Here is a 62,461-nt window from a genome sequence, read left to right on the forward strand (position 1 = left end):
GCTTTCATCTTCTAGGACAGTAGCTTAGCTTTCATCTTCTAGGACAGTAACTTAGCTTTCATCTTCTAGGACAGTAACTTAGCTTTCATCTTCTAGGACAGTAGCTTAGCTTTCATCTTCTAGGACAGTAACTTAGCTTTCATCTTCTAGGACAGTAACTTAGCTTTCATCTTCTAGGACAGTAGCTTAGCTTTCATCTTCTAGGACAGTAGCTTAGCTTTCATCTTCTAGGACAGTAACTTAGCTTTCATCTTCTAGGACAGTAACTTAGCTTTCATCTTCTAGGACAGTAGCTTAGCTTTCATCTTCTAGGACAGTAACTTAGCTTTCATCTTCTAGGACAGTAACTTAGCTTTCATCTTCTAGGACAGTAACTTAGCTTTCATCTTCTAGGACAGTAACTTAGCTTTCATCTTCTAGGACAGTAACTTAGCTTTCATCTTCTAGGACAGTAACTTAGCTTTCATCTTCTAGGACAGTAACTTAGCTTTCATCTTCTAGGACAGTAACTTAGCTTTCAGCCTCCTTACATCCAGGGAGATGTTTCAATACTCTACATTGGTTTACTTTCTTCGTTTCCTTTCTTTCACAATCACTGATTAAGGGACTGGATAAGATCCCTCTTATATCATGCAGGATCAGTCATCATGGAGGAAAGGAATCCATCTCAATTGAGGTATCCAATTCACCTAACAGCTATCTACAACTGATTACTCATACAAAGTAAGATGTTCATAACATTAAAATTGTTTTTATTGCACTTCAGTCTGGGATGAACATTGCCAATCCAGGATGCCACATTTTTGTAAACGTTTGTTTTTCACAATAAATGGGAAATCACAATCAAGTTAAAAATGAAAAAGCAAGCGGCACATGACAACTTGTTCAACTTACAACAAGTAAAAGTCTGACTTTGCGTTGTTGTTATCATAACAGTCATACGTGCACAAACTGAGACAATGTACTCTCTGTAGCAGAGAAAAATCTCTTGTCTTTATCACTGAATATCATCACATTTAGCAAAGACCGGAGCACCTTTTTTCCCACATGGGGCATACATAACATTTCATCAGTATCCTAGGCCAGTATCATTGGGCATGATTTATATCCATTGAAAGTTTAGTCCAGGGTTTACTCCGAGAAACTGGTCCTAAATGTCTGGGACCCTACACTGTACCATTCAAGCCATTCTGGGTATAGCATGAGCCCACAGTCCTGCCGCCCTTGCCAGAACTGTGTCTATGGAGTGTTGTGTGACAGAGGTCTCACTACTTGTGGTGGAGTCTACAGTCTCATAGCCCTCGATAAGCTGGTTCATTATGGTCCTAGAGTGGCTAGAGAGCTTGGAGTCTGTGTCCGTGGTGGAGGGAGATGGAGATGGTAGGGACTCCTGATCCTGCTCTGTATTGATGTCTGTCTCTGTCTCTGTGGAAGGGGAGGGGCTGGGAGCCGTTTCTGTCCTATCAGAGGGGCTGGTGTTGCCTGGTCCTCTGGGTGTAATGGCTGTTGGAAGGAGAGGACCAAGGTGCAGCGTGGTACGTGTCCATATTTATTAAATGAACACTGAAATAACAAAAATAACAAAGATAACGACCGAAACAGTTCTGGCTGGTGCAGACACACAAAACAGAAAACAACTACCCACAAAACACAGGTGGGATGAGGCTACCTAAGTATGGTTCTCAATCAGAGACAACGATAGACAGCTGCCTCTGATTGAGAACCACACACGGCCAAACACAAAGAAATAGACAACATAGAACACCAGACATAGAATGCCCACCCCAACTCACGCCCTGACCAAACCAAAATAGAGACATAAAAAAGGAACTAAGGTCAGGGCGTGACAGTGGGCTTGACCAATCCCATCTCGCAGTCTTTGTTCCAGCCGGCCTCTGGGTGGTGGTTCAGGGGGGCTGAGCTGGAAGCAAATCAGTCACATTTTAAGTAAATTCATAAGGCGGTATTTTTGTTCAGTGTAAATGCAGGGCCGTGCACAGACCTTTCAAAGGGCGGGTGCTCAAAATGAAAGGGGACAGGTATTTCTGCCACTACACACTCACCACAAATTGTAACCAAGTCAGTTACATTGCCTCCTAAAGACATGATTGACATCGGGAAAAGAGGGTAGGCTATCAGCTGATAATTGATGTTGATGATTGATGTAAATCTGCTAGTTAGCTAGCTCAGTTATATTTTTACTGATTGTGATTTATCTTCGAATGCTCTTAAATAATAGCTTCATAATATAGCCTAATATTCATCATCTTCTAACTGATATATGGCTGGCTGGCTAGTATCTGAATATTTTTAGCTAGGGTCTATACTACCTATATTCAGTGTTTAATTTGTAAATGTGGAGGTGCAGGAACAAAAGTGAGCGCAAGATGGGATGACCTGGTAAGCTCTGAGGTGTCAATATAATAAAGCATTGCATGCATATCATCGCATTTGCATAGTGGCATAGAGCAGCAGAGTAGAGGCGCTTACAGAAGTTGCACACATGGGGAAAATGCACTGGCTCGATGTACACTCACTGGCTCGATGTACACTCACTGGCTCGATGTACACTCACTGGACTCGATGTACACTCACTGGCTCGATGTACACTCACTGGCTCGATGTACACTCACTGGCTCGATGTACACTCACTGGCTCGATGTACACTCACTGGCTCGATGTACACTCACTGGCTCGATGTACACTCACTGGCTCGATGTACACTCACTGGCTCGATGTACACTCACTGGACTCGAACGACACACTCACACAAACACACACACGCGCACGAATATTGACGCCACATACACACACATTCACATTCCTTCACACTCTTCACATACGCTGCTGCTACTCTCTGTTTATTATCTATGCATAGTCACTTTACCCCTATCTACATGTACATATTACCTCAATTACCTCGACTAACCTGTACCCCTGCACATTGACTCGGTACTAGTAACCCCTGTATATAGCCTTGTTATTGTTATTATTGTGTTACTATTTTACTTTTAGTTCATTTAGCACATTTTTCTTATTTACTTTTGAAAAGTAAATTCCACAAATTAACTTTTAACAAGGCACACCTGTTAATTGAAATGCATTCCAGGTGACTAGCTCATGAAGTTGGTTGAGAAAATGCCAAGAGTGTGCAAAGCTGTCATCAAGGCAAAGGGTGGCTACTTTGAAGAATATAAAATCTAAAATATATTTTGATTTGTTTAACACTTTTTTGGTTACTACATGATTCCATATGTGTTATTTCATAGTTTTGATGTCTTCACTATTATTCTACAATGTAGAAAATAGTAAAGAATTAAGAAAAACCCTTGAATGAGTAGGTGTGTCCAAACTTTTGACTGGTACTGTATGTTTTATACCATACATGCCCATATAAAGCATATAAGTAACATATACAATATATTGCCATATATTAGTTTTCAGAATGAAAGACTTCCATATCAGTGTATCTGCTTACACAGGAAATTGTTTCGCAGCTGGAAAGGCACAATCTACTGTATATGTGTGTTAATTTCCATCAAAGTTGTTAAGGGATATCATGTTACTACCATGAGGGAGCCTTACTAACACCAGACATTAACATTGTCCTATGACAATAGACCCTGTCTCTCTCTATCCCTCTCTCAGCCAGGTAACGTCAGAAACATGGACTCCTAATGACAATGATTCTGTCTCTCTCTGCCTTTACTAAACCAGGTAGAACCAGAGTGTTAGGATGACACAGTACAACCCACTCGTCAGATGTCATACCTACGAAGCCAATGAAGCACAAACATATCTCCAACCACCACCCGTCTACCCGACAGACAAATAAGGGCTGTGGACATGGATAAGATTGTATGGTTGGTATCAAGTCATTCTGTTATTCACCCTAGACTGCATTGGGAAAGGTGTCGTTTGTGAGGACTCAGTTGCAACCTCATACATTTCCATTGATGTAATCTATATACTCCTGGTCCTCGCTCTAACACAGCAACACACATACAGTAGTGAAGATGTTACAACCGGAACATTACTATGTCATTTTAGACCAAGTGTGGTATTTTAAATGAAAGCTTTGACATACTGTATACCTAGATTTCTACTTCTTTACCACTGACCACTGACCAAAGTACAGACCTATTTACCAAAAACCAAGTACAAAAAAAAAACTACAATACTTAAATCACACCTGTCTGTGTCTGTTTTGATATATCCTCTGTGGTGCTCTGGTGGATAAGGTTTATACACGTACTGTACGGACCAACATGTTTCATTCAAATTCTTCATGGAAGAGAAGAGGAAGCAAGAGGATGAAGAGGAAGAAAGCTGGCTGGCATCAGGAGCCTTCAATGTCAACTCCTGCAGACAACAATGTCTCCTGGCCTCCTCCTTAACCACACATTAGAGAATTAGTTACAGGTAGGTGAGTAATCTGAAGGGCTCTGCTGTGGTGGCCCTTAGTGACAGATAGGTCAGTCATCTGAAGGGCTCTGCTGTGGTGGCCCTTAGTGACAGATAGGTCAGTCATCTGAAGGGCCATGCGGGAGACAGCGGACCTGTCCCAGATGGCACCTTGTGTGGTGCCCTATATGGAGAATAGGGAGTCATTTTGGGACACAATATCAGTTCAAATCTCCTCAGCCCTTAGTCTAAGGCCTGGTACTAAATCATGTAATTAAAAGCCCATTCTCTCAACAAGGACTGGCGTGTTGATGTCACCACGGCTACCACCCAGTCACACACACCACCTGCTGATCAGAACCCTCTTCGGAGAATTAGACTAAAGACAAACTATAGAATGAAGTGACTGGATAGAGGATCTGCTGAAAGTATTTGAATGATACACAACTAATAATATAGTACTGTAATTTGTCACTTAGCAAGATGCTTGTCTCCAAGACAACCGACAGTACAGTGAGTGTATACAGTACGTGTGTATGTGATTCCTATGGGAATTGAACCCACAAACTTAGCCTGGCAAGTGCCACGCCAATGGAGCAACATAGGACAGTACTGTATACAAAGTATTAACAGTCATTATACAACAAACCTTTGGTATTAAGCTTGGTACTGTAGCTTTCAGTTGAAAGGGAGACCAGTACCATTTCGTTACATCTCATATTACACATGTATTGTAGATGCGTTCTTTGTATGCAAACCGGAATCCATTTATTTTCTCTTGATGTGGGCGATACCTTCACACAATGAGGAAGACACATGCAACACTGGGTGGAACTAAAGCCTAAATAATTGACAGACTTGTTTCGTCGGATACAGGCAACATTAGACGTACTGCATGGCTTTCAGAGTATGTGTTATTGATGAGCTGGTGAGTTGTACTTTAGTTTTCAGTGGAACATGTATTGAAGCTGCTAAAGTGTGCTTTAGCTGAGTAATCAAGGATTTTTGCTCAATGCCCATTTCATTTCTCGTGGAAGAAAGATTTAGGTAATTTCCCCCCAACAAGTCCTTGCTGTATTGTGTAGTTCGACTTTGTTTGGATTTCCACCACATTCCTACTTAGAAATGGGTGCTAGATCACTTGAAACATGTAGTCAGAAATCTTAAAATTTAAAAGTAATGTTAAACTCAGATGAATATGAGAACACGACACAGTGGTGTTTGTTCAGAATAGGGCTTGATGCCTTTTGATCCACCAAGATCATCTCCCTATTGGAGCAGTACCCCATGAATGATTTAAGGAAGATCATTCTTTCTATAGTAGTGACTGAGACGCTACGACTTTTTGTTGTGTGGCACGTAATTCTATCACAGGTCACTTTATTGATTAGCGTCCTGTTGTCTCGTACATACACACACCTGACCTCACAAATATTAACAGATGTCTTTGGTTGCCGACAAAGAAATAGCCTAATTCTGGTCATACCTTTTCTGCCAACCCAACTTTTGTCACAATTCACAAAGCTACATTGAGGTTCTTTCCCAATGTAAAGTGAGTTGAGAATTCTGAGTCAAAGACACATTTCATTAACATAATTCATACATTATCAGACAAATTGGATTCATATTATGTGCTATATATGTTTGCATATCTGAACTTTAATGTCTTATAATAAAAAAAAGTTGCAGTGACTTGGTGGAACAAGTCTTGTTGGCTAGTCTGGTTTAGCAGACTTAGTTTGCGGTGACGTCTCTCTCTCACCAACCTAGCTAGTTATAGTTGCCTGCCTGTCTCGAGTTCAACACTCATACACTATTCATTGACATATCACATCACTCCAGCCCAACTCCTGCCCTGGTCAAACCTTATTGTTTCTAGCGCAACTTTACTTTTTTGGCCTTTCAGTTTCTCCAATGTAAATGTCTGAAATGGCTATGTAGAATAACTATTTTGGAGAAAAACTCAATCACTCAGAGTTTTTTTATTTCTTTCGACAGGAACCATTAGGAGTTGGTTTGAAGAAAAGGAAAGTGTGACGTTTTCTTTAATGGTATGTATGCAAATTATTCTAGACCATTTTTTGATAGAATTCATGGAGAGCAATGCTGTTGTATATAGCATAGCCAAAGCATAGTCTAAAGCCTTATTTATATATAACATTGATTTGAATATTAAACGATGAATCCAACAGATCTCTTCTCACTGGGTTTTTCTCTCTGGTGTAAACTGTAGTTGGTTTCTTCTCTCTGGTGTAAACTGTAGTTGGCTTTTCTCTCTGGTGTAAACTGTAGTTGGTTTTTCTCTCTGGTGTAAACTGTAGTTGGCTTTTCTCTCTGGTGTAAACTGTAGTTGGCTTTTCTCTCTGGTGTAAACTGTAGTTGGCTTTTCTCTCTGGTGTAAACTGTAGTTGGCTTTTCTCTCTGGTGTAAACTGTAGTTGGCTTTTCTCTCTGGTGTAAACTGTAGTTGGCTTTTCTCTCTGGTGTAAACTGTAGTTGGCTTTTCTCTCTGGTGTAAACTGTAGTTGGCTTTTCTCTCTGGTGTAAACTGTAGTTGGTTTTTCTCTCTGGTGTAAACTGTAGTTGGTTTTTTCTCTCTGGTGTAAACTGTAGTTGGTTTTTCTCTCTGGTGTAAACTGTAGTTGGTTTTTCTCTCTGGTGTAAACTGTAGTTGGTTTTTCTCTCTGGTGTAAACTGTAGTTGGTTTTTCTCTCTGGTGTAAACTGTAGTTGGTTTTTTCTCTCTGGTGTAAACTGTAGTTGGTTTTTTCTCTCTGGTGTAAACTGTAGTTGGCTTTTCTCTCTGGTGTAAACTGTAGTTGTTTTTTTCTCTCTGGTGTAAACTGTAGTTGGCTTTTCTCTCTGGTGTAAACTGTAGTTGGTTTTTCTCTCTGTTGTAAACTGTAGTTGGCGTTTCTCTCTGGTGTAAACTGTAATTGGCTTTTCTTTGGTCATATCTATTCTGTTATTATATTGAGGAAGCTTTCGGGCTCTAGATATTCCAAGTAACCAAAAAAACTCAAGTATTACACACAGTAACAACAAAAAACACACCTACAGTGCAATTTGGGAGGAATTATTTCAGGGTTGATTTCATGATAGATCTCTGATCAGTTGGCTTTAATTTAAAGATTTAGCTTCAGGGATGAATCTTTCTGCATTGCATACTCTCAGTAGAGCTACTGTATGGTCCACAGCTTTATTCAGAATGACTTGTTTTGGGCGCTGTATGCCATTAGTTGCATACCTGTTAATTGGAATACTGTGTACATTTAACAAATTGTGAAGTAGGCCTAGATGTTATGTAGATTTTACTGGACTCCTATTAGATTACAAAATGTTGCTGCCATATGAAGCATTTAAAATGCATGGTCTCATCTCATTCAATGTTTTATAAGTACTTAGATGTTTGTGAGCAATTTCATGATGGTTTCACCAACATTTCTGAGTAGAGCTTGTTATTAATAATATCCTCAGTCATGAATAAACTGATGCTTTACATTTAGTTTTATATTGCAAGACTAATTATTGTGAGTGCTTTTTTTTCTCACAAAGCATGTGAAATGTATCCGTGGTTAATTGATGTATTAAGGTCATGGGATGTGAATTATTAAACTCCCCATCGGAGGCCAAATGAGGGTGTGGTGGTAGAATGAAAATCAGGCTACCTGCCTTAAGAAATACCCTGGACTAGGTTCAAATGACACCCTATTCACTATACAGGGCATTACATTTGACTAGGGCCCATAGGGAATAGGATACCATTTGAGACTGACAAACTCGCTCATATGCTTTGCTATGAGAGGAGACTGGTGTGTGTTCAAAATGACGCTCTATCGCCTACACAGGGCACCGGTCAGTAGTGCGCTGTACACGGACCATAAGAGCTCAAATCAATCGAATCAACAGTGTAGAATTTGTTGATTTAGTAACTCCAAAACGTAGTCTACACATCATTATACAACGGGTGGGTCTAATCCTGAATGCTGATTGGTTAAAACCGCATTCTACGCATCAATAACCTCCCATAAAATGACCCTACTTTTATTTACTTCACAGAGCAAGAAGAGGACCGTTCTGAATCATGAAGAAATCACGTGGCCATAAGTCAGACCACGGGAAAGGAGGAGGGGGTACAGACACACACACACACAAACGCACACGCACACACACGCACACACACACACCAATTGTTTCATTTAAAATAATGGAGATACGTAAAATGCTTTCATACAATCTTTGGTCCCACTAACTCTCTGATAATATGACTTAAAAAAATAGAAAAATACAGATTTAAATGTGTAACATAACCTACAATAAATTGTAAACAGTAACATTAAACATTAATACTAACAAAAATGAATACAAGAAATGAAATAAGTCACACAAACAACCTTAAAGGGTGGTTGTCGAGCTTAGCTATCGTCATCCTGTCAGGCTGTTCTGACAGGTGTGGCCTCCTTGACTGTGATTGTCCAGGCGATGAGGCTGCCATCTTGGAGACAGAGGACCTGGACTTCACGGGAGGGATGGGAGGGGGAGGGGGTCTTGACCCTGACACCATCTCCCTGGCCTCAGTCACAGCCGTCACCACTAACGTCTCCAACAAGAGGTAAGCACAGCACGCTTCTATGGTGCTTGTGGTTTGCTATTCAATTTACACATAAAATACATTTCTATGTACACTGAACAAAAATATACATGCAACAAGTTCAAAGATTTTACTGAGTTACAGTTCATATAAGGAAATCAGTCAATGGAAATTAATTCATTAGGCCCTAAACTATGGGTTTCACTTGACTGGGAATACAAATTGCACAGATACCAGAGGCGTGGATCAGAAAACCAATCTGTATCTGGTGTGACCGCCTCATGCAGCGCGACACGTCTCCTTCACATGGAGTTGATAGGGCTGTTGATTGTGTCCCACTCCTCTTCAATGGCTGTGCGAAGTTGCTGGATATTGCATGCGGGCAGTGCATTGCGCCCGGCCCGCCACAGGAGTCACTAGTGCGCGATGGGACAGGAAGATCCCTGCCGGCCAAACCCTCCCCTAATCCGGAAGACGCTGGGCCTATTGTGTGCCGCCCCATGTGTCTCCCGGTCGCGGCCGGCTGCGACAGAGCCTGGACTCCAACCAGGATCTCTAAGATCAGCTTTAATATTGCAGATAGATTGTAGCTTCTATCAATGTAATTCTCTGCATCATTTCCAATCCCCCATATATATATTTTTTTATTTAAAAAAAAAATATTTTCCTTTATTATTTTCCTGTAACCCTGTAATGGGTTACAGGAAACACCTCTACTTCCAGCTTATACACCTCTACTTCCAGCTTATACATACTATACACATTTTAAATAGTATAAGCTACATGGACAATACCAAAACAAATAATTTTATGATTCTGTCTCTTCGCCGCAAAATCTGCAGAGCAGGGATGGTTGTATCCCAGGCTGATTTTTTTTCTTGAGTGGATGGTTGGGGGGACCGGAACATAATTACAAATCATTTGTCGACTGTAAATTGACCGCAAACAGATATATTATTTGACTAAGACAAACCTTACTTACGATCACGTGTCTCTCTATTATGCGTGGGAATACTTGGGAACAGATTTCTAATGAAAATCATGGAGCTGATTTCCTGGTGTTTTTAGTATTTTATTTTAAAACATTCGGTGCGAAGGACAGCAGTTGGGGAACCCTGACATACAGCGTGTCTGCCATCTGCACGGTACAGTTGAAACCTGGATTCATCCATGAAGAGCACACTTCTCCAGTGTGCCAGTGGCCATGGAAGGTGAGCATTCGCCCACTGAAGACGATGCCAAACTGCAGTCAGGTCAAGACCCCGGTGAGGACGACAAACATCTGTGGCAATGTATTGTGTGACAAAACTGCACATTTTAGAGTGGCCTTTTATTATCCCCAGCACAAGGTGCACTTGCGTAATGATCATGCTGTTTAATCAGCTTCTTGATCTGCCACACCTGTCAGGTGAATGGATTATCTTGGCAGAGGAGAAATACTCACTAACAGGGATGTAAAGAAATTTGTGCAAAACAATTGAGATAAGTAAGCTTTTTGTGAGTATGGAACATTTCTGGGATATTTTATTTCAGCTTATGAAATATGGAACCAAAACTTTACATGTTGTGTTCATATTTTTGTTCAGTGAAGTAAGATAACATAGAAGCAAACTCTGAGTGTTGGGTTGAAGACAGGTGTTTCAATGACATTGTTTACCATGTAGTATCCTGTAGTTTTACAGAATTCTGAAATGAAAGTCTGCATTGATTTAATCACACTAAAACATATTTCTAACATGTGTCTAACGTCAGATCAAAACCAGACATTAAGATGGAACCTAGTGCCGGGAGACCAGTGGATTACCAAGTAAATTAAACTATACAGTATGCTCATTGAATCAAGGAATAATCTGAATTTAACATATTGTTGTACTCCAGAGTGTCTGACCCATGATAACCCTATTTCACCAGGTTAGTGTTACCATCGTAGAAGCCAGACAGCTAGTAGGGCTGAACATGGACCCAGTGGTCTGTGTGGAGATCGGAGACGATAAGAAGTACACTCAGATGAAGGAGTCGACAAACTGCCCATACTACAATGAGGTAACCAACCTGCTCTGGAATGATGATGCGGAGGAGGTTGATGATGAGGGTGATGATGATGATGAGTGTGATGATGATTATAACAAGGTCTACAGCATTGTAATTGAATATCTAGTAATTTTTCAATAAAGCTACACATTTTAACAGCAAACTTCATTACCCTCTTGCATTTATTTTGTCTCACATTTCTCTTTTAGTATTTTGTCTTTGACTTCCACGTCCCATCGGATGTTATGTTTGACAAGATCCTGAAGCTGTCGGTGAGTAGCTCTACCACCATACAAACAAACAAACAGCTGCTCTATAATTCCCCTCCCTATCTAGATGAATGGGGAGCCATGGGAATCGCTGTGTCTATTATTCATACGGTCTATTATTCCCCTCCCTATCTAGATGAATGGGGAGCCATGGGAATCGCTGTCTATTATTCATACGGTCTATTATTCCCCTCCCTATCTAGATGAATGGGGAGCCATGGGAATCGCTGTCTATTATTCATACAGTCTTTAATTCCCCTCTCTATCTAGATGAATGGAGAGCCATGGGAATTGCTGTGTCTATTATTCATACGGTCTATAATTCCCCTCCCTATCTAGATGAATGGGGAGCCATGGGAATCGCTGTCTATTATTCATACGGTCTATTATTCCCCTCCCTATCTAGATGAATGGGGAGCCATGGGAATCGCTGTCTATTATTCATACAGTCTTTAATTCCCCTCTCTATCTAGATGAATGGAGAGCCATGGGAATTGCTGTGTCTATTATTCATACGGTCTATAATTCCCCTCCCTATCTAGATGAATGGGGAGCCATGGGAATCGCTGTCTATTATTCATACGGTCTATTATTCCCCTCCCTATCTAGATGAATGGGGAGCCATGGGAATCGCTGTCTATTATTCATACAGTCTTTCATAATAGTCAACTCAGGTCACATGTTACTGAAGCACATTGCAATCTGCTTATCCATCCCTCAGGTCATCCACTCCAAGAACCTGCTGCGTAGTGGCACCCTGGTTGGCTCCTTCAAACTGGACATAGGCACCGTCTACTCACAGCCAGGTCAGGGAGAAACATAGTAGCTACTAGTGACTCATCTATGGTTCTGGTGCTGACCGCTTTTCATATTCATGTTGATGTTTTATTTTATTTAAAAAATGTTCAACAGAACACCAGTTTTTCCACAAATGGGCCCTTCTCTCTGACCCTGATGACATCACTGCCGGGTGCAAAGGTTACATTAAATGTGACATCGCCGTTGTGGGGAAAGGAGACAACATCAAGACTCCCCACAAGGCCACAGAAACCGATGAAGATGACATAGAAGGGTAAACAATGACCAACATATTACTGGGGATATGAGTGAACCCTAACCTACATATTACTGGGGATATGAGTGAACCCTAACCTACATATTACTGGGGATATGAATGAACCCTAACCTACATATTACTGGGGATATGAATGAACCCTAACCTACATATTACTGGGGATATGAGTGAACCCTAACCTACATATTACTGGGGATATGAATGAACCCTAACCTACATATTACTGGGGATATGAGTGAACCCTAACCTACATATTACTGGGGATATGAGTGAACCCTAACCTACATATTACTGGGGATATGAATGAACCCTAACCTACATATTACTGGGGATATGAGTGAACCCTAACCTACATATTACTGGGGATATGAATGAACCCTAACCTACATATAACTGGGGATATGAATGAACCCTAACCTACATATTACTGGGGATATGAATGAACCCTAACCTACATATTACTGGGGATATGAATGAACCCTAACCTACATATTACTGGGGATATGAGTGAACCCTAACCTACATATTACTGGGGATATGAATGAACCCTAACCTACATATTACTGGGGATATGAATGAACCCTAACCTACATATTACTGGGGATATGAATGAACCCTAACCTACATATTACTGGGGATATGAATTAACCCTAACCTACATATTACTGGGGATATGAATGAACCCTAACCTACATATTACTGGGGATATGAATGAACCCTAACCTACATATTACTGGGGATATGAATGAACCCTAACCTACATATTACTGGGGATATGAGTGAACCCTAACCTACATATTACTGGGATATGAATGAACCCTAACCAACATATTACTGGGATATGAATGAACCCTAACCTACATATTACTGGGGATATGAATGAACCCTAACCTACATATTACTGGGGATATGAATGAACCCTAACCTACATATTACTGGGGATATGAGTGAACCCTAACCTACATATTACTGGGGATATGAGTGAACCCTAACCTACATATTACTGGGGATATGAGTGAACCCTAACCTACATATTACTGGGGATATGAATGAACCCTAACCTACATATTACTGGGGATATGAATGAACCCTAACCTACATATTACTGGGGATATGAATTAACCCTAACCTACATATTACTGGGGATATGAATGAACCCTAACCTACATATTACTGGGGATATGAATGAACCCTAACCTACATATTACTGGGGATATGAATGAACCCTAACCTACATATTACTGGGGATATGAATGAACCCTAACCTACATATTACTGGGATATGAATGAACCCTAACCTACATATTACTGGGGATATGAATGAACCCTAACCTACATATTACTGGGGATATGAATGAACCCTAACCTACATATTACTGGGGATATGAGTGAACCCTAACCTACATATAACTGGGGATATGAATGAGAAAAGTACTCAATGTAGGAGTAAATTACCCAACAAAATGTTACCTAGGGTCCCCAAGAGGCTGACTGCATGTGTGGGTATGGATGTGGGTACACAGACCCGCAAACCACTGCGGCCCCTCACCCCCATCAAAGTTGCCCCTCCCTGCTCTAAAGAGCCCTGTGAAAGATCTCCCATCTCACAATTCTTGCTTACTTTCTATTGCTGTTTTAGTCATAGAGATAAAATACAGTGTGTTACAAGTGTTCTCTTTGATTCTGTGGTTTCAGTAACCTGCTGTTACCTGAGGGGGTTCCCGCGGAGCGCCAGTGGGCTCGCTACTATGTGAAGATCTATCGAGCTGAGGGCCTTCCCAAGATGAACACCAGCATCATGGCTAATGTCAAGAAGGCTTTTATAGGGGAGAACAAGGACCTTGTGGACCCTTATGTACAAATACTGTTCGCTGGCCAGAGGGTAAGTTAAACTATGTTATGTTATTCTGTGTTACGTTAAAGTATGTTATGTTATTCTGTGTTACGTTAAACTATGTTATGTTATTCTGTGTTACGTTAAAGTATGTTATGTTATTCTGTGTTACGTTAAACTATGTTATGTTATTCTGTGTTACGTTAAAGTATGTTATGTTATTCTGTGTTACGTTAAAGTATGTTATGTTATTCTGTGTTACGTTAAAGTATGTTATGTTATTTGTATTTATTAAGGATCACCATTAGCTCTCCTGGGGTCCAGCAATATTAAGGCAGTTATATACAACAACAAAAAATATGACATGACATTACATTTCAATACACTTTTCACAACACATTGTGTGCCCTCAGGCCACTACTCTACTACCACATATCTACAATACAAAATCCATGTGTATGTGTGTGTTATCATGTGTATGCGTGTGTCTGTTAAACTATGTTATGCTATTCTATGTTATGCTATTCTATGTTATGTTACGCTATGTTATGTTACGCTATGTTATGTTATTCAATGCTACGCAATGTTATGCTACGCTATGTTATGCTATGTTATGCTACGCTATGTTATGTTATGTTACGCTATGTTATGTTAAACTGTTATGCTACGCTATGTTATGCTACGCTATGTTATGCTACACTATGTTATGTTTAACTATGTTATGCTACGCAATGTTATGTTAAACTATCTAATGCTACAGCATGTTATGCTATGCTATGTTATGCTATTCCCCTCCCTATCTTGACTGCTTTGTGATCCCAGGGGAAAACATCTATCCAGAAGAGCAGCTACGAGCCCATCTGGAACGAGCAGATCGTCTTCACTGAGATGTTTCCACCGCTCTGCAAACGCATGAAGGTCCAGATCCGAGACTCAGACAAAGTGAATGACGTGGCCCTCGGAACACACTTCATTGACCTTAGAAAGATCGCCAATGATGGAGACAAAGGTGCTTCAGTGGAGACATGTTTCCCTTAATTCAGAAGATATTGTGTATTGTGTTTCTTTCTTTTCGTTTCTTTTTTCTGTGTTTCATTTTTTATGTATTTGGTGTTTGTATTAAGCAGGGCTCTCCCAGCCTGCTCCTGGAGAGTTACCATACTGTAGGTTTTCACTCCAACCCTGTTCCTGGAGAGCTACCCTCCTGTAGGTTTTCACTCCAACCCTGTTCCTGGAGAGCTACCCTCCTGTAGGTTTTCACTCCAACCCTGTTCCTGGAGAGCTACCCTCCTGTAGGTTTTCACTCCAACCCTGTTCCTGGAGAGCTAACCTCCTGTAGGTTTTCACTCCAACCCTGTTCCTGGAGAGCTACCCTCCTGTAGGTTTTCACTCCAACCCTGTTCCTGGAAAACTACCCTCCTGTAGGTTTTCACTCCAACCCTGTTCCTGGAGAGCTACCCTCCTGTAGGTTTTCACTCCAACCCTGTTCCTGGAGAGCTACCCTCCTGTAGGTTTTCACTCCAACCCTGTTCCTGGAGAGCTACCCTCCTGTAGGTTTTCACTCCAACCCTGTTCCTGGAGAGCTACCATCCTGTAGGTTTTCACTCCAACCCTGTTCCTGGAGAGCTACCCTCCTGTAGGTTTTCACTCCAACCCTGTTCCTGGAGAGAAACCATCCTGTAGGTTTTCACTCCAACTCCAGTTGTATCTCTTAAATCAACTCACAACCAGCTAATTATTAGATGTGATAGATTAGAGACGGAGTGAAAACCTACCGGAGGGTAGCTCTCCAGGAACAGGGTTGGAGAACCCTGGTATAGAGTAAAGTAAACTGTAATGGGTGCCAAGTCCCAGCTGGACCAATTTGGGGAAGTGTTACCTCATGAAAAGTCTGACCAAGTGTAAATGACCGAGAAATGGGTTTTGCCAGTGTATGGTCCGGAGTTGGCTGTCTTAGCGCTCCAATCTCCAAAAGCACTTGCCAAGTAGCCATTCTCTTAACAACCATACTCTTCTCTGCCAGGCTTCCTTCCCACCCTGGGTCCGGCCTGGGTAAACATGTATGGCTCCACCCGTAGCTACACCATCATGGACGAGCACCAGGACCTGAACGAGGGTCTGGGGGAGGGGGTGTCCTTCAGGGCCCGTCTGCTGGTCAGCCTGTGTGTGGAGATCCTGGACACCTCCTCTCCAGAGGTTATGAGCTCCACAGAGGTCAAGGTGGAGGGGGTGCCCAAAATCTCAGAGGTGGGTCTCTCATACACACACACACACACACACACACACACACACACACACACACACACACACACACACACACACACACACACACACACACACACACACACACACACACACACACACACAGTCTCTATCTCTCATTGTCTCTTGCTTTGCCTCTTTCTCTCTCTCTCTCTCTCTGTCTCCTGTCTCTCTCAGTCTCTCAGTCTCTCAGTCTCTCAGTCTCTCAGTCTCTCAGTCTCTCAGTCTCTCAGTCTCTCAGTCTCTCAGTCTCTCAGTCTCTCAGTCTCTCAGTCTCTCTGTCTCTCTGTCTCTCTGTCTCTCTGTCTCTCTGTCTCTCTGTCTCTCTGTCTCTCAGTCTCTCAGTCTCTCAGTCTCTCAGTCTCTCTGTCTCTCTGTCTCTCTGTCTCTCTGTCTCTCTGTCTCTCTGTCTCTCTGTCTCTCTGTCTCTGTGTCTCTGTGTCTCTGTGTCTCTGTGTCTCTGTGTCTCTGTCTCCTGTCTCCTGTCTCTCTCAGTCTCTCAGTCTCTCAGTCTCTCTGTGTCTCTGTGTGAGTGTCTTTATCTATCTCTCTCTCACACTCTCTTTCTGTCTTTCTTTCTTTCTTCCTTGGGTGAGTGCTCAAGCAGACAAACCCTCCTACGGTGACTCACACCTCACAACAACAGGTTATCACGGTGCAACCTGACTAAATTATTCATCATCTTTATTTAGCTGATCTCTGACGCTACATTATTAACTGACTGTTTCCATTAATACAGGTCTTTTATGTGTTCAGACAATGTAAGTCACAGAGCCGATCGAGTGAGGGACCGTCTATGTAACCATTACAGGTCTTTGCCAGAGTCCTGGAACAGAACTCTGCATGCACCATATTTCCATACTCATTATGGAAATACTCACCATACTCTCATATATTTTCATACATCATACACCATATTGTACACATTACAGTATTCTCAAGCCATACACTATATATACAAAAGTATGTGGACACCCCTTCAAATTAGATGATTCGGTCATTTCATCCACACCCGTTGCTGACACGTGTATAAAATCGAGCAGAAGCCATGCAATCTCCATAGACAAACATTAGTAGTAAATGGCCTTACTGAAGAGCTCAGTGACTTTCAACGTGGCACAGTCATAGGATGCCACCTTTCCAACAAGTCAGTTGATCAAATTTCACATTTCACAAATTTCAAATTTCACAAATTTCACATCAGCTGCCCCGGAAAAGCCTAAGAACACCATGCACTATGCCAAGTGTCAGCTGGTGTGGTGTAAAGCTCGCCACCATTGGACTCTGGAGCAGTAGAAACACAGTCTGGAGTGATGAATCACACTTCACCATTTATTTTTTTAATCAAACCTTTATTTAACTAGGCAAGTCAGTTAAGAACAAATTCTTATTTACAATGACAGCTTAGGACCAGTGGGTTAACTGCCTTGTTCAGGGGCAGAACAACAGGTTTTTACCTTGCCAGCTCAGGGATTTGATCTAGCAACCTTTCAGTTACTGGCCCAACACTCTAACCACTAGGCTACCTGTCACCCCGACTGAGGAATCTGGGCTTGGTGGGTGCCAAGAGAACGTTACCAGTCACAATGCATAGTGTCAACTGTAAAGTTTGAAAGAGGAATAATGATTTTTAAATGAGATGGTCGATGAGCAGGTGTCCACATTATTTTGTTCATGTAATGTATGACAGTTTGCATATTAATATTTGTGTCTCCATCCCTCCAGAATGCCACTGTGAAAGTGGGGGGGGATTATTCCTGTTATAATGTATTTCCATGTTAATGTTTGTGTCTCTCTCCATCCAGAGCGCCACAGGGAAAGTGGAGGAGTTCTTCCTCTTCGGGGCGTTCCTGGAGGCCACCATGATTGACAGGAAGATCGGGGACAAACCAATCTGCTTCGAGGTTACAATAGGTTTGTAGCTTCAATAGCTCAGCCAATGAGCCAACATGACATCATCCTTTATGAGGAAATAGCAAGCATTTTTGAAACGGTCTGTTTGAGGTGGGGTTTTTGAAGTGTTTTAGGATGTGTCAACATTATTTAGGTATGAGTTAATAGAATATAAACTTTTAAAAGTGAGATTTACGCTGGACAGTTACTGTAAAACTAGTCCTGGGTTGTTAATCTAGGAATAGCCTCAATCCATACCTAAGAAACCATCCCTCAATGAAGATTCTCCATTGACAATTATTTTTTATCCATTACTAGGCTCAATCTGGGTTCGGGTAACCAACCTTTGATTTACACTACCGTTCAAAAGTTTGGGGTGACTTAGAAATGTCCTTGTTTCTGAAAGAAAAGCCAATTTTTTGTCCATTAAAATAACATCAAATTGATCAGAAATACAGTGTAGAGCCTCCCGGGTGGCGCAGTGGTCTAGGGCACTGCATCGCAGCGCTAGCTGTGCCACCAGAGACTCTGGGTTCTCGCCCAGGCTCTGTCGCAGCCGGCCGCGACCGGGAGGTCCGTGGGGCGACACACAGTTGTCCGGGTTTGGCCGGTAGGGATATCCTTGTCTCATTGCGCACCAGCGTCTCCTGTGGCCGGGCGCAGTGCACGGTGTTTCCTCCGACACATTGGTGCAGCTGGCTTCCGGGTTGGATGTGCGCTGTGTTAAGAAGCAGTGCGGCTTGGTCGGGTTGTGTTTCGGAGGAATCATGGCTTTCGACCTTCATCTCTCCCGAGCCCGTACGGGAGTTGTAGCGATGAGACAAGATAGTAACTACTAACAATTGGATACCACGAAAAAGGGGGTAAAAATACAAATTTAAAAAATACAGTGTTAATGTTGTAAATGACTATTGTAGCTGGAAACGGCTGATTTTTAATGTAATATCTACATAGGTGTACAGAGGCCCATTATCAGCAACCATCACTCCTGTGTTCCAATGGCATGTTGTGTTAGCTAATCCAAGTTTATAATTTTAAAAGGCTAATTGATCATTAGAAAACCCTTTTGCAATTATGTTAGCACAGCTGAAAACTGTTGTTCTGATTAAAGAAACAATAAAACTGGCTTTCTTTAGACTAGTTGAGTATCTGGAGCATCAGCATTTGTGGGTTCGATTACAGGCTGAAAATGGCCAGAAGCAAAGACCTTCTGAAACTCAGTCTATTCTAGTTCTGAGAAATGAAGGCTATTCCATGCGAGAAATTGCCAAGAAACTGAAGATCTCATACAACACTGTGTACAACTCCCTTCACAGAACAGCACAAACTGTCTCTAACCAGAAGAGAAAGAGGAGTGGGAGGCCCCGGTGCACAACTGAGCAAGGGGACAAGTACATTAGAGTGTCTAGTTTGAGAAACAGACGCCTCACAAGTCCTCAACTGGCAGCTTCATTAAATAGAACCCGCAAAACACCAGTCTCAAGGTCAACAGTGAAGAGGCGACTCCGGGATGCTGGCCTTCTAGGCAGAAGCTTGTAATCGAACCCACAAATGCTAATGCTCCAGATACTCAACTAGTCTAAAGAATGCCAGTTTTATTGCTTCTTTAATCAGAACAACAGTTTTCAGCTGTGCTAACAAAATTGCTGATAATAGGCCTCTGTACGTCTTTGTAGATATTCCATTAAAAATCATCCGTTTCCTGCTACAATAGTCATTTACAACATTAACAACGTCTACACTGTATATCTGATCAATTTGATGATATTGTAACGGACAAAAAATGTGCTTTTCTTTCAAAAACAAGGACATTTCTAAGTGACCCCAAACTTTTGAACAGTGTATATCGCCATATTTTAAACTTTCGTCTTTTAACCAGGTAACTATGGGAGTGAGATTGATGGTGTGACCAAACTCAAGTCGAGTAGCGGGAAGAAGAGTGGGGGAGACGGAGATGAAGAGGAGACAGAGCTGATCCATGGATCTAGTGATGAAGAGGAGGGAGATGATGACAATGACCTGGTCTCAGTGTCCACCACCCCGCCGATGAAACCAGTCATCACCGACAGGTCAGATCCCAACAGACACATGAGATAATGACCTGGTCTCAGTGTCCACCATCCCGCCCATGAAACCAGTCATCACCGACAGATCAGATCTAGAGTTGTAAAATTCTGGGAACTTTCAATAACTTCCCTGGTTTTCCAGAAATCCTGGTTGGAGGATTCCGGATTTCCTGCTTATTCCCTCCTGATTCAGGGGATCCTCCAACCGGGATTTTGGGAAAACTAGTGAATTTATTCAAGTTCCTAGAATTTTGCAACCCTAGTCAAATCCCAACAGATTCATTAGCAGAGTACCCCAGCATGCCAAGCTGGTTGAAAGGAAGTTATTTCTGGTTGTGAACTAGATCTAATGACAATCCTTTCAGATAGTTTTCCTGCCGGGATTGTTGTTTTCTGTTCTCTGCAACTAGATCGTAAGTCTCTCTAGGTCAGGTTTCATTCTCTCTTTTTGTGCATCTCAAACCTTCAGAAACTACTTCCATCTGCCTTACTTTGAGAGGAAGCCGTGTATTTACATCAAGAGCTGGTGGCAGGACCAGAGAAGAAGACTGTACAATGCCAACCTTATAGACAACATTGCCGATAAACTGGTGGGTCAATCAATCACTGTTACCCAATTTAAATGTGTTAGAATGACATTAGTAAAACTTAATAAATAGTACCATTACAAACATTCTTAAAACATTAGAGTAATGTTATATCATGTCTATAACACTGTGTCAACAGGAGGAGGGTCTGAACGATGTTCAGGAGGTCATTAAGACAGAGAAGGCATATCCTGAACGCAGACTGAGAGGGGTCTTGGAGGATCTCAGCAATGGATGCAGGTCTCTACTGACCTTTTAACCCTACTGAGATCTACTGGCTCTATACTGATTACACTACTGAGTCCTACTGGCTCTATACTGATAACCCTACTGAGTCCTACTGGCTCTATACTGATAGCCCTAATGAGTCCTACTACTGGCTCTATACTGATAACCCTACTGAGTCCTACTACTGGCTCTATACTGATAACACTACTGAGTCCTACTGGCTCTATACTGATAACACTACTGAGTCCTACTGGCTCTATACTGATAACACTACTGAGTCCTACTGGCTCTATACTGATAACCCTACTGAGTCCTACTGGCTCTATACTGATAACACTACTGAGTCCTACTGGCTCTATACTGATAACACTACTGAGTCCTACTGGCTCTATACTGATAGCCCTACTGAGTCCTACTGGCTCTATACTGATAGCTCTACTGAGTCCTACTGGCTCTATACTGATAACCCTACTGAGTCCTACTGGCTCTATACTGATAACCCTACTGAGTCCTACTGGCTCTATACTGATAGCCCTACTGAGTCCTACTGGCTCTATACTGATAACCCTACTGAGTCCTACTGGCTCTATACTGATAGCCCTACTGAGTACTACTGGCTCTATACTGATAACCCTACTGAGTCCTACTGGCTCTATACTGATAGCCCTACTGAGTCCTACTGGCTCTATACTGATAGCCCTACTGAGTACTACTGGCTCTATACTGATAGCCCTACTGAGTCCTACTGGCTCTATACTGATAGCCCTACTGAGTACTACTGGCTCTATACTGATAGCCCTACTGAGTCCTACTGGCTCTATACTGATAACACTACTGAGTCCTACTGGCTCTATACTGATAGCCCTACTGAGTACTACTGGCTCTATACTGATAACCCTACTGAGTCCTACTGGCTCTATACTGATAGCCCTACTGAGTCCTACTGGCTCTATACTGATAGCCCTACTGAGTACTACTGGCTCTATACTGATAACCCTACTGAGTCCTACTGGCTCTATACTGATAGCCCTACTGAGTACTACTGGCTCTATACTGATAGCCCTACTGAGTCCTACTGGCTCTATACTGATAGCCCTACTGAGTACTACTGGCTCTATACTGATAACCCTACTGAGTCCTACTGGCTCTATACTGATAACCCTACTGAGTCCTACTGGCTCTATACTGATAACCCTACTGAGTCCTACTGGCTCTATACTGACCCTTTATCACTACTGATTACTACTACTGGCTCTGTATAGTCTTACTCAATTCCTTGTTTTTTAGGAGGACATTGTCTGTATCCAGTAAGCCCTGGTCAAAAGTAGTGCACTATATAGGGTTTAGGGTGCCATTTGGTACACTACCATTGACTGACATTTCATTATTTTTTTTCAGTCAATTTCTCACTCTGGCTAACAAGGACCAGAACCAGACTGGGAGGACCAAGCTGGACAAAGAGAGACTCAAGTCCTGCATGAGGGAACTGGTACGGCACACATGATCCATGATTGTAATGTTTCTATATATGATTCTCTGTCACATATTACACCTAGTCCTGGACTAAAAAAGCTATTTCTACTGAGTCTGATTTTTAGTCCAAGACTGGGATTGATCTGTGTCCAGGAACCAGGCCATTCATGTGGCGTGTCGGTGGTAAAAAGTGTACTTGTCTCATTGTGTTTGCTTTTAGGAGAACTTAGGTCAGCAGGCTAAGACCATCAGGACACAGGTGAAGAAGAACACAGTGAGGGATAAGATCAAGCTGGTGCAGAACTTTCTCCACAAGCTCAGGTTCCTAGCTGACGAGGTAAGTCAGGAAGGAGTGTATATACGATACGTATACAGTAGTTAATCAATCTAAAACTATTGATAACATTCCAGATGTCTTTGTTCTTCTTTCTTTTCCTTTATATTGTGTATATTTGTTGAATGGTTGTTATTGTTGTTTTTACCCTGATTGCACTATACATTTCCCAATTGGGACAGTAAATATATTTGAGATTGATTGATTGGTTGATTGACTGACTGATGTGTAATTGCAGCCGCAGCACAGCATCCCTGACATCTACATCTGGATGATGAGTAATAACAAGCGAATCGCCTATGCCCGTGTCCCCTCCAAAGACATCCTGTACTCCGGGGTGGACGAGGAGACTGGGAAGGACTGTGGCAAAGTCAAAACCATCTTCCTTAAGGTCTTTGAATAGTTAGACTACATCCAAAACCAAACGCCTATTTCCTCTTCCAGTGTGTGTTTATTGATTTAGTTTGAAATCCCCTAAAAGTAATAATTACAGCCATTTCCATTTCAGTTGTCACTTGTTCTGAACCACTGCTGCTGTTTCCATCTGATTTCTATTCATGTGTTTGCTTCATGGTGCCCAGCTGCCTGGCAAGAAGGGCTTTGGGGCAGCTGGCTGGACAGTGCAGGCTAAGACAGAGATCTACCTGTGGCTGGGTCTGAACCGTCAGAGGAAAGACTTCCTGTCTGGTCTGCCCAACGGCTTCGAGGAGAACAAGATGCTGAAAGGACCTGGCTCGCAGTCTGCTCCTCCCATCAGCCTCACATACATGAGTAAGAGGGACTGAGAGACAGATGGCGTCCGATTCACCACATATATCACTATGCATATGGGAAACTAGAGAATCCCATTGATTGCATTAACAGCGGTCTAGACACATGAGTAAGGGAGACGGTGATGTCCCATGCATGTGCCAAACATATCCACATATAACATAGAAATAGAGTGATTAGAAAGGACAGATACCTCAGACTTACCCTGGTGGTCTCTGATCGGTCTGTGCTTTATAGCAAACTCCCCTATGGTGGTTGTCATCCCTGATGTTCCTCAGGGAGCGTTGACTTGAATGGGAATGTATTTTTTAGTAGTTCAAATTCTATTCACATATTGTATCACTACAAATACGGGAAGCTAGAGAATCCCATTGATAAATGTCCCCCCCTCCTCCACAGTGAAGCAGATCTTCCAGCTGAGGGTCCATATGTACCAGGCTCGCAGCCTGTTTGCAGCAGACAGCAGTGGCCTCTCTGACCCCTTCGCCAGGGTCTTCTTCTCCACACACAGCCAGGTCACAGAGGTAGGACAACTAGATGTTTGTTTTGTTTATTCGTTTAAAAAAATACAGTGATTGCACAAATATAACTTTCTATCATATTTAAAATAATTTAAGTATAAGAACAACAGAATGGTAAACGAGAGTAACAAGATGGTGTATGAATGAATGAATAAATGAATGATTGTCACTATCCGCCCAGGTGTTGAATGAGACACTGTGTCCCACCTGGGACCAGCTGATGGTGTTCGACAACGTAGAACTGTTCGGAGAGGTCGGCGAACTCAGGGACGACCCTCCTATAATCGTCATAGAAATCTATGACCAGGACACGGTGGTAAGCACGATGCCTGGTCAGAACACAGACCCCGTCTTTCCTTGCTGCTCCAGTCCTCTAAGTAACATAAATGACATGTCATTCAAATGAGTCTCTGCATTTGAATGAGATGGTGTAGATACAGTAGTAGGTGCTTTGTTAGCATCATTGTCAAGTAATGTTGCAACTTATATCTTTATCTGATTTTACAGAATTTATATGAATTATATTTGAAAGAATGTATATGTTTACTCAACTGATGATCTGATATCTATTCCTGAACATAAACACCATTGTTTTGGATGACCGTGGCTCGGGATAAGTAGAGTGTGAATTGAATTCTGATTGAAGTCTGGAAGTAGTGGATGAGAGCATTATGCCCCGAGGCAGGGCTCTCCTAGCCTCGTACGAACCATGCTGATCTCTCGAGCTTACGAGATCTTACGAGATCTGATCAGGATAATTCGTACGAGGCTAGTGCTCTCCAACCCTGTTCCTGGAGAGCTACTCTCATGTAGGTTTTTGCTCCAATTCTAACTAACCTGATATGGATTCAGCTTATCAACTAGATAATTATTAGAATCAGGTGTGCTTGATTAGGGTTGGAGCGAAAACATACAGGACGTTAGCTCTCCAGGAACAGGTTTGTAGAGCCTTGGACCAAGGCATGCAAGAGGTATAAGATCTAACTGGAAAGACACATTCACTGGACATCAGCCTTACCCCTCTTGCATTCCTTCAATGGAAGCTTTTTGCTTATGCGGTACAGTGGTTATGTTTGAGTGTCGTTTCCATCATTTTTTTTAGCCTGGTCCCAGATCATTTCTGAAGTGTGTGCGTATAGCTAACTCCTAAAGTCAAGTTGGCAAAACTGTACAAACAGATCTGGAACCAGGCTAGTTGATGTTCATTGTTCTGTCGTATCATCTTGAGCTTTGAAGCATGTGCATTGTCAAGTCATGCCTCTTTGTTGGGTAAGCTAATACCATACTTAACCTATTGGTGAATGATGTGGCATGAACACCCTCTATTGTATTCATGCTACTGTTTTTTAAATATCAAATTGTTCTATTAAAACGCTTGTAATGTGAACACCAGCCAATTTCCTCGGATTGTAGATAGTACAGTATTTCAAAGAGACCATTCTTTCAAATATTTAAACCTTAATTCATAATTGTGGACATGGTGTGGTCCTTGATTTATCAAAGCAGGTTCAGGATTATATTTTGATTGTCTTCCTGTTATGTTACGATGTGACTCCAGGGCAAAGCAGAGTTCATGGGCAGGACTTTCGCCAAGCCCATAACCAAGATGGCTGACGAACACTACGGACCTCCACGTTTCCCTCCCCAACTAGAGTACTACCAGATCTATAGGGGGAATTGCACCGCTGGAGAGATGCTGGCAGCCTTCGAACTGCTGCAGGTGAGCTGGCAATAGATTATTTGTCCCAAAGTGGAGGGAAATTGATTGTGGGACAAATAAAGGTAGAAGTTGAACGAACTTTTACTTTCAAAGTTGATGTATTCTGAGATTTCCTAGGTTAATAATAGTAAAACTAAATATTATTTCTGCCAGTCATGTGACAATAGATTATTTGATTAGACCCAAATGAATCAGTAATGTTGATGTCTGTAACGTCTGTTCATGTTTCAGATTGGTCCGCATGGTAAAGCTGACCTGCCGCCCATCGACGGTCCTACAGACATGGACCGTGGTCCCATCCTACCTGTCCCTCTGGGCATCAGACCAGTCCTTAGCAAGTACAGGATTGAGGTGGGAGTTAACCTCCTCTTAGTGTACAGGAAGTGTAGCTGTCAATATTGCTGTAACATTTAGGAAATGCTTATGTACTGCTTATGAATGTGTTATGAATGGGTTATGAATGCGTTATGAATATGTTATGAATGTGTTATGTGTTATGAATGGGTATGAACAGGTTATGAATGGGTTATGAATATGTTATGAATGTGTTATGTGTTATGAATGGGTATGAACAGGTTATGAATGGGTTATGAATATGTTATGAATGAGTTATGAATGTGTCATGAAAGGTTATGAATGTGTCATTAATGGTTATGAAGGCCTGATGTAGGTACCCTTTAAATAAAGTGTTACTGAAATGTTCCCCGTTTCCAGGTGCTGTTCTGGGGGCTCAGGGACCTGAAGAGAGTCAACCTAGCCGCGGTGGACAGGCCTCGTGTGGACATAGAATGTGCCGGTAAAGGGGTCCAGTCTTCCCTGATCCAGAACTACAAGAAAAATCCTAACTTCGGCACCCTGGTTAAGATGTTTGAGGTGGTAAGTTCTCTTTAAAATCATTCCATCATTCACCTGGTTCTCGCCTAATAACAACCAAAATATGACGACTTTCCCATGAAGTTGTGATATCGTCATGGAAACGAAATCTTTACCTTACTGTAACAGAGATCAGTTGGTTGTAATGTGGCTATATGAAATCTTCTCAACCAGAAAACCGTTTTACAACAAGGAAATTACACCATGTGCCAAATGTGACCCATTTATTTCCTGTGAACTTACGTTCTCCAGGATCTGCCTGAGAATGAGCTGCTCCACCCTCCCCTGAACATCAGAGTGGTGGACTGCAGAGCGTTCGGTCGCTACACCTTAGTGGGGAACCATGCTGTCACCACACTACGCAAGTTCATCTACCGGGCAGCAGACAAGCAAGCCAACAACTGGAACACTCAAGGTACACACACATGCACACATACATGCACCCCTCGTAGTGCCCTTACACTTTGCCCAGGTCGGGAAGATAAATTATTTGTACAAATGTTACTCATGCAGTCTTTCTCCTCCACCAGAGGAGATCATTGTCAACTACGAGCCAGAACCCTCCATCAAGAAGATGGAGACCATGGTTAAGCTGGACTCTGTAAGATCTCACACCATTACATTCATGTTCATTTGAATAATCAACTTGAATAAAACCTCCTGAGTTGTAATATGGCCGATATGATATGTTTTGTGGTCTTTTTTCAGGGGTCTGATGCGGTGGTTAAAATTGAGGTAGGTGTTACGTCTCTGTTAATGTTAAAAGCATTTGTAGGTGAATGTTTATTTGTTAAAGGTTGTACAGTAGTTTAAAATAGTCAAAGGGATATTGCAACCTGTAATATAACCTGACATTGATGTTGTAGGAGGATGATAAAGGAGGGAAGAAGAAGAAGAGAAAGAAGGGAGGAGACGAGGTGGAGGAGGAAGAGTTTGATGAGAGCATGTTGGATTGGTGGTCAAAGTACTTCGCCTCGATCGAAACTCTGATGGAGGTGAGGCCATCCGTGAAAATGGCATTGATTTTTTTTGTACAGAATGTAAACTTGTAAACAATTAAACATCATTATCATCTTATGGCTACATTTGGATACTCATGAATTCATTTTTAAAGGGATCCTTTCTGTGCATGTCATATTATTGGTTTGTGTGTGACTCGGTAGATTCTCAAGGCTCAGGAGGCAGCTATGGCAGATGCTGAGGAGAAAGAGGACCAAGATATTTCTGCTGAGGGTGGAGGTAACAAATGCTATCCTACACTGTGAAAAACACCAGAGCAGTAGATCTAGCACATCTAGGATTTATCTATACACATTTTATAGAAATATACATATTTTTATGTATCTTCAATATGTTTTCATGTTAATGTTGCTGATGTTTATTCATTTGGTAGAGATTGAAAATGTAAGAAACCTTAAAGTATTGTAGATAGTCCAGCATAATCATGAATCTTTGCATATTGATAATTGGACTTTAAAGTAGAACGTAATTATTGCAGTCGAAGGGAATTATCAGGTTGTGTACTATGTTCACTTTCATGTCACTACTATACAGTATGTGCTGTCCTCTTGGAATCAGGACAACCCATACCACTAACCCTTCCCATTATCCCTGACCTCTCTGTCATAGTTAATCTCTGCATACATTTACACAGACACAAATCCATTATGCCAGTCATGAAAGTTGGCTATGAAAAATATGAACAATGTTACGAATAAAACAAACACAAATAGTTAAGTATAGCTTTGAATTAACATGATACATAAAACAGTTTATATAAAACTAACTTAAACAAATATTTTTGGAATCCCAAATGCACTATTATGCAGAGATTGTGTGCAAAGTTTTTGACCTATTGGCTAAATGTTGTATTAGTTATTCTGAAAGGTCTGTTGCACTGGCATTCACAGTGGCGATTTCAACATGAACATATTGGTAGGGCAAGCTTAATCAACAAAGCTCATGATATGCATAGAAACAAGTACACTACACCGGCTACACATTGAATCCACTAATAACTAATCCCAAAATTTGTTTTGAGCCACACACAAACATTGTAATGTTTGGGTTATGATCAGTTTATGGCTACTTCCCATATCTTTAACTCTTATTGCACGGAAGACCATGACAGTCGCACACTTTTATAGTCAACTAGCTAGTAATCAGTCTGCAATATTGCGACACTGCATACGTCTGCTAGTTACAAAGGGGCCCGGTTAACAATATGTAACATTTATAACGCTATTCCCTCGCTTCATCGATTGCACAGCTCCAGTTTCATCAAAGATACAGTGGCTTGCGAAAGTAATGCCCTTTGGCATTTTTCCTATTTTGTTGCCTTACAACCTGGAATTAAAATAGATTTTTGGGGGGTTTGTATCATTTGATTTACACAACATGCCACCACTTTGAAGATGCAAAATATTTTTTATTGTGAAACAAACAAGAAATAAGACAAAAAAACAGAAAACTTGAGCGTGCATAACTATTCACCCCCCAAAGTCAATACTTTGTAGAGCCACCTTTTGCAGCAATTACAGCTACAAGTCTCTTGGGGTATGTCTCTATAAGCTTGGCACATCTAGCCACTGGGATTTCTGCCCATTCTTCAAGGCAAAACTGCTCCAGCTCCTTCAAGTTGGATGGGTTCCGCTAGTGTACAGCAATCTTTAAGTCATACCACAGATTCTCAATTGGATTGAGGTCTGGGCTTTGACTAGGCCATTCCAAGACATTTAAATGTTTCCCCTTAAACCACTCGAGTGTTGCTTTAGCAGTATGCTTAGGGTCATTGTCCTGCTGGAAGGTGAACCTCCGTCCCAGTCTCAAATCTCTGGAAGACGGAAATTTCCCTGTATTTAGCGCCATCCATCATTCCTTCAATTCTGACCAGTTTCCCAGTCCCTGCCGATGATGAGAGGTGTTGGGATTTTAAATATTAGTCTCATCTGACCAGAGTACCTTCTTCCATATGTTTGGGGAGTCTCCCACATGCCTTTTGGCAAACACCAAACGTGTTTGCTTATTTTTTTCTTTAAGCAATGGCTTTTTTCTTGCCACTCTTCCGTAAAGCCCAACTCTGTGGAGTGTACGGCTTAAAGTGGTCCTATGGATACTCCAATCTCCGCTGTGGAGCTTTGCAGCTCCTTCAGGGTTATCTTTGGTCACTTTGTTGCCTCTCTGATTAATGCCCTCCTTGCCTGGTCTGTGAGTTTTGGTGGGCAGCCCTCTCTTGGCAGGTTTGTTGTGGTGCCATATTCTTTCCATTTTTTAATAATGGATTTAATGGTGCTCCATAGGATGTTCAAAGTTTCCCAACCCTGATCTGTACTTCTCCCCAACTTTATCCCTGACCTGTTTGGAGAGCTCTTTGGTCTTCATGGTGCCGCTTGCTTGATGGTGCCACTTGCTTAGTGGTGTTGCAGACTCTGGGGCCTCTCAGAACTGGTGTATATTTACTGAGATCATGTGGCAGATCATTTGACACTTAGATTGCACACAGGTGGACTTTATTGAACTAATTATGTGACTTCTGAAGGTAATTTATTGCACCAGATCTTATTTAGGGGCTTCATAGCAAAGGGGGTGAATACATATACACCCACCACTTTTCCATTTTTTTTTTTTTGAATTTTCTGAAACAAGTTATTTTCTTCATTTGACTTCACCAATTTGGACAATTTTGTGTATGTCCATTACATGAAAATCCAATAAAAATCAATTTAAATTAAATGTTGTAATGCAACAAAATAGGAAAAACGCCAAGGGGGATGAATACTTTTGCAAGGTACTGTATTTATAACTAACCCTTCTTCTACATGTAGTTCTATGGGTATTACAGTCTGCCATCAAACATCAACACTGTAGCCTATAGGGTATTATAGCCAGCCTACCTGAAAACAGATGCTAGCCACTGCTCCATGATCCACCACCAACTACTCCACTTGAATCTTCTTTTCCAGCTTGCTCTATTTTAATGGATGGCCATATTTTCAAGTTTAGGTGGCTAACGAGCACCAATACGTTTCATCTCTACATTTCCTTCATAACACTAAAGTTTGAAAGTGATTTGTTAGGACATAGTTAAGCTTGTCGACATGTTTCAGCTAGCTAAGTTACCTAGCTCTGTAATTTCTCTGTTTCCCCTCCACCACGAGCGAGGCTAAAACAGCTGCATTTAGGAGCTGCCTTAAAACCTCTTAAACGTAATGGCAAAATGTTGATTTCCGCCTAAATAAACATACCCAAAACGAACTACTATTCATGTGTAATTACAAAGTGGCATATGTCTGTAAATGACATAATTCCAGTGCTATTACATATTTGCAATCCCTAAATGCTAGTTGTTCAGTATAAAAACACAATTTCTACCATATCAGCCTCACTCAAACATTGTGGTGGTGTCGGGGGACATACAGGGGATATCCAAGTGTTTTTTCAACCTCTCCAAAGTGCCTGAACGTTTAGCCTAGGCATATCCAATGTATTGGTCCCACATACAAATGAACTGTTTACAAAAACAATATAAAAGCAACAGAGTTACATGAAAAAATATATATAAAATGTCTTATCAAACACAAACACGTGTCCTTCACTAAAAAAGGTGCAAAAATAGAAATAAGCTGAACTATTTCCAAATGGCATTCATGTTGGTTTTACATCCCAGGTGTAGATGATTAGATTTCACTTTCACCATAGCTTGTGCATGTCGTGATAGTCTTTGAAGAAGTCCCTCTCTGACCAGGGAACAAAAAGCGAACTGGTATTTCGGACAGAAGATCTGGCATTTCACCCTTTTTTTCCCACTGTGTTTTATGCAATGTATGCTGTTCTTTCTTTTGTATTTGGCATGTGTATTTAGATAGTGGCGCTCACCATTTCCAACACCAGTTGCTCTCGGGAGGCCAACTGGGAGAGAGGGGTTTGATATTTTGCTTTGGCCATCTGCTTGTGGAGAATGAAAGCATTTACTGTAGCAATGTCCACAGTGGTAAAGAAATGTCTTATACCACTTCCTGGTCTTGTGGAGGACCTGGTAGTAGCCTATCAGAGCATCAGCTAGGTCGACACCCCCCATGCTGGCATTGTAGTCCTTCACAGAATCAGGAATGGGGACACTCTTCCTCACTCATGCTCCAATGGAATTTTTCACCCTCCTTGGGACATGGTCGTTATTGAATGCCTTATGCTGTGTGGTGAGCTTGGTTACTTACCTAGTGTCCTTCCATTTCACAAAAAGCAGCTTGTTAGTCCTGATCCAACGTATGGTCCCCCTCTTCGCTGTCTTTGTCATGTTGTTTACCTTGGTCTTGGGGAAACCGATTCTGTTAGGACTAATGGTGCCACAAGCCCCTATTTTCTTTTCCAAGGCGTCTATGAAAAGTGGATGTAGAACCGTCAGACGGGGTGATTGACATAGCAGTGGGGGGTGAAGACCTTGACCGTTCGGGGGCGCTTGCTGGGGAGGGGTGGTTCCCAAACGTCATCATCCAAATCCTCTGCATCCTCCACTCTGTGGTGAATAAAATGAAGGAGTATATTGTTGTAAAACACACAAAATTACAGTTGACTAAATTTACAAAACAACAAGCCTAAACTTTATCTGTAACCTTTATTTAACTAGGCAAGTCAGGCAAAACCGGCCAAACCTGGACGACGCTGTGGCAAATTGTGCGCCGCCCTATGGGACTCACAATCACAACATAGAAGGTGTGAAGTACAAACATACACACTATGCAAACAGTAACACTTTGGAGACAAAGACAGAGGTGAGAACCACAAATGAACAAAGACCATGAGAGTTCAGTGACCTCTCCAATGACCATGAGAGTTTAGTGTCCTCTCCAATGACCATGAGAGTTTAGTGACCTCTCCAATGACCATGAGAGTTTAGTGACCTCTCCAATGACCATGAGAGTTTAGTGACCTCTCCAATGACCATGAGAGTTTAGTGACCTCTCCAATGACCATGAGAGTTTAGTGTCCTCTCCAATGACCATGAGAGTTTAGTGTCCTCTCCAATGACCATGAGAGTTTAGTGTCCTCTCCAATGACCATGAGAGTTTAGTGACCTCTCCAATGGCCATGAGAGTTTAGTGACCTCTCCAATGACCATGAGAGTTTAGTGACCTCTCCAATGACCATGAGAGTTTAGTGACCTCTCCAATGACCATGAGAGTTTAGTGTCCTCTCCAATGACTATGAGAGTTTAGTGTCCTCTCCAATGACCATGAGAGTTTAGTGTCCTCTCCAATGACCATGAGAGTTTAGTGTCCTCTCCAATGACCATGAGAGTTTAGTGAACTCTCCAATGGCCATGAGAGTTTAGTGACCTCTCCAATGACCATGAGAGTTTAGTGACCTCTCCAATGACCATGAGAGTTTAGTGACCTCTCCAATGACCATGAGAGTTTAGTGACCTCTCCAATGACCATGAGAGTTTAGTGACCTCTCCAATGGCCATGAGAGTTTAGTGACCTCTCCAATGACCATGAGAGTTTAGTGACCTCTCCAATGACCATGAGAGTTTAGTGACCTCTCCAATGGCCATGAGAGTTTAGTGACCTCTCCAATGTTACAAGGATGAAACTTAGAACTAATATGAAACAGACAATAACTACTTTGTAATTATATAACATTGTAATTACTTGTTACATGGGCCAATGTAAACTAAATCCAAAGCACAAAAAGTAGACAACTTCTAAAAAACTAAATACATATAGTAAATTAGCTATATAAAGTCATGAAAATAATTTACTTACAGATCTAAAAGTGGATCCAATCCTTCTAGAAAGCAATCTTTGTTGGACGAGTCGGAAATCCTCTTTTTAGGTTCCTGTTCGATATTCTTAGTTTTTACCTCCCCCCTTGAGAAGCCATCTTTTATGCTAAAGCGATTCAATTAAATCAATGAAATCTATTTACAATGTAATGTAGCGTGCTCGGTGCGTTCCGTCTCTGAGCCAGATAGCAATAGTTCACATTACACATAAAAGGTTCTAGGCCTTGCTTTGTCCCACCCAGGTCAAATGCATATCCCTGGAAAGCTTACCTCATTGGCTAAAGTACTGTCAAGGTGCATAGTAGCCAATCCCCTGTGTAATGGATGCCTACGGCGCGTAAGCAGGCAACGTCATATTTGTGATGCGCAAAGACATAGTCACTCCGTGGACATTGAATGTTGCCATTAAGTCATACATCATCAGATAACATGGCAATAGGCTAGATTTGTTCCTACCAACCTAAGGATTAATTTGATACCCCCTGTGTAGTTATAACTCAAACAAAGACCAAATCGAAGCTTACCTTGTAAGATGTTTGCTGTTTGGTGAAAACGTTGTTTATCAATAACGGTAGGTCACAGGCAGAGAAATAAAACTATGGGGACTTTACATTTACATTTACAAAACAAGAATACAATGGGAAAGCGACTACGTGTAACGGTGTTCCTCCTCCTCTTCATACGAAGAGGAGTAGTGATTTGACCAAAGTGCAGCGGGTTGTGAATACATAATGATTTATTAAATCAAACGATGAAACACGAAAACAAACACTTGGAAGGATTTTACAAAATAACAAAACGGAGTAGACAGACCTGGACATGGAACTTACATAAAATACACGCAGAACTCACGAACAGGAACAGACTACATAAACCGAGACAGTCCCGTGTGGCGCGACAAACACTGACACAGACGACAACCACCCACCAACAAACAGTGAGAACAATCTACCTTAATATGACTCTCAATCAGAGGAAACGTCAAACACCTGCCTCTAATTGAGAGCCATACCAGGCAACCCAAAACCAACATAGAAACAGAAAACATAGACTGCCCACCCAAAACTCACGCCCTGACCAATAAACACATACCAAACAGAAAACAGGTCAGGAACGTGACAGAACCCCCCCCCTCAAGGTGCGAACTCCGGGCGCACCCCTACAACTCAAGGGGAGGGTCTGGGTGGGCATCTGTCCGCGGTGGCGGCTCCGGCGGTGGACGAGGACACCACTCCACCACTGTCTTTGTCCCCCTCCTTAGCGTCCTTTGAGTGGCGACCCTCGCCCCCGACCATGGTCCAGGAACCTTCACTAAGGCCCCTCCTACATAGAGGAGACAGCTCAGGACAGAGAGGTAGCTCAGGACAGAGAGGTAGCTCAGGACAGAGAGGTAGCTCAGGACAGAGAGGTAGCTCCGGACAGAGAGGTAGCTTAGGACAGAGGGACAACTCTGTACTAATGGCAGCTCCGGACTGAGTGGCAGCTCCGGACTGGGTGGCAGCTCCGGACTGAGTGGCAGCTCCGGACTGAGTGGCAGCTCCGGACTGAGTGGCAGCTCCGGACTGAGTGGCAGCTCATGACTGGAGGGCAGCTCATGACTGGAGGGCAGCTCATGACTGGAGGGCAGCTCATGACTGGAGGGCAGCTCATGACTGGAGGGCAGCTCATGACTGTAGGGCAGCTCATGACTGTAGGGCAGCTCATGACTGTAGGGAAGCTCTGGCAGCTCCTGACTGGCTGGCGGTTCTGGCAGCTCCTGACTGGCTGGCGGCTCTGGCAGCTCCTGACTGGCTGGCGGCTCTGGCAGCTCCTGACTGGCTGGCGGCTCTGGCAGCTCCTGACTGGCTGGCGGCTCTGGCAGCTCCTGACTGGCTGGCGGCTCTGGCGGCTCCTGACTGACGGACGGCTCTAGCGGCTCCTGACTGACGGACGGCTCTAATGGCTCGGGACAGACGGGCGGCTCTAATGGCTCGTGGCAGACGGATGGCTCAGAAGGCGCTGGGCAGACGGATGGCTCAGAAGGCGCTGGGCAGACGGATGGCTCAGACGGCGCTGGGCAGACAGATGGCTCAGACGGCGCTGGGCAGACAGATGGCTCAGACGGCGCTGGGCAGACAGATGGCTCAGACGGCGCTGGGCAGACAGATGGCTCAGACGGCGCTGGGCAGACAGATGGCTCAGACGGCGCTGGGCAGACAGATGGCTCAGACGGCGCTGGGCAGACAGATGGCTCAGACGGCGCTGGGCAGACAGATGGCTCAGACGGTGCTGGGCAGACAGCCGACTCTGACCTGCTGAGGCGCACAGTAGGCCTGGTGCGTGGTGCCGGAACTGGTGGTACCGGACTGGAGACACGCACCTCAAGGCTAGTGCGGGGAGCAGGAACAGGGCACACTGGACTCTCGATGCGCACTATAGGCCTGGTGCGTGGTACCGGAACTGGAGGTACCGGGCTGAGGGCACGCACCTCAGGGCGAGTGCGGGGAGAAGGAACAGTGCGTACAGGGCTCTGGAGACGCACAGGAGGCTTGATGCGTGGTGCCGAAACTGGAGGCACTGAGCTTGAGACACGCACCACAGGGAGAGTGCGTGGAGGAGGAACAGGGCTCTGGAGACGCACTGGAAGCCTGGTGCGTGGTGTAGTGTTGATAATTCGTTTTACTTGAGACAGGAGACCAAGTGGAGACATAGGACGAGGTGGATAATTTTATAATAAGGCAGGTTTATTCAAGTGTAAAAATATTATGCAAAGCGTGCAGCACGGCTCTTTCTATCTGATCCGTATGGGGTCGTCAGGAAAAGAGAGAGTTTCCACAGTAGTACAGTTTTATATATAGACAACAAGCAAAGTAGGTTGATCTGCGAGTCTGGCCTTCCGATTGGACGATCTGGGTCTTGGGTAGTCCTGTACAGGCCTGGTGTCCACGTTCCATTGGTTCCTGAGGTAGTTCTTTGTCTGGAGCTCCAACCCTGAGTTGTGTGTGTCTGAGTGATTGTCATGGGGGAGGGGAGTTGTGGGTGTCGTGCATTTGTCCAATGAGTCCAGCTTATGTCCAATATAAAAGGGAGTGTGTATATTGTGTCAACCATAGCTAATGTTGAGAAGTTGTTAAAACAAGTTACCAATATCTAATACAATTCCTTACAGTAGGCACTGGTGGTACTGAGCTGGGGCGGGAAGGTGGCGCCGGATATACCGGACCGTGTAGGCGTGCTGGCTCCCTTGAGCACTGAGCCTGCCCAACCTTACCTGGTTGTATACTCCCCGTCGCCTGACCAGTGCTGGGAGGTGGAATAACCCGCACCGGGCTATGTAGGCGAACCGGGGACACCATGCGTAAGGCTGGTGCCATGTAAGCCGGCCCAAGGAGACGTACTGGTGGCCAGATATGTAGAGCCGGCTTCATGGCACTTGGCTCAATGCTCAATCTAGCCCTACCAGTGCGGGGAGGTGGAATAACCCGCACCGGGCTATGCACACGTACAGGAGACACCGTGCGCTCTACTGCGTAACACGGTGTCTGCCCGTACTCCCGCTCTCCACGGTTAGCCTGGGAAGTGGGCGCAGGTCTCCTACCTGCCCTAGACCCACTACCTCTTAGCCCCCCCCCAAGAAATTTTTGGGTTGTACTTGCGGGCTTTTCGGGCTTCCGTGCTAGACGTGTCCCCTCATAACGCCGGTTCCTCTCTCCGGTTTCCTCCCTCTCCGAGCTGCCTCCAGCTGTTCCCATGGGTGGCGATTCACTTCAACTTTAGCCCATGGTCCTTTTCCTTCCATGATTTCCTCCCAAGACCAGAAATCCTGCTTTGTGTGCTGTCCGTTAACCCGCTGCTTGATCCGGGTTTGGTGGGTGATTCTGTAACGGTGTTCCTCCTCCTCTTCATACGAAGAGGAGGAGTAGTGATTTGACCAAAGTGCAGCGGGTTGTGAATACATAATGATTTATTAAATCAAACGATGAAACACGAAAACAAACACTTGGAAGGATTTTACAAAATAACAAAACGGAGTAGACAGACCTGGACATGGAACTTACATAAAATACACGCAGAACTCACGAACAGGAACAGACTACATAAACCGAGACAGTCCCGTGTGGCGCGACAAACACTGACACGGACGACAACCACCCACCAACAAACAGTGAGAACAACCTACCTTAATATGACTCTCAATCAGAGGAAACGTCAAACACCTGCCTCTAATTGAGAGCCATACCAGGCAACCCAAAACCAACATAGAAACAGAAAACATAGACTGCCCACCCAAAACTCACGCCCTGACCAATAAACACATACCAAACAGAAAACAGGTCAGGAACGTGACAGAACCCCCCCCCTCAAGGTGCGAACTCCGGGCGCACCCCTACAACTCAAGGGGAGGGTCTGGGTGGGCATCTGTCCGCGGTGGCGGCTCCGGCGGTGGACGAGGACACCACTCCACCACTGTCTTTGTCCCCCTCCTTAGCGTCCTTTGAGTGGCGACCCTCGCCCCCGACCATGGTCCAGGAACCTTCACTAAGGCCCCTCCTACATAGAGGAGACAGCTCAGGACAGAGAGGTAGCTCAGGACAGAGAGGTAGCTCAGGACAGAGAGGTAGCTCAGGACAGAGAGGTAGCTCCGGACAGAGAGGTAGCTTAGGACAGAGGGACAACTCTGTACTAATGGCAGCTCCGGACTGAGTGGCAGCTCCGGACTGGGTGGCAGCTCCGGACTGAGTGGCAGCTCCGGACTGAGTGGCAGCTCCGGACTGAGTGGCAGCTCCGGACTGAGTGGCAGCTCATGACTGGAGGGCAGCTCATGACTGGAGGGCAGCTCATGACTGGAGGGCAGCTCATGACTGGAGGGCAGCTCATGACTGGAGGGCAGCTCATGACTGGAGGGCAGCTCATGACTGTAGGGCAGCTCATGACTGTAGGGCAGCTCATGACTGTAGGGAAGCTCTGGCAGCTCCTGACTGGCTGGCGGTTCTGGCAGCTCCTGACTGGCTGGCGGCTCTGGCAGCTCCTGACTGGCTGGCGGCTCTGGCAGCTCCTGACTGGCTGGCGGCTCTGGCAGCTCCTGACTGGCTGGCGGCTCTGGCAGCTCCTGACTGGCTGGCGGCTCTGGCGGCTCCTGACTGACGGACGGCTCTAGCGGCTCCTGACTGACGGACGGCTCTAATGGCTCGGGACAGACGGGCGGCTCTAATGGCTCGTGGCAGACGGATGGCTCAGAAGGCGCTGGGCAGACGGATGGCTCAGAAGGCGCTGGGCAGACGGATGGCTCAGACGGCGCTGGGCAGACAGATGGCTCAGACGGCGCTGGGCAGACAGATGGCTCAGACGGCGCTGGGCAGACAGATGGCTCAGACGGCGCTGGGCAGACAGATGGCTCAGACGGCGCTGGGCAGACAGATGGCTCAGACGGCGCTGGGCAGACAGATGGCTCAGACGGCGCTGGGCAGACAGATGGCTCAGACGGTGCTGGGCAGACAGCCGACTCTGACCTGCTGAGGCGCACAGTAGGCCTGGTGCGTGGTGCCGGAACTGGTGGTACCGGACTGGAGACACGCACCTCAAGGCTAGTGCGGGGAGCAGGAACAGGGCACACTGGACTCTCGATGCGCACTATAGGCCTGGTGCGTGGTACCGGAACTGGAGGTACCGGGCTGAGGGCACGCACCTCAGGGCGAGTGCGGGGAGAAGGAACAGTGCGTACAGGGCTCTGGAGACGCACAGGAGGCTTGATGCGTGGTGCCGAAACTGGAGGCACTGAGCTTGAGACACGCACCACAGGGAGAGTGCGTGGAGGAGGAACAGGGCTCTGGAGACGCACTGGAAGCCTGGTGCGTGGTGTAGGCACTGGTGGTACTGAGCTGGGGCGGGAAGGTGGCGCCGGATATACCGGACCGTGTAGGCGTACTGGCTCCCTTGAGCACTGAGCCTGCCCAACCTTACCTGGTTGTATACTCCCCGTCGCCTGACCAGTGCTGGGAGGTGGAATAACCCGCACCGGGCTATGTAGGCGAACCGGGGACACCATGCGTAAGGCTGGTGCCATGTAAGCCGGCCCAAGGAGACGTACTGGTGGCCAGATATGTAGAGCCGGCTTCATGGCACTTGGCTCAATGCTCAATCTAGCCCTACCAGTGCGGGGAGGTGGAATAACCCGCACCGGGCTATGCACACGTACAGGAGACACCGTGCGCTCTACTGCGTAACACGGTGTCTGCCCGTACTCCCGCTCTCCACGGTTAGCCTGGGAAGTGGGCGCAGGTCTCCTACCTGCCCTAGACCCACTACCTCTTAGCCCCCCCCCAAGAAATTTTTGGGTTGTACTTGCGGGCTTTTCGGGCTTCCGTGCTAGACGTGTCCCCTCATAACGCCGGTTCCTCTCTCCGGTTTCCTCCCTCTCCGAGCTGCCTCCAGCTGTTCCCATGGGTGGCGATTCACTTCAACTTTAGCCCATGGTCCTTTTCCTTCCATGATTTCCTCCCAAGACCAGAAATCCTGCTTCGTGCGCTGTCCGTTAACCCGCTGCTTGATCCGGGTTTGGTGGGTGATTCTGTAACGGTGTTCCTCCTCCTCTTCATACGAAGAGGAGGAGTAGTGATTTGACCAAAGTGCAGCGGGTTGTGAATACATAATGATTTATTAAATCAAACGATGAAACACGAAAACAAACACTTGGAAGGATTTTACAAAATAACAAAACGGAGTAGACAGACCTGGACATGGAACTTACATAAAATACACGCAGAACTCACGAACAGGAACAGACTACATAAACCGAGACAGTCCCGTGTGGCGCGACAAACACTGACACGGACGACAACCACCCACCAACAAACAGTGAGAACAACCTACCTTAATATGACTCTCAATCAGAGGAAACGTCAAACACCTGCCTCTAATTGAGAGCCATACCAGGCAACCCAAAACCAACATAGAAACAGAAAACATAGACTGCCCACCCAAAACTCACGCCCTGACCAATAAACACATACCAAACAACAGAAAACAGGTCAGGAACGTGACACTACGTATACTTTATTAGATCAAGCAATTCTTTAAATAAAATAAAATTGGGTGTTAACTGTTATATTGTTGTGACATGAAATAACAGAATTGCAAATCTCCTGGATATTGATGGGGCTGTTCACTGACTGTTCATATTCATATTGTTTTTACAACTTTCACCCCTCACCCCTTGTTCCCTAACCTATACTCAGAGATCAAACCTGATGACCCTCCTGTCAAAGGAAAGAAAGGAAAAGGAAAGGACAAGAGGAGGCCTGGAGACATGCCAGAGAAGAAGAAGCACAAACTCAATGAGCTGCAGGTATGTGGCTACTCAATACCACCCAGCGAGCAAAACTGATTACAGTGCCTTCAGAAACTATTCATACCCCTTGACTTACTCCACATTTTGTTGTGTAACAGCCTGAATTAAAAATGGATTAAAAATATATATAATCTCACCCGTCTACACACAATACCGCATAATGACAGTTAAAAATTAACACATTTATAGAAAATGAAATGCAGAAATATCTCATTTACATGAGTATTCACACCCCTGGGCCAATACTTTATAGAAACACATTTGGCTGTGATTACTGCTGTGAGTCTTTTGGGGAGTAAGTCTAAGAGCTTCGCACACCTGAATTACAATATTTGCCCATTATTCTTTTTCAAATTCTTCAAGCTCTGTCAAGTTGATTGTTGATTATGTATATATATATATATATATATACTTTGCTCCGTTCATCTTTCCCTCGATGCTGACTAGTCTCCCAGTCCCTGCCGCTGAAAAACATCCCCACAGCATGATGCTGCCACCACCATGGTGCCCGGTTTCCGCCAGACGTGACGCTTGGCATTCAGGCCAAAAAGGTCAATCTTGGTTCCATCAGACCAGAGAATCTTGTTACTCATGGCCTGAGAGTCATTTAGGTGCCTTGTGGCAAACTCCAAGCAGGCTGTCATGTGTCTTTTACTGAGGAGTGGCTTCCATCTGGTCACTCTACCACAAAGGCCTGATTGGTGGAGTGCTGCAGAGATGGTTGTCCTTCTGGAAGGTTTTCCCATCTCCACAGAGGAACTCTGGATGCTCTGTCAGAGTGACCATCGAGTTCTTGGTCACCTCCCTGACCAAGGCCCTTCTCCCCCGATTGCTCAGTTTGGCCGGACGGCCAGCTCTAGTATGTATGTATGTATGTATGTATGTATGTATGTATGTATGTATGTATGTATGTATGTATGTATGTATGTATGTATGTGTGTATGTGTGTGTGTGTGTGTGTGTGTGTGTGTGTGTGTGTGTGTGTGTGTGTGTGTGTGTGTGTGTGTGTGTGTGTGTGTGTGTGTGTGTGTGTGTGTGTGTGTATGTATGTATGTATGTATGTATGTATGTATGTATGTATGTATGTATGTATGTATGTATGTACTTTTTCCACATTTTGTTACGTTACAGCCTTGTTCTAAAATGGATAAAAAATATATATATCCTCATCAATCTACACACAATACCCCATAATGACAAAGCTAAAACAGGTTTTTAGAAATCTCTGCAAATGTATTAAAAATAAAAAACAGAAATACCTTATTGACCGAGGTATTCAGACCCTTTGCTATGGGACTCGACATTGAGCTCAGGTGTATCCTGTTTCCATTGATCATCCATGAGATGTTCCTACAACTTGATTGGAGTCCATCTGTGGTAAATTCAATTGACTGGACATGATTTGGAAAGTGAAGGGGTCTGAATACTTTCCGAATGTACTGTACACACACTGAGTATATAAAACATTAAGAACACCTGCTCTTTCCATGACATAGACTGACCAGGTGAATCTAGGTGAATCCAGGTGAAAGCTATGATCCCTTATTGATGTCCCTTATTGGTGTCACTTCAGTCAGTGTAGATGAAGGGGTGGAGACAGGTGAAAGAAGGATTTTTAAGCCTTGAGACAAATGAGACAAGGATTGTGCATGTGTGGCATTCGGAGGGTGAATGGGCAAGACACAAAATGTAAGTGCCTTTGAACAGGGTATGGTAGTAGGTGCCAGGCGCACCGGTTTGTGTCAAGAACTGCAAACCTGCTGAGTTTTTCACGCTCAACAGTTTCCTGTGTGTATCAAGAATGCCCAAAGGACATCCAGCCAACTTGAAACAACTGTGGGAAGCATTGGAATCAACATGGGCCAGCATTCCTGTTGAACTCTTTTGACACCTAGATTCCATGCCCCGATGAATTAAGGCTGTTCTGAGGGTATAAGGGAGGGGATGCAACTCAATATTAAAAAGGTGTTCCTAATGGTTGGCATACTCAGTGTATATACATACATACACACATGCATACATACTGTATATACGCGTTGCTAGACAGCCATTTTCAAGTCTTGCCATAGATTTTCAAGACGATTTAAGTCAAAACTGTAACTAGGCCACTCAGGAACATTCAATGTTGTCTTCGTAAGCAACTCCAGTGTAGATTTGGCCTTGTGTTTTAGATTATTGTTCTGCTGAAAGGTGAATATGTCTACCAGTGTCTGTTGGAAAGCAGACCGAACCAGGTTTTCTTCTAGGATTTTGCCTGTGCTTGTAGCTATATTCTGTTTCTTTTTATCATCAAAAAAACCTCCATAGTCCTTACCGATGACAAGCATACCCATAATTTAATGCACCCACCACCATGCTTGAAAATATGAAGGGTTGTTTTGTTGTGTTGGATTTGCCCCAAACATACTGTATAACGCATTGTATTCAGGACAAAAAGTTAATTTCTTTGCCACATTTTTGCAGAAGTACTTAAGTGCCTTGTTGCAAACAGGATTCATGTTTTGGAATATTTTTATTCTGTACAAGCTTCCTTCTTTTACTCTGTAATGTAGGTTAGTATTGTGGAGTGACTACAGTATTGTTGATACAGCCTCAGTTTTCTCATATCACAACCATTAAACTGTAACTGTTTTGGCCTCATGGTGAAATCCCTGAGCGGTTTCCTTCCTCTCCGGCAACTGAGTTAAGAAGGACACGTATCTTTGTAGGGATTGGGTGTATTGATACACCATCCAAAGTGTAATTAATAACTTCACCATGCTCAAAGGGATATTCAGCGTCTGATTTTTTTATTCTTACACATCTGCCAATTGGTTCCCTTTTTTGCGAGCCATTGAAAAACCTTCCTGGTCTTTGTGGTTGAATCTGTGCCTGAAATACACTGCTCGATTGAGGGACCCTACAGATAATTGTATGTGCGGGATACAGAGATGCAGTAGTCATTAAAAAGTATTGAACACCGAATGACTCCATGCAACTTATTATGTGACTTGTTAAGCACATTTTTACTCCTGAACTTATTTTGGCTTGCCATAACAAAAGGGTTTGAATACATTTCAGCTTTAATTTTTTTAATTAATTTCAAAGATGTTCTACAAACAAAATTACACTGTGACATTATGGGGTATTGTGTGTAGATCAGTGACACAGAATCTCAATTTAACCAATTTTAAATTCAGGCTGTTCAAAACAGAGGTCTGGGCAAATACTTTATAGTCTGTTTTTGTATTTCCTCATTAGGTGTACCCCAAGGAGTTGGAGAAGGAGTTTGATAACTTTGAAGACTGGCTTCACACCTTCAACCTGTTCAGAGGGAAGGCAGGAGACGACGACGACCAGAACATGGCGGATGAGGACAGGATTATTGGCAAATTCAAAGTAAAACCCCTTTCACACAGAGGGCCTTACCTTCTTCTTACCTTCTTCTTTGTCAGCGACGGAAGAGAGAAGGAAGTAGACTGGTCTCAGATCTTAGTTGTTCAATGGCTATAGGAGTTGTCTATTGGAGTTGTCTATATGAGTTGTCTATTGGAGTTGTCTATAGGAGTTGTCTATTGGAGTTGTCTATAGGAGTTGTCTATTGGAGTTGTCTATTGGAGTTGTCTATAGGAGTTGTCTATTGGAGTTGTCTATAGGAGTTGTCTATTGGAGTTGTCTATAGGAGTTGTCTATACAGCATACAAATGTCTGGGACCAGGTTAGGAAGAAACTATACTGAGCATACGGAGTCCATTATTTTGTTGAATACCACACCCCACCCAATCCTAATATAGCGATGTGACATGAAATAACAGAGTTGCATGCAAAGGGTAAGCCCTTAGTTTAAGGGTTTCTAAAATCCCCTATGGGAAAAATGAATGGTGGAAAAACGATTGGAACCATTTCCCTGTTTGACCGCTAGGTTTTATGGGTATTATGACACCTCCACTGTGGCTCTGTATTTCAATTGAATGTATCTCCCCCTTTCCAGAATCTAACACAATTGTGCATGTCTGTTGTGTTTCAGGGCTGTCTGTGCATGTACAAGGCGTTGGATTAGATGTGATTGTATTAACTCTGTGTGTATCTGTTTGTGTTTCAGGGTTCTCTGTGCATGTACAAAGTGCCAGTGTCAGATGAGATGCAGAGGGAGATGGGCTTCGACTCCAACATGGGCATGTTCCAGAACATTCCAACCAACGACCCAATCAACGTTGTAGTCCGGGTCTATATCATCAGGGTCGGTACACAACACAAAACTACACTACACTGCACAACACTACACTACACTTCACTGTCTACACTTCACTACACTACACTGTACTAAGTACTACTTACAATCCTAAATTTCCGAATTAATCTGGGAAGCTACAGACATTAGACTATCCTATGATTATTAACATGTAATGTCTTGATTGTCAAATAAAACCAAATAAAACATTTCTAAAGGCAACTGATCTGCATCCAGCGGATATCAATGGAAAAGCTGATCCGTACATCGCCATAAAACTAGGAAGATCAGACATCAAAGACAAAGAGAACTACCTCTCCAAGCAACTCAACCCTATCTTTGGCAAGTAAGTGGAGAAACTCTAAATGCAATATTTCGTCCATTTCCGCTAACATTCATGATGAATTAATGAATTCTTAATAGCATACGAGCTAGCCAAGTAATTTACTCTGAAGACTGGCGCTGCTTGTATAGTTATAGCTTGTATAGTTATAGCTTGCGCATTTAAAGTGTAAACATGTTGAAAATAATAACCATAAGTTGTGACCAAAGACTTAAAAAATGTCATTTATTTTGAACCCATCAGATCTTTTGATATCGAAGCCACATTTCCCATGGACTCTACACTAACAGTGTCCGTCTATGACTGGGACTTAGTGGGCACTGACGACCTGATTGGGGAGACTAAACTGGATCTGGAGAACCGTTACTACAGCAAGCACAGAGCCATATGTGGCCTCCCATCCAAATATGCCGTGTAAGTACTATTACAGTAGCCTGACGACTCACTAAATTCTTCCGCTGCTCTGTCGTTCGCTACATACTTTAGTCTGACACTGACATCATTGAAGTCATTTGTGGTAACGAGGGGCACGAGGGGCGTTTTACAAAACAAAGTCATCAGTGATTGGATCGTCTCTAACCAATCAGAGTATCAAAGCCAATGACGAATTCTCAAACCGCCACTTCACACACGTGTGTTCTGGCTCTGGCCCAATCACACGGCCCCAAATGTGTTTGCATCGGTGAAGGGTCGGTGAGGTACTCAGATCCAGACTCATTGCAGGGAAGAAACTAATGTGGTCGTGGCGTAGCGTTTGGCCAGAGCAAGGAGTCTGGGTAGCCAGACAACTATTACAGCAAGCACAGAGCAAAATGTGGCATCGCATCCAAATATGCTATTTAAGAACTATTACAGCAAGCACAGAGCAAAATGTGGCATCGCATCCATTTAGGTGAACCCTCTCTTTTGCCTATAAATATATGTACAACACAGGATCCTGTACATGATCCAATTCAGGACTGACCTAGATAAATAAACCATACATAAATAAATATCCAATATCTTAGAACTGCATACAATTTGTTTGTCTCCATCTTTATTTTTTTCGTCCCTGTAGCCATGGCTACAATGTGTGGCGGGACCCCCTGAAGCCAACCCAGATCCTGGCCAAGCTGTGTAAAGAGGGCAAGCTGGACGGGCCCCACTATGGCCCTGGAGGACGGGTCAAGGTGGCCAACAGGATCTTCATGGGCCCAACCGAGATCGAAGATGAAAATGGTACTGTATAGAGTACAACACAACAACATTACCTGAAATGCTTTTCTACCCTCACCTGTTGGTTACTGTACAACCAATCATATTTTTCTCTGCCTGGCTGAAGTACCCCGTTATGTACAACTGATCTTATGAGCTTTCCCTGTGGGTAGGCTAGGTAGTACTCGACTTGTCTAGTACCCCAGGTTGACAACTACTGCTGTACTGTCTGTCTGGGTTGCTCTGGTGATGTTCCTTAGGTCTGAAGAAGCAGACAGATGAGCACCTGGCCCTGACTGCGCTGAAGCACTGGGAGGATATCCCCAGGGTGGGCTGTAAACTCATCCCAGAACATGTGGAGACCAGGCCACTCCTCAACCCTGACAAGCCTGGCATCGAACAGGTACTGTAGAACAAGGTTGCCTTTAAGCCAGTGCTTGCTAAATGCCCAAGTGCCTGCTTCAGTGTTTCAAATGATCCACCTGGTGAAGGTAGTAAAGCAAATATAAAGTACAGTAAAGTAAAGATGACACATGTTCCATGTGAATGTAGGCCTGATTGATTAGGTTTGATTGCTGTGTAGTTGAATTGTATCTCACCCCATGTTTATCTGTGTGTTTCTCTTTGTGTAGGGGAGGATTGAGATGTGGGTGGACATGTTCCCCAAGGATATGCCTGCACCTGGACCAGCCATTGATATCGCACCCAGAAAACCAAAGAAGTATGTTCTAGTACAATGTAATGTGCTTTAAAAAAAAACATTTAGTAAGAGAATTTGAAAAGTGAAATAAAAGTTATGAGGAATGTGCATTGTCGGCAGGGTTAGATATCAGTAATACACTGTATATTAGTGGGGCGAGGGTCAGCTGTTTGTTCACCCGCACCCACCCGCAACTGCTAATAACCCATCCGCAATGCCCAACTATATGTGATAAAGTGAAAATCTGAGGCCCTCACCCGACCCCAACACTCTAACATAGAAATGCACTGTGGGCTTAACCCACTGTTCCGAGGCCGTCATTGTAAATAAGAAGTTGTTCTTAACTGACTTGCCTAGTTAAATAAAAGAAATGTGTTTCCCTGGAAGACTAAGTAAACCCTTGCTCACCACAATAATGTCATAAATCTCTAGAATTAATGTTTCAATATAGTTGACATCTGTAAAGTTTTCTGCTTCTTTCGTGGATCAAAAACGTCTAGGGACCGGGGAGAAGAAATAAAACACATCAGTTTGACTGGTTGTAAGGAAAGTTGTGAAAATGACCCAAAATTATTCTGATAAGATTTCTTTTCAGCTTGGATGCGTATTTTATGTGGTTAAAATACTATCAGCTTTTATGATGCTGATAAAGATAGCACCTCATAGAGATTTTGTATAGCGCCTTTCAATCATCACACATAACACAGCCGCACTGCTATCATCCTCTTTTACCACTTCACCAAATCTTTCCTCAACTTTAGTCTACTGTTCTGGCCCTCCCTTCTCCTTATTTTCAACTCTCCATTTCGCAGCTTTTCTCTTATTGAATTAAACTCCGACATTGTCCTTTTTGCCTCCATGGATCGAATGCCAAGAGTGTGCAAATATGTCATCAAGGAAAAGGGTGGCTACTTCGAAAAATCTAAATATAAAATATATTTTGATTTGTTTAACACTTTTTTGGTTACTACATGATTCCATATGTGTTATTTCATAGTTTTGATGTCTTCACTATTATTCTACAATGTAGAAAATAGTCAGAATAAAGAAAAACCCTTGAATGAGTAGGTGTGTACATACTTTTGACTGGTACTGTATATATATCAGTAAATTCACAATTTTATATGATAAGATATATCACATAACAGAGATTTTAAAAACACAAAATGCAACCAAAATGTTACTGTGCCTCACTGATGTGACACTGAGGTGTTTGGTCGTCGGGCAGGTTTGAACTGAGGGTGATTATCTGGAACACAGACGAGGTCATTCTGGAGGATGATGACATCTTCACGGGAGAAAAGTCCAGTGATATCTTCGTGCGGGGGTAAATAATGTTTCCTTTGAAAGTATCTATGTTTTTCTAACTTCTGGAGGTGTACTAAATATTAAAACCATTTCTTCTTCTTCTTCTTCATTCAACAGCTGGCTGAAGGGTCAGCAGGAGGACAAGCAGGACACAGACGTCCACTACCACTCCCTGACAGGGGAGGGTCTCTTCAACTGGCGCTTCATCTACCCGTTTGACTACCTACAGGCCGAGGAGAAGATCGTCATCTCTAAGAAGGAGTCTATGTTCGCCTGGGACGAGACTGAGTATAAGATCCCTGCTCGTCTCAACCTACAAGTCTGGGATGCTGATCACTTCTCTGCAGATGACTTCTTAGGTGGAGTGATTTAATTTCCCTCTACTAAACATTCACCATAATGATTTTCTGAGCTGTAAATGTTGGTCCTTCTGTGAATTTAACATTTCAGACTAGGGCTACTTTTTTTTATATTGAATTTGTATTCTGGGACATGGAAAGTACTGTTGTGGCAGTCATAACAACAACATCAACATAACAACAACAACAGCTGAGAAACCTTTATGCATATCGAATAAATATGCATGATATTTTTGTCTATTCCTAGGCGCCATTGAGCTGGATCTGAACCGTTTCCCTCGTGGAGCGAAGACAGCCAAGCAGTGCTCCATCAACATGGTGCTGAACGAACAGGATATTCCCATGGTGTCCATCTTCAAACAGAGGAGGATCAAGGGCTGGTGGCCCTTCCTGGCCAGAGATGAGAATGACGAGTTTGAACTCACTGTATGTAGTGTGGACTGGATTAAACACAGTAAACTATACACTTGACAAAATGGTGTCTTTGATTAAACAAAGCGTGACAATTGAGTTACATTGTGAAGAAACTAGCTGAGTTAAAGACTGAACAGAGGTCAGTTTGGAAATGTAACAGATCAGTCAAAAGATAAAGAATCACTCCTTTGTATACTGTATGAACCCCAGTGTTTGGTAGTGATGTTGTTTGTGTCTTTGCAGGGGAAAGTGGAAGCAGAGCTGCAGCTGATGACTGCAGAGGAGGCTGAGAAGAACCCAGTAGGTGAAGGACGCAACGAACCTGAACCCCTGGAGAAACCCAAGTAAAAGCACCATTAACCTACCACTAAGCTAACAAATACAGTGTCAAATGTTGGTGCCAACTCAATGTATTTCAACGAGGAAGGTTGAAGTGGGGAAGGGACAGGAGTGGGGAAGGGACAGGAGCATGAATTTTTTTGCACTAAAACAGGTTGCACTTAAACAAAGCTCTACCATGCAGTCAGAACGCACCCTCGTCAGAACGCACCCTAATGTAAAGGTCCATTTGATTATTAAACATAACAATTATGGAAGAGAGAAAGGGTCTTTTATGAAATTGCTTTGACTAAGTACTGAATTTGAACAGGGATGATCATACTGGCCAATACAGAGCATCAGCAGTCCAGTTACTAAAATAACCTTTCTTTATGCCATCATTTTTATGTGTTTGTTTATATTTAGAGCAAACCGGACCTGTATCTTAAAGTCATATTTGGTAATCCTCTGTGTCTCTGTTTGATGTCCTTATAAGGCATTAGCGCAGTCTAACCAACCAACCCTGTCTCTCTCTCCCAGCCGTCCAGACACAGCCTTCCTGTGGTTCCTTATGCCTTTCAAGGCCATCAAAAACCTCATCTGCAACCAGTACTTCTGGCTCACGGTCAAGTTAGTTGTAGCCCTGCTGCTGGTGCTCATCCTGGGCCTCTTCATATACAGCATGCCTGGATACATGGTCAAGAAGCTAATGGGGGCTTGAGAAGTGGAAAATCTTAAAAGGGATAGTTACTCAACAACTTCCAAACTCAATAATATATTCAACGACTTGTTTTCAGTAACAAGCATCCCCTCTTCTCATGGAGTCCCTGTAATGTTTTTGCCATTTGACAAGACAATCGTACACACACCATGTATCATTAAAAAAAGGTACCAAAACCATGTCCAAGTATAAATAAATAATACAATAAATATGATTTATTATATATATACATCCCTTTCAAATACCTGTTCAAGGACATACAGTAGTAAACATTTTAATATTATGGGGTTGCAAAAAAGTTCGATCTACAAAGTAAAATGTTTTGTTTTGGAGTTCTGATTCTGTTCTTGCTTGAAGTCATGTATTAGTCTTGGTTTGCACTGACTGACTTTTCTGTGGCTGTTGATATTGTCTTTGTTTAACAGTGTGCAGTATGTAGTATATTACGTATAATCTGTTTTTTGTGAATAAAGTGATAAGAACAATAACTGAGTCTGTTTCTCTTTGTCACTCCATGCATCTGAATCCAATCCATCTGAATCCAATCCATCTGAATCCAATCCATCTGAATCCAATCCATCTGAATCCAATCCATCTGAATCCAATACAATCTGTTTTCAGAATATTTTAGCAAGAAATGAGGCATCAGTATTATGGATCAACATTTCAACTGACTCCAAATGTCTCATATTTAGTCATGATTATTATTAGATGATAATGAGACATAATTATTCAACCATACATGTTTATGGCAGGTCCAAAGAATTTTAACCTACTGTACCACAAGCTATTTTTCCATTTTATTATTAACTTTACTGCAGTCTAACCAACCAACCCTTATTTGTTTCCTCCAGCAGTCCAGACACAGCCTTCCTGTGGTTCCTTATGCCTTTCAAGGCCATCAAAAACCTCATCTGCAACCAGTACTTCTGGCTCACGGACAAGTTAGTTGTATGTAGCCCTGCTGCTGGTGCTCATCCTGGGCCTCTTCATATACAGCATGCCTGGATACATGGTCAAGATACATGGTCCTTTATCCAAAACACATAGACACCTTTACCCAAAACACATGTATAGCCTACTATGTATTCCATTTTTTATCAGTGGAGTGCATTGTTTGGTGTATCTAGATAAGCAAACGTTGTACAACGCTGAAACTTGACTGAGTGTCTGAGGGGTTCTTGTCTGTGAAGGTCTACGACATCGATGTGCAGTTAGTTTTCAGCCTTTCACATCCGACCTGGGTTTAAATACTTTTCGAAATAATTTCAAAATTCAAATACTTTGTCTTGAATGGGGTTGCCTGGCTTAGAATAGTCGCAAAACTGAAAACCCACCCATTTGGTATTCTAGGCAGTCTAGAGCAAAGTAGTTCCAAGTATATGATCGGTTTTAAATAGTATTTGAACCCAGATCTGTTACACATAGATATGTATAGCTTGCTGTGATTTTATTGAGAGTGTATTTGGTGTGCCTTGAGTATCGAGCACACAGTGCTGTTCAGTATTGAATTAAGGACTTTGTTCCGATTTGACTGATTATTGTGATTGTATGTCCCACAACCAACAAAAGAATGGACCTATTGAAGAAAACGTTTTGTAGGTTTAAAATCCTTCCGTTCTAAAGGTTGATTTTAAAGATTGATGTAGTAGTATACAATACGTATTTTAATTTAAAGTTAGAGAGTAAACTCATAATAAATGCGCTTTACATTCACTTGCTCTCTCAAGAAAACATTTGGAGGATGCGGGCATCGATCCCGCTACCTCTCGCATGCTAAGCGAGCGCTCTACCATTTGAGCTAATCCCCCGGATGAGAGACGCATGGGCTGTGTAAATACAAGACCTTGTCAGTGTTGTGTTGAATTTGAACCACATAAATTGTAGGCATTGAGTAGAATGAAGATTCGACATTCATATCAGAAATTGTAGAGACATTTTCTTTCTACATGTATTTTACTTGATCGATCTACGAAAATAATAGAAGACCAATGCTATTCATTTTTTCAACACCGCAACACTTTGTGTGGAACAATATTGCCCTTTACAGTCCTTGGATGGAAACGCACTCTTTTTTTTGGCCCTACTAATCTGCGCAATTATTTATATAAAATACTATGGATTGGCCCTACTAATCTGCGCAATTATTTATATAAAATACTATGGATTTACTGACAAGATGCATGTCTCTTCGTCCTAACAATGGGAATCGTTGTCCACAAAGCAGCACGACGGACTGTCTAGCTCCCGCCTATCCTTTATTTGGATTGGTGGATAAATCTCACTATTGTAATCCTGTTTTGAATATTCGATGAGGGTTGTTGACGTCAACCGCCTGTATTCAATGGCGAGAGATGCTATGCTACTAGCCTCATAACATAAATATGCATATAACCATTTCGAGACAACTCCGATATACGTTTTTTCTCAAAATTGATGGATATCTTACTTATATCAGTACACTCGTAACAACTTAAGCGTTACGAAACTTATATTCGATCAAATAAATCTTACAAGCATTACACTACACTCGCAATAACATCTGCTAACCATGTGTATGTGACCAATATAAGTAGATTTTTAGCAAATAAGCCATTAATGTATTTGTTGACCAAATTCAACACTCATTGACCTCCATACAAAAACTCCTTGCTTGGTATGCGAAACAACGAAAATACGACACCTGCTGGAGGCAGACAGATTTTCCGCCGAGTTGGGCCTTTCTTCCTCTTCCTCTGTTTTTGAGCTGTTGTGCTATCCAGTTTACACGTTAGCTAAATTTTGACATTATTTTCTCACTGAAGTCTTGGGAGTATCCATTAATCAACTTTAGTTGTTGGACTCAAGCCACCGCGCCTCCATCTTGGCACTCCCCCACCATTGTAAAAAAAAAAAATGTGGAAGCTAAATCCATTAATTAATGTCAACATATGTTTTGGCCACGTTTATTCTATTATAAACACCTCAATGCATACTTTTACATTGTATTATGTGAGCTAAGCATATATAAAAATGTATTTAGAGTATAATTTTTTGAAAGTTTGGATGCTACTGTCCCCACTACAACCACAGAATACTTAAATACACATAATTTTGTCCTTGAAACATTTAATTGAAATATTGTAGAATTCCATTCATTCGTATGGAGGACTGCTCCTTCTGAGTGCAAATACCGCTGACCAGTGTCTTCAAAGCATCTCATTGGCCAATACAGAGCATCAGCAATCCAGGGTTTATATACATTATTGATTCTACCTATAGACCAGCTGACCAAATTAGGCAACCAGTTTACCATATTAGGCAAGATTTTACTTCTGGGTTAACAGAGATTAGGGCCTACCATTGAGAGTGGGGCCCATAGGAGGGCCAGTGGGCTCTTTCCATGGTTTTCTGTGCCCACAATATTTTAGCCAAACAGAAATCAACAACAGTATTATAACAGTTTATTTCACAATCGTTTGTTTATTTACTTAATAAAACTCAAAGAGATGAGAGTTATGCAGACAGTCAAAGCACGTGAGAGAATGCAGGTCAGATTCTATTGCAGATGGCTGTAGGATTGCATTGAAAAGGCAGTAGTACAGGGCAAAGGAGTTCTATTCCTTATGATGCTCATGATGACCAGCACCATTTTGAACTGGTCATAGACCCCTAACTAACTCAGTGCATCCCAAACGGCACACTATTCCCTATTTAGGGCTCTACTTTTGATATATTATTATTCTTTATCCAGCTACCAGTCACTTTCTCATATTCCCTGCCTACAGTATATGTACATATCTACCTCAAATACTCAAGTATCCCTGCACATTGTACATTTGGTATTAGCACTGACCCTGTATATAGCTTCCTCTCTTATTTCTTAGTGTTTGATTACTGCACTGTTGGATACAGCACACAAGTTAAGTATTTCACTCTACTAAAACTTAAACTTGATTTGGGACGCAAACTCCTGACTTCATCGTTCTCTAAACTCAACATGAAATTAGTAAGATGACTCATTACAGCTGAGCAATATATTATAGCAAACCAAAAGTAGAAACACAGCAAAATTAGCAGCAGAAATGTGATATGATCAAATTAAAGTAAATCATTGTTTTCAGGCTCTTTTAAACAACACATTTATACAGTTAAATTAAAAAAACAATTTGCTGCCATAGTCAGCTTACATAGTAACTCAGGTATTGTTAATACCAAATTAATTTAAAACTTATTATACATAATAAATACCATGGCATGTACCCAGACACTTCTAATTGAAGATAAAATCTCCACATAAATTAGTTTATGAATATATCGCCCATTCCCTGTTAATTTATGACATTCTCATGTTCAAATACAGCTAATCCAGAATGAGTACAGTCAAACAGCATTGATCATATCCTATACCTAAATTACTATTTCTGGACCACTTTCTTTAATGCATTTTCCCTTGACGTTACTACATGCCATCAACTCAAATAAAAAGCTTAAGCCTTTTCACTACCATGAGCATACGTTACAGTATTGTTTCATTTACATACATTTTGCACCAATTATTGTACCGATAGTAGTTAAAATCCAAATCAATAAATAAGAAAGTAAAAACGAATGAATTATAATTTGTTGTCATAGGTGATTTTGTTAGTCTACTTTAGGACTCTTGTGGTAACCTGTAATACAGTAACATGCACAAGGTGCTTTCTACGCTCCGGAATAGAACCAAAATTAGTTTTTAGAAAAAGCGCGAGTCAAACCAAAAGACAAACAAACAAATGCATTCAGACATCTACCTTATTTCAAAATCGTTCCTTTTTTGTCATATTTACAACTCTGAATGAATTGTGCAGGCCTAATACCCCCATTAATATCACCTTGGTTTGGGTCATTATTCTGTGTTATACTATGTACCATGCTGGAACGACTAGGATATGTTCTGTTATTGTTGCTGCTACTGTGTCATTGGGGGGGAGGGAGGGGTAGCTTATGACACTGAGATGTAATGGTGTATGTACAGTACATAGCCGAGGGGGAAGGAGGAGACACACATATATACATATGAAAAGAGAGGAAGAGAGGAAAAGAGATAGAACAAGAACAAGAGAGGGGCAAAAGAGAGGGAGAGGCAAAGAGAGGCAGAGACAGAGAGACAGAGACAGAGAGAGAGAGAGAATATGGATGGAGAGAAGGGTTTAGAGGAGGGAGAGGGGGATGTGGACAAACAGAAGGTATTAGAGGAGGGAGAGGGGGATGTGGATGGAGAGAAGGTATTGGAGGAGGGAGAGGGGGATGTGGACAAACAGAAGGTATTAGAGGAGGGAGAGGGGGATGTGGACAAACAGAAGGTATTAGAGGAGGGAGAGGGGGATGTGGACAAACAGAAGGTATTAGAGGAGGGAGAGGGGGATGTGGCAGACAGAAGGTATTAGAGGAGGGAGAGGGGGATGTGGCAGACAGAAGGTATTAGAGACTCAGTATTCATCCTGGTCCAAGTGGGCCTGTCCATCAATCTCGTCATCATCTGGAGCAGCAAAGCCGTCCTAAAATACAGATATCATCAAATTTACAGAGAATGTTGATGATAACCCACAACCCCTGTATACTTTATAATAATATGAGTTCATATTTTATACATGAGAGAGGGGTAGAGACAATTAAGGATAGCTAATTGCAATTGCTATCTCTAGTTTAAAAAAAGTTGGCTATTCTATACTTAGGGCTCTGTTCAATCCGTATTGCGGAAGTACAGATTTACAGCGTGATTGAAATTTAAAGGCAATCTTCCCGCGTAAACGCTGCTTAATTCGGCTCAAAAGGAAATTACCGTGACATTTCTATCACGCAATCTGTAAAGTTTTAGCGATACAGATTTAATAAAAGCCATTAGTTTCAGTGTTGAGCAATGTACAGTATATGAACAAATTTAATTCATATGTCTGTGGTTGTGAGAGGTACCTCTGTGGCGTAGAGAATGTCCATGATCCTGGAGAGGTGAGGGTTGGTGTCACTCTCGTGTTCCTGACAGATCAGCTCAATGTCTCTCAGCTTACTGAAGTAGAAATCTCTCTCCTTCTCTAGTCCGTCCACTGTTAACTTCAGCTCCATCAACTACACATGGGAAGAACAGGTTGTTTCAAACACACAGGGAATGACAATGTAAATGTAGTACTCATTGAGTAGTGTTATGTTAGTAACATACTTACTATACTTAAACTATACTTACATTTAGTTTCCTAATATGCCCCAAATATATCCTTTATTGTCTACGTGACAACTGAGTAAGAAATTAGGATGCCAACTCTAGTGTGAACTTACACTCACACATTCCAAAGACCAAAGCATGACTTAGCCCCGAGACGTGTGTGTAGGCTACGGTCAAGTCTCAGGGCTAAGCATAACTCTACTTGCAGTAAATAAAACCTGATAACTGAGGCAAAACAAATATACGTTAATTTGTATTGAATACTGTCAATACTAGTCATATGGCCCATTAGTTTACTTGACCTATGTAAAGGCCTCCTTACCCTCCCTGGGACTCTACCTGTTGATTTAGCTCCAAGAGTTCCGCGTCGGTGCCCCCGTTCCGCGCCAGGGCCGGGGCCTTCCTCACATGCACAGTGGTGTTCAGCACCCTCTGGGGCGTGGGTAGGATCTTGGGCACCGTGGGCGAGTGCCTCTGGGGGCCTGGAATAATCAGATATTGTTAGGGCTAGATTCAATTCGTGTCGCAGAACCGTGGTTTAGCACAATCTAAAGTTAAAGGCAATGTTCCCGTGTTCACAGATTCACGGTAAACGCTGCATATGTCGGCTCAATCGGAAAATGACCTTTACATTTCCATTGTGCTATACTGTGGCTCTTCTGCAATACAGATTGAATTGGGCCCTTAGTGTTGCAGTGCAGGTTTACTGTTCTAACATTTAGGCCAGGATTCAATCCCAGGCGATTTATAGAGCAGGCTTTTAAAGGTCATTTACAGTGAAAGTGATCTCGGAAAACGTAGGAGGGGGGAAAATGCCTTTAAAAGGCGCATTGTCAGATGTCTAGTGCACTGCTCTATAACGGGCCTTGGATTGAATCCCAGCCATATTCATAGTAAATGTAAACAGAATACTATTAAACAAATAGTAAACTAAAAGTAGTCAAAACACTAGTAAACATCTTGAACAAATACTAATTGTTTGTCATCCCATGCGTTCAAAGCTATGGATACAACTACAGCATTTCAATGAGAACCATGTTGAAAGCATACCATCATGTTTTGCCTGTGGTTTAACCAATGAGAACCATGTTGAAAGCATACCATCATGTTTTGCCTGTGGTTTAACCAATGAGAACCATGTTGAAAGCATACCATCATGTTTTGCCTGTGGTTTAACCAATGAGAACCATGTTGAAAGCATACCATCATGTTTTGCCTGTGGTGTAACCAATGAGAACCATGTTGAAAGCATACCATCATGTTTTGCCTGTGGTGTAACCAATGAGAACCATGTTGAAAGCATACCATCATGTTTTGCCTGTGGTGTAACCAACACTATGGATTTTGAGAAACGATGATGATTGATTTTCAACCTTAATGCCAAAAGACAATGCACAAAAAACCTGCTTTTATACATAGCAGGGGACATTTTATTTTACCTTTATTTAACTAGGCAAGTCAGTTAAGAACAAATTATTATTTAAAATGACAGCCTACCGGAGAACAGTGGGTTAACTGCCTTGTTCAGGGACAGAACGACAGATTTTTACCTTGTCAGCTCGGGGATTCAATCCAGCAACCTTTCGGTTACTGGCCCAACACTATAACCACTAGGTACGAAGGGTCCCAAAGGGGTGGCACAATTATCAATTCACTACATGAAGGATCACTAGAACAAAATATATTTATAGATTGGAAAATAATGTCTTTGTGTTCATCAAGTCTGCTAAAGGTACTGTGGAGATCACAAGAATTCTTGACAGTCACTCACAGAGCTACCTTTCCTTGACTGTTTCTAAAATGCTGTGGATCGTGCAGAGCACACACGCACAGAGACACACATACACACACACTTGCAGAGCGCTGTGAGTGTTTTGAGCCATCCAAAGCTCAATCAGCGAGACAATCCCATTCAGAAGAGGTAGAACCATTCTGTTGGGTTACCTGCAGGGCCATGAGTTCTCTTTGGTCTGTGGGAAAAGTGATCACCTGGATTGGGGGCGGGGTTCACATCTTGTCCCTGTCTGGCCTGTAGCGGGTCGTACTCCTTCCCATCATAGTTGGCGTCAAAGAATTTCTTGAACCACTGCACAAACTCAAAGTTATCCTGGAACTTTCCTTTTACCAGCTTCTCCACGGGAATTATCTGTAGGAATATGAATACATGTTAGAAAACGTTTTTGAGAGATGACAATCTTTCCATTGAAGAATCTAGCTGCAAGCCCTCACACGGCTGCAGTCACAATTTGTTCGGTACACTACTTCTTTCAGTATATAAATGATTTACAATGCTTAACAGATGATGATAAATAGATAATAGCCTGACTTTGTCAACGCCCATCCTCTTGAAGGCAGCCTGGAGAACCTTGAAGTTGTGTATGAACTCGTGTTCCAGCTTGGCCTGGAACTTTACCTTCTTTAGAAGGACACAGCCTGGAAACAGCATGTCCATGAACTGACAGTACGCTGCCCCTGAAAGGTAGGGGGGAAAGGGCATACTGCTATTAAACAACACAATGTAAACATCATCTCATTACTCATCATTTGAAAGGATTTGTTGAGGTCCATGCCGACAGGCAAAACTGGTTGAAATGATGTCATCATAACCAAATTACAACCAGTGTAATGACGTCATTTGAAGCAGATTTTCCCACTGGGATGGGGAAAGGACCCGTTCATTACATTCATTTGGGAGATGAGATGAGGGAACAATGGCTATGTTGCCTGAGCCGGTTAATATATAAGGAACCAAAACAACAACAAAAAAGGTGATCAATGACATCAAGAGGACTGGAGAAGAACATACCCGAGCAGAGCTGTTCTATCTTGGTGTAGGTGAGGTGCAGGGAGTCGTTGAGCCAGGCCAGCATGTCATGTCGGCTCAGGGTGTCACAGGACACAGACGTAGCGTGCACATTCACTGCCATCCTCTACACCCAGAGAACAATAAAAACATGGTAAAGATGTTAAACTGGGCAGCAATTAAGCAAACGTCCTAGCTGTTTTGCAATGCTGCAAAACATAAAATGAATTGTGTGGTTAATAATACAAGAAATTACTATTGTTCAACATTCAAGGAATAAATATGAAGATGAGGGTTCGTCACAGGACATCATCAAATAGGGCTTTGTTCCAAAAGTGGCTTTGACATGGTCTACAAAGCCTGCCTACATGTATTTGTCAGCAAGATTTTATCACTACAATACAGGAATATAAATATAACTTATGCCTAAAGTTGACAGTATAAGAGTACACTTTCTGGGCTAGTTTGATGTTGCAGGAGTCTTTTATTTGTAATTTTCAATCTTCTGTTGTCACAATAATCCTCTCAGATTAGACAGAATGTCCTAGTGCTTGAAAGAAGCAGCACAGACAGGAAGGACACATCTGGCCCTCAATTTAGCTTGAGTGTAAATCTGCCCTTCTGCTGTTTTAGGAACAACAAACAATATTTACTAGGCTACATTTCTAGCAAAATCTGAAATGCAGAAACAGCAATCTCACGTATTATCACTACAGAGATGTCTGGCACTGATAACCAACCAGAAATATTGTTTTGACCCAGGATATGTGGCAATGTGCAGAGGAATATGTATTTGATTATCACCACCTGTGTAGAAACGAAAAGAAAAAGCAGTAGCCAACGCATCGAGTGGCGTGAATAAAGTTTCGCCAATATGGTGCATATTTCTATGAAATTCAAAGTAAAGCCTTATAATGTATGAATGATCAGTCTGTGCCAGCAGAGAAGAAAGTCCTCTTTCACTATTTCTGCCCTTGCTTTCAGCCTCAACATAAATTATTACATAGCGATATACAATACGTGATACAATACGTGTACCAGCCCTCCCATGAGCTCGCATTGAATAGCACTATCTGTCAAATCCCACGCGGCTGCACAATTAGGTAATAGCCTATAATGGAAAGTAGTCCACCTGCCGTAAACGGTTTTATAGAGGGCTGTGTGTAGAAGGTAATTTACACCAGCGTGTATAATACAACAATCATTATTGTATTGTAAAAAAATAAAAAATTATAATTACAACCATAAACACAACAGACTATCGTTCGAGGAGGAGTCGATTTTATTCTCGTCTCTAAACCCTATTATATTCTAGGCCTTTGAATGGTACGCGACCTCACTAATACATTGTTCACAAAATGTATTTACCTGGGTTTTAAACGCGGAAATGTGCTATTTATTGCATACCCAGAGAACAATACATTTGTCCAATTTGCATTTGGTGCAAAGAAACAAAACCCTGCAATGTTAGTTGCTAGGCTATCCAAACGTCCGCCCGGACCCCCTCTGCAGGCCTCCCCGAATAGACACACACACAGAGACAGAGGACTGTCACTGTAAAGAGAAATATCCTCACTGGATGGACAAGAGACCCTTTATTTTCTTCTGAAACGCTAAATGCACCTACAAAATGTCTTACTTGCAACGGCAAATGCAGTGTTTTGGCTATAGACCTAAAGTCATTACTACTCACTGTATTCAGACAGCTATCTTTCTCTGTTGTTATTTCGCTGGCAGTATTGCTATGCTCCAATCCTCCGTTGTGGTTGTTGCCAGAGCTCCTGCGCGGTGCAGTGGTTAGTAACGGGCCGACCCCCCACCGCTACCGACGCCCAGTCTGCAACAATCCGGCATTTATTGCGCATGCGCCAGACTCCATGCCGTTGGAGGCGCGTCTATGGTAAATAAATCAATGGGATGTTGGTCTGTTATAGGGAGCAGACTCACTAGCCTCCATGTGCTTAGGCATCTTAACAGATTTGTTGCTGACGGATGGGGGTATCTACACCTTATATAAGCCCTATGTCTTGTTTTTCACACTTTGTACAAAATAATAAAATGCAGTACTACAGGATATTTCTTAACGTAGCTCTTTATTAGCTAGCTATAACTGGCATGTTCACGTATCGCCAACCAGGATCAAACTGACCATGACCTAACCATCTGGGTGGTCTTAACCAATCATAGCACAGTATGATACGGCGGTAAAATGCATCCAATTATAATTCAGTATGTTTACACATATGAATATTACACCCTATTATATTCTACACTACCGGTCAAAAGTTTTAGAACACCTATTCAGAAACACTCTTGAATGAGTAGATGATCTAAACCTTTGGACCGGTAATGTATTCTATAGCAACACAATTGTACATTGTAATTTATTGAACCCCATTTGCCAAATACAGTCAGCATAGGCTATAGACCATATACATCATTGGTGTTATTTTTTAAAGAAACACAATCCAAGCTTGACATTTCAGTGTGGTTTTATTTGCACTCAAACTTGTGCTAAAGAGCTGCAAGAACACATAGGATAGAATAAAAACAAACCTCAGTGAATACACCGAAGGCTGTTCAGCACCAGTAAAGACCTCATCTGCAGTCTATCATACAGCGTGGTTTGAAATAGGCTATGGAAAAACAAAAATGTTTAAAGCATACTCTTAACAAATAAAACTAATATGTTCTCAGTAGCTTACAATGGAAGTGTGTAAAGACAACTCAAAACAGAAAGACAGTGGTTTTCATAGACACTCTTGAATAACATGTCATCCAGTGATATAATGCATTGACTGACATTGCCATAAATAAACTTTAGAGACATGCATTTTGTATATTTATATTGCCCTTATAATACCCAACATTC

The 62,461-nt window shown here is 42.7% G+C and overlaps 2 protein-coding genes and 1 non-coding gene across 3 annotated transcripts; 1 reads left to right on the top strand and 2 right to left on the bottom strand.

Annotated features, from left to right (window-relative positions):
* Positions 1 to 1,319: 1,319 nt before the first annotated feature.
* On the top strand, positions 1,320 to 50,605 carry LOC120023017 (otoferlin-like). The gene is made up of 41 exons (XM_038966968.1): positions 1,320 to 1,380; positions 8,882 to 9,014; positions 10,746 to 10,800; positions 10,905 to 11,036; positions 11,234 to 11,296; positions 12,015 to 12,099; positions 12,206 to 12,365; positions 14,064 to 14,250; positions 15,025 to 15,211; positions 16,226 to 16,449; positions 18,270 to 18,378; positions 20,237 to 20,426; positions 20,893 to 21,013; positions 21,150 to 21,250; positions 22,637 to 22,727; positions 22,932 to 23,048; positions 23,284 to 23,436; positions 23,627 to 23,816; positions 24,216 to 24,340; positions 24,519 to 24,653; positions 25,896 to 26,057; positions 26,289 to 26,408; positions 26,772 to 26,933; positions 27,183 to 27,345; positions 27,461 to 27,531; positions 27,639 to 27,671; positions 27,797 to 27,925; positions 28,094 to 28,169; positions 40,926 to 41,035; positions 44,279 to 44,416; positions 45,120 to 45,257; positions 45,467 to 45,594; positions 45,835 to 46,005; positions 46,649 to 46,809; positions 47,046 to 47,188; positions 47,418 to 47,506; positions 48,714 to 48,812; positions 48,911 to 49,152; positions 49,400 to 49,578; positions 49,810 to 49,910; positions 50,425 to 50,605. The coding sequence occupies exons 1-41, from the start codon at positions 1,320 to 1,322 to the stop codon at positions 50,603 to 50,605; spliced, it is 5,415 nt and encodes a 1,804-aa protein (XP_038822896.1).
* A 1,738-nt stretch (positions 50,606 to 52,343) lies between these two features.
* On the bottom strand, positions 52,344 to 52,416 carry trnaa-agc. The gene has a single exon. It is a non-coding gene; the product is annotated as a tRNA-Ala (tRNA).
* Positions 52,417 to 56,055: 3,639 nt separating this feature from the next.
* LOC120023111 (microtubule-associated protein RP/EB family member 3-like) lies at positions 56,056 to 59,713 on the bottom strand. The gene is made up of 6 exons (XM_038967084.1): positions 59,593 to 59,713; positions 59,113 to 59,258; positions 58,731 to 58,932; positions 57,126 to 57,268; positions 56,540 to 56,692; positions 56,056 to 56,124 (listed from the first exon to the last, which is right to left on the bottom strand). The coding sequence occupies exons 1-6, from the start codon at positions 59,711 to 59,713 to the stop codon at positions 56,056 to 56,058; spliced, it is 834 nt and encodes a 277-aa protein (XP_038823012.1).
* Positions 59,714 to 62,461: the final 2,748 nt, after the last annotated feature.

This window comes from Salvelinus namaycush, chromosome 28 (assembly GCF_016432855.1).
Source record: "Salvelinus namaycush isolate Seneca chromosome 28, SaNama_1.0, whole genome shotgun sequence".
NCBI lineage: Eukaryota > Metazoa > Chordata > Actinopteri > Salmoniformes > Salmonidae > Salvelinus > Salvelinus namaycush.

Coding starts and splice junctions, on each gene's coding strand:
- LOC120023017 (XM_038966968.1), top strand. CDS start 1,320: ATGGTCCTAGAGTGGCTAGAGAGCTTGGAGTCTGTGTCCGTGGTGGAG. Junction 27,532..27,638: donor CCATGGTTAAGCTGGACTCT/GTAAGATCTCAC, acceptor GTCTTTTTTCAG/GGGTCTGATGCGGTGGTTAA. Junction 48,813..48,910: donor AGTGATATCTTCGTGCGGGG/GTAAATAATGTT, acceptor TTCATTCAACAG/CTGGCTGAAGGGTCAGCAGG.
- LOC120023111 (XM_038967084.1), bottom strand. CDS start 59,713: ATGGCAGTGAATGTGCACGCTACGTCTGTGTCCTGTGACACCCTGAGC. Junction 58,933..59,112: donor AGAGGATGGGCGTTGACAAA/GTCAGGCTATTA, acceptor ATATTCCTACAG/ATAATTCCCGTGGAGAAGCT. Junction 57,269..58,730: donor GAGAACTCATGGCCCTGCAG/GTAACCCAACAG, acceptor TGATTATTCCAG/GCCCCCAGAGGCACTCGCCC.